The 72,089-nt window shown below is 43.7% G+C and overlaps 1 protein-coding gene across 1 annotated transcript; it reads left to right on the top strand.

Moving 5' to 3' along the window:
• Nucleotides 1-13,106: 13,106 nt before the first annotated feature.
• Nucleotides 13,107-62,005, top strand: LOC149458301 (mediator of RNA polymerase II transcription subunit 1-like). The gene is made up of 18 exons (XM_089682388.1): nt 13,107-13,239; nt 17,774-17,874; nt 19,896-19,980; nt 20,095-20,149; nt 28,412-28,544; nt 37,647-37,675; nt 37,892-37,963; nt 40,208-40,282; nt 40,829-40,902; nt 43,272-43,337; nt 43,968-44,076; nt 47,808-47,932; nt 50,918-51,018; nt 53,600-53,798; nt 56,259-56,354; nt 56,521-56,629; nt 61,087-61,460; nt 61,764-62,005. Exons 1-18 carry the CDS (start codon nt 13,107-13,109, stop codon nt 62,003-62,005), a joined length of 2,178 nt encoding a protein of 725 aa, XP_089538514.1.
• The last annotated feature ends 10,084 nt before the right edge of the window (nt 62,006-72,089 follow it).

The raw sequence follows: 72,089 nt of genomic DNA, 5'->3' as shown, positions 1-72,089 counted from the left end.
AGACAGAATTGTTACGGAGTGCCAGAGAATTGTTACTCAGGGACAGACAGAATTGTTACTGAGTGCCAGAGAATTGTTACTTAGGGCCACAGAAACTTTAATTAGGGCCACAGAATTTTTACTCAGGGACAGACAGAATTGTTACGGAGTGCCAGAGAATTGTTACTCAGGGACAGACAGAATTGTTACTGAGTGCCAGAGAATTGTTACTCAGGGACAGACAGAATTGTTACCGAGTGCCAGAGAATTGTTACTCAGGGACAGACAGAATTGTTAATGAGTGCCAGAGAATTGTTACTTAGGGCCACAGAAACTTTAATTAGGGCCACAGAATTTTTACTCAGGGACAGTCAGAATTGTTACTGAGTGCCAGAGAATTGTTACTCAGGGACAGACAGAATTGTTACGGAGTGCCAGAGAATTGTTACTCAGGGACAGACAGAATTGTTACTGAGTGCCAGAGAATTGTTACTTAGGGCCACAGAAACTTTAATTAGGGCCACAGAATTTTTACTCAGGGACAGACAGAAATGTTACTGAGTGCCAGAGAATTGTTACTCAGGGACAGAGAGAATTGTTACTGAGTGCCAGAGAATTGTTACTTAGGGCCACAGAAACTTTAATTAGGCCCACAGAATTTTTACTCAGGGACAGACAGAATTGTTACTGAGTGCCAGAGAATTGTTACTCAGGGACAGACAGAATTGTTACCGAGTGCCAGAGAATTGTTACTCAGGGACAGACAGAATTGTTACTGAGTGCCAGAGAATTGTTACTTAGGGCCACAGAAACTTTAATTAGGGCCACAGAATTTTTACTCAGGGACAGACAGAATTGTTACTGAGTGCCAGAGAATTGTTACTCAGGGACAGACAGAATTGTTACGGAGTGCCAGAGAATTGTTACTCAGGGCCACAGAAACTTTACTTAGGGCCACAGAATTTTTACTCAGGGACAGACAGAATTGTTACTGAGTGCCAGAGAATTGTTACTCAGGGACAGACAGAATTGTTACTGAGTGCCAGAGAATTGTTACTCAGGGACAGACAGAATTGTTACTGAGTGCCAGATAATTGTTACTCAGGGCCCCAGAAACTTTACTTAGGGCCACAGAATTTTTACTCAGGGACAGACAGAATTGTTACTGAGTGTCAGAGAATTGTTACTCAGGGACAGACAGAATTGTTACTGAGTGCCAGAGAATTGTTACTTAGGGCCACAGAAACTTTAATTAGGGCCACAGAATTTTTACTCAGGGACAGACAGAATTGTTACTGAGTGCCAGAGAATTGTTACTCAGGGACAGACAGAATTGTTACGGAGTGCCAGAGAATTGTTACTCAGTGACAGACAGAATTGTTACTGAGTGCCAGAGAATTGTTACTTAGGGCCACAGAAACTTTAATTAGGGCCACAGAATTTTTACTCAGGGACAGACAGAATTGTTACTGAGTGCCAGAGAATTGTTACTCAGGGACAGACAGAATTGTTACCGAGTGCCAGAGAATTGTTACTCAGGGACAGACAGAATTGTTACTGAGTGCCAGAGAATTGTTACTTAGGGCCACAGAAACTTTAATTAGGGCCACAGAATTTTTACTCAGGGACAGACAGAATTGTTACGGAGTGCCAGAGAATTGTTACTCAGGGACAGACAGAATTGTTACGGAGTGCCAGAGAATTGTTACTCAGGGCCACAGAAACTTTACTTAGGGCCACAGAATTTTTACTCAGGGACAGACAGAATTGTTACTGAGTGCCAGAGAATTGTTACTCAGGGACAGACAGAATTGTTACGGAGTGCCAGAGAATTGTTACTCAGGGACAGACAGAATTGTTACTGAGTGCCAGAGAATTGTTACTTAGGGCCACAGAAACTTTAATTAGGGCCACAGAATTTTTACTCAGGGACAGACAGAATTGTTACTGAGTGCCAGAGAATTGTTACTCAGGGACAGACAGAATTGTTACCGAGTGCCAGAGAATTGTTACTCAGGGACAGACAGAATTGTTACTGAGTGCCAGAGAATTGTTACTTAGGGCCACAGAAACTTTAATTAGGGCCACAGAATTTTTACTCAGGGACAGACAGAATTGTTACTGAGTGCCAGAGAATTGTTACTCAGGGACAGACAGAATTGTTACTGAGTGCCAGATAATTGTTACTCAGGGCCCCAGAAACTTTACTTAGGGCCACAGAATTTTTACTCAGGGACAGACAGAATTGTTACTGAGTGCCAGAGAATTGTTACTCAGGGACAGACAGAATTGTTACTGAGTGCCAGAGAATTGTTACTCAGGGACAGACAGAATTGTTACTGAGTGCCAGATAATTGTTACTCAGGGCCCCAGAAACTTTACTTAGGGCCACAGAATTTTTACTCAGGGACAGACAGAATTGTTACTGAGTGCCAGAGAATTGTTACTCAGGGACAGACAGAATTGTTACTGAGTGCCAGAGAATTGTTACTTAGGGCCACAGAAACTTGAATTAGGGCCACAGAATTTTTACTCAGGGACAGACAGAATTGTTACTGAGTGCCAGAGGATTGTTACTCAGGGACAGACAGAATTGTTACGGAGTGCCAGAGAATTGTTACTCAGGGACAGACAGAATTGTTACTGAGTGCCAGAGAATTGTTACTTAGGGCCACAGAAACTTTAATTAGGGCCACAGAATTTTTACTCAGGGACAGACAGAATTGTTACTGAGTGCCAGAGAATTGTTACTCAGGGACAGACAGAATTGTTACCGAGTGCCAGAGAATTGTTACTCAGGGACAGACAGAATTGTTACTGAGTGCCAGAGAATTGTTACTTAGGGCCACAGAAACTTTAATTAGGCCCACAGAATTTTTACTCAGGGACAGACAGAATTGTTACTGAGTGCCAGAGAATTGTTACTCAGGGACAGACAGAATTGTTACCGAGTGCCAGAGAATTGTTACTCAGGGACAGACAGAATTGTTACTGAGTGCCAGAGAATTGTTACTTAGGGCCACAGAAACTTTAATTAGGGCCACAGAATTTTTACTCAGGGACAGACAGAATTGTTACGGAGTGCCAGAGAATTGTTACTCAGGGACAGACAGAATTGTTACGGAGTGCCAGAGAATTGTTACTCAGGGCCACAGAAACTTTACTTAGGGCCACAGAATTTTTACTCAGGGACAGACAGAATTGTTACTGAGTGCCAGAGAATTGTTACTCAGGGACAGACAGAATTGTTACGGAGTGCCAGAGAATTGTTACTCAGGAACAGACAGAATTGTTACTGAGTGCCAGAGAATTGTTACTTAGGGCCACAGAAACTTTAATTAGGGCCACAGAATTTTTACTCAGGGACAGACAGAATTGTTACTGAGTGCCAGAGAATTGTTACTCAGGGACAGACAGAATTGTTACGGAGTGCCAGAGAATTGTTACTCAGGGCCACAGAAACTTTACTTAGGGCCAGAGAATTTTTACTCAGGGACAGACAGAATTGTTACTGAGTGCCAGAGAATTGTTACTCAGGGACAGACAGAATTGTTACGGAGTGCCAGATAATTGTTACTCAGGGCCCCAGAAACTTTACTTAGGGCCACAGAATTTTTACTCAGGGACAGACAGAATTGTTACTGAGTGCCAGAGAATTGTTACTCAGGGACAGACAGAATTGTTACTGAGTGCCAGAGAATTGTTACTTAGGGCCACAGAAACTTTACTTAGGGCCACAGAATTGTTTCTCGCACAGACACAGAATTGTTACTCGCACAGACACAGAATTGTTACTGAGGGCCACAGAACTGTTACTTGGGGCCACAGAAACGTTAATCAGGGACACAGAATTGTTACTGAGGGCCACAGAACTGTTACTTAGGGCCACAGAATTGTTACTCGCACAGACACAGAATTGTTACTCAGGGACACAGAATTGTTACTCAGGGACACATAATCGTTTAATTAAAGAGTATGTCAGACAACATGCAGAGGAGTGGCAGAGGAGGCAATGTTTTAGGAGCGAGCAGACGTGGCAGCAGAGGAAGGGGTCGAGGCAGCACTATTCGCAGCCAGAGGCCAGTGCTCCCGGTGTCATCCAGCGGTCGTGTCTCCACCGACAACCCTGCCGTCGTCGATTGGTTGGCTCGGTCGTCTTCCTCTTCCCAGGTCACCTCTGACACCTACAGCCAACGGTCGGTGGGTACGTCAGACACAACCGTTAGTTGGCATGGCCCGGGACCAAGCCCACTGATATCACGTGTCCTCTACCTGCCCCTGTCCTTTGGTGTTCCCTCACCAAGCGAAGTATCGCATGCTGTGGGCTCAGCCCCACTGTACAGTGAGGAAGAGCTAACAGAGGGCGGTCAGGAACGGGGGGAGACATCCGCCTTTTCAGCAGCCAGGCGAAGAAGTAGTGGCGAGGAGAGTGGCTCGGTAGCCGGTCTAGAGACAGGTCTGTCTCCTGACCCAGACGCAGCCGAGGGGGCTAGTAGTGAGGCGGAGACCCTACTTGATGATGAGGAGGTTGATCGCACTTGGCAGCCTCGTCGTCATCAGGCAATTTCTTCCGCATCATCAGGAGAAGAGGGTGGCAGCTTGGCAGCGAGCAAAACAGTCGGTGGGTTGCCCAGGAGACAGCAGCAGGGTCGCAGCAGTGTCAGTGGAGCCAAACGGCCACGGAGTAGAGCACCAGCTCCACTGCAGCCTACCACCACGGCCAGTAGTGGTGCCGGTGTGCACGGAGGAAGCAGCAGTCAGCCAGTGAGGAGTATCGGGGGCAAAGTTTCCTACTCGGCGGTGTGGCAATTTTTCGTCAAGCCGCCCGAGGAAGTAAACGTAGCCGTATGTCGACTATGTGGCCAGAAAGTCAAGCGTGGCCAGGGGGCCCATGTTGGGACTACAGCGTTGCGGCAGCATATGCAGCGTCGCCATTTGGTGGCCTGGGAAAACCGTGATAAAGATACGGCGGTTCTGCCCGCCCCAGCCCCCGCTCCATCACCCGCTCCGTTACTTGCTCCGTCACCCGACGTCAATCGCCCTCCATCAGCCAGTCAAGGCTCCAACACCTCTGCTGAGGGGAGTTGTCGCTCGTTGGCATCTTCCGCTCGTTCAGATGCTCCTTCTCCTGCTACTCCTCTTCACGGATTCCGTCAGCAGTCTTTCTTGGAATCCGTTTCCAAGAGACAACAGTTTGCGAGCACGCACCCGACGGTGCAAAAGCTGAACGTCCTCCTGTCCAAGTTGCTGGTGCTGCAGTCCCTCCCTTTCCAAGTGGTGGACTCAGCACCTTTCAGAGAAATGATGGCTTGTGCCGCGCCGCGGTGGAGAGTGCCAAGCCGTCATTTCTTCGCCAAAAAGGCAGTGCCAGCCCTGCATTCACATGTAGAAGACATGGTGGGCCAGTCTTTGAGCATGTCGGTCTCTGCCAAAGTGCACGGCAGCGCCGACGTGTGGAGCTGTAACTACGGTCAGGGACAGTACATGTCCTTTACGGCCCACTGGGTGAACGTGGTGCCGTCACAGCCGCACCAGCAACTTGGACAGGTCACGCCGCTTTTGCCTCCACGTTTGCACGTCCTTGGTCCGGCAAAGATGTCCGCCTCTACCACCTCTTCTTCCGCCGTGTCCTCAGCCGCCACCCCCGTGCCAAGTCCCATTACCCGACCGGCATATCACATGTGCAGGGCGCAACGGTGTCACGCTGTTCTGCACCTGGTATGCGTTGGCGAACGTAGTCACACAGGGGAGGAACTTCTGAGTGTAATGAACAGAGAAATCGACAGATGGCTGTCTCCGCGCAAACTGAAAATCGGAACCATGTTGACCGACAACGGAAAGAACATGGTGTCTGCTCTGCGTCAAGGAAGGTTGTGCCATGCGCCATGCATGGCTCACGTGTTCAATCTGGTTGTCAAGCGGTTCTTAAAATCCACCATCCCACTGCAAGACATCCTTAAAATGTCACGTAAACTTTGCATGCATTTCAGCCATTCCTACACCGCAAAGCACACCCTCCTTGAGCTGCAGCGGCAGAACGGAATTCCACAGCATCGCCTGATCTGCGACGTTGCAACAAGGTGGAATTCAACACTACACATGTTAGACCGCCTTTACGAACAGCGAAAGGCCATCACCGATTTCCTGATGTTACAAGCGGATAAAGGTACTCCCCTGTGTAACTTAGATGTCAGCCATTGGCAGCTCATGCGTGACACCTGCCGCTTGCTCAGGCCCTTTGAGGAGGCCACGCTATTCGTGAGTCGGCAGGACTATGGGATGAACGACGTCATTCCTCTGTTGCACGTCCTTGAACAAATGCTGTTAACAATGGCTGGTCAGGGTGCGGTAGACGTGGCGCACAGATCTCAACGCCACATGACCCCTGTGGGGGCAGGACAGGAAGAAGAGGAGGAGGTAGAGGAGGACATTTGTGCTCAGGAATTATTGAGTGAAATGGGTGGTTTTTCCACTCAGCGGACAGGAGTGGAGGAGCAGGAGCATCTGGTAGAGGAGGAGGAGGAGGAGACAGAGGACCCAGACGCACCGTGGCAGTATGCTGTGGAGATGGAGGCAGGGAGTCCCTCGCATTCCTTGGCACAAATGGCCCATAGCATGCTCGGTTGCTTGCGTAGCGACAGCCGAATAATAACCATCAGACAGAGGGATGACTTTTGGCTGTCCACCTTGTTGGACCCTCGCTACCGTTCCAAAATGGTGGCCTTTTTCACACCTGCTGAGAGGGAGGCCAAAATAACGTACTATAAAAACCACCTATGTAGTCAGTTGGTCTCTGCCTTTGTGCGCCAACGTCCATCCTCAGACACTGTGGGCCCTGTGCGCTCGCGTTCCGCTGCCATGGCAGCAGGGGAGGGGTGGGGTGGTAGGAGCAGTGGCAGCTCCACCAGCAGCAGCTGCCTCAGTCTGCAGTCGATGATGAGTAGCTTTCTTCACCAGCGCAGTGAGGAAACTACTAACCAGCCGCAGCAGCAGCAGCAGCATCAGGTGGACCTGGAGCAGGACCTCAAACAACAGGCTTGGGCCTACTTGGACAGCACCCTGCCAACCGAGGTAGACAATCCCCTTGACTACTGGGCAACGAAACTTGACCTTTGGCCCCAACTAGCTGAATTTGCCCTTGAAAGGCTGTCATGCCCAGCCAGTAGCGTGGCATCGGAGCGCGTGTTTAGTGCGGCAGGAGGTATTGTAACTCCGCGGAGGACACGACTGTCCACCCAAAGTGTGGAGAGACTCACGTTTGTGAAAATGAATCAGGCGTGGATTAGTCTGGATTTCAAACCACCAGTTCCTGACACAACTGACTAAATCCGCCATGAATCATGCCTCAAACATGTGCCACTTTGAGGTCTCCTCACACACTGCTGGTGTGTAGAATTTTTTGACATAGGGTGCTGGCAGATTATGGGCCTCCCATTGCTGCTGCCAGGCCCCTAATCTGCCATAGGCCCCTATATACCGCTTCCTCATGCTGCTGCCAGGTCCAGAGTCTCTCATGCCATGTGCCACTTTCAGGTCTCCTCACACTGCTGGTGTGTAGAATTTTTTGACATAGGGTGCTGGCAGATTAAGGGCCTCCCATAGCTGCTGCCAGGCCCCTAATCTGCCATGGGCCCCTATATACCGCCTCCTCATGCTGCTGCCAGGTCCAGAGTCTCTCATGGGTCCCTGTACGGCCTCCCATTGCTGCTGTCTCCATCGCCACACTCTGCCATGTGCCACTTTCAGGTCTCCTCACACACTGCTGGTGTGTAGAATTTTTTGACATAGGGTGCTGGCAGATTATGGGCCTCCCATTGCTGCTGCCAGGCCCCTAATCTGCCATAGGCCCCTATATACCGCTTCCTCATGCTGCTGCCAGGTCCAGAGTCTCTCATGCCATGTGCCACTTTCAGGTCTCCTCACACTGCTGGTGTGTAGAATTTTTTGACATAGGGTGCTGGCAGATTAAGGGCCTCCCATAGCTGCTGCCAGGCCCCTAATCTGCCATAGGCCCCTATATACCGCCTCCTCATGCTGCTGCCAGGTCCAGAGTCTGTCATGGGTCCCTGTACGGCCTCCCATTGCTGCTGTCTCCATCGCCACACTCTGCCATGTGCCACTTTCAGGTCTCCTCACACACTGCTGGTGTGTAGAATTTTTTGACATAGGGTGCTGGCAGATTATGGGCCTCCCATTGCTGCTGCCAGGCCCCTAATCTGCCATAGGCCCCTATATACCGCTTCCTCATGCTGCTGCCAGGTCCAGAGTCTCTCATGCCATGTGCCACTTTCAGGTCTCCTCACACTGCTGGTGTGTAGAATTTTTTGACATAGGGTGCTGGCAGATTAAGGGCCTCCCATAGCTGCTGCCAGGCCCCTAATCTGCCATAGGCCCCTATATACCGCCTCCTCATGCTGCTGCCAGGTCCAGAGTCTGTCATGGGTCCCTGTACGGCCTCCCATTGCTGCTGTCTCCATCGCCACACTCTGCCATGTGCCACTTTCAGGTCTCCTCACACACTGCTGGTGTGTAGAATTTTTTGACATAGGGTGCTGACAGATTATGGGCCTCCCATTGCTGCTGCCAGGCCCCTAATCTGCCATAGGCCCCTATATACCGCTTCCTCATGCTGCTGCCAGGTCCAGAGTCTCTCATGCCATGTGCCACTTTCAGGTCTCCTCACACTGCTGGTGTGTAGAATTTTTTGACATAGGGTGCTGGCAGATTAAGGGCCTCCCATAGCTGCTGCCAGGCCCCTAATCTGCCATAGGCCCCTATATACCGCCTCCTCATGCTGCTGCCAGGTCCAGAGTCTGTCATGGGTCCCTGTACGGCCTCCCATTGCTGCTGTCTCCATCGCCACACTCTGCCATGTGCCACTTTCAGGTCTCCTCACACTGCTGGTGTGTTGAATTTTTTGACATAGGGTGCTGGCAGATTATGGGCCTCCTATAGCTGCTGCCAGGCCCCTAATCTGCCATGGGCCCCTATATACCACCTCCTCATGCTGCTGCCAGGTCCAGAGTCTGTCATGGGTCCCTGTACGGCCTCCCATTGCTGCTGTCTCCATCGCCACACTCTGCCATGTGCCACTTTCAGGTCTCCTCACACACTGCTGGTGTGTAGAATTTTTTGACATAGGGTGCTGGCAGATTAAGGGCCTCCCATAGCTGCTGCCAGGCCCCTAATCTGCCATAGGCCCCTATATACCGCCTCCTCATGCTGCTGCCAGGTCCAGAGTCTGTCATGGGTCCCTGTACGGCCTCCCATTGCTGCTGTCTCCATCGCCACACTCTGCCATGTGCCACTTTCAGGTCTCCTCACACACTGCTGGTGTGTTGAATTTTTTGACATAGGGTGCTGGCAGATTATGGGCCTCCTATAGCTGCTGCCAGGCCCCTAATCTGCCATAGGCCCCTATATACCGCTTCCTCATGCTGCTGCCAGGTCCAGAGTCTCTCATGCCATGTGCCACTTTCAGGTCTCCTCACACTGCTGGTGTGTAGAATTTTTTTGACATAGGGTGCTGGCAGATTATGGGCCTCCTATAGCTGCTGCCAGGCCCCTAATCTGCCATAGGCCCCTATATACCGCCTCCTCATGCTGCTGCCAGGTCCAGAGTCTGTCATGGGTCCCTGTACGGCCTCCCATTGCTGCTGTCTCCATCGCCACACTCTGCCATGTGCCACTTTCAGGTCTCCTCACACACTGCTGGTGTGTATAATTTTTTGACATAGGGTGCTGGCAGATTACGGGCCTCCAATAGCTGCTGCCAGGCCCCTAATCTGCCATGGGCCCCTATACCGACTCCTCATGCTGTGACGTTGCAACAAGGTGGAATTCAACCCTACATATGTTAGACCGCCTTTACGAACAGCAAAAGGCCATCACAGATTTCCTGATGTTAAAAGCGGATAAAGGTATTCCCTGTGTAACTTAGATGTCAGCCATTGGCAGCTCATGCGTGACACCTGCGCTTGCTCAGGCCCTTTGAGGAGGCCACGCTATTCGTGAGTCGGCAGGACTATGGGATGAACGACGTCATTCCTCTGTTGCACGTCCTGGAACAAATGCTGTTAACAATGGCTGGTCAGGGTGCGGTAGACGTGGCGCACAGATCTCAACGCCACATGACCCCTGTGGGGGCAGGACAGGAAGAAGAGGAGGAGGTAGAGGAGGACATTGGTGCTCAGGAATTATTGAGTGAAATGGGTGGTTTTTCCACTCAGCGGACAGGAGTGGAGGAGCAGGAGCATCTGGTAGAGGAGGAGGAGGAGGAGGAGACAGAGGACCCAGACGCACCGTGGCAGTATGCTGTGGAGATGGAGGCAGGGAGTCCCTCGCATTCCTTGGCACAAATGGCCCATAGCATGCTCGGTTGCTTGCGTAGCGACAGCCGAATAATAACCATCAGACAGAGGGATGACTTTTGGCTGTCCACCTTGTTGGACCCTCGCTACCGTTCCAAAATGGTGGCCTTTTTCACACCTGCTGAGAGGGAGGCCAAAATAACGTACTATAAAAACCACCTATGTAGTCAGCTGGTCTCTGCCTGTCTGCGCCAACGTCCATCCTCAGACACTGTGGGCCCTGTGCGCTCGCGTTCCGCTGCCATGGCAGCAGGGGAGGGGTGGGGTGGTAGGAGCAGTGGCAGCTCCACCAGCAGCGGCTGCCTCAGTCTGCAGTCGATGATGAGTAGCTTTCTTCACCAGCGCAGTGAGGAAACTACTAACCAGCCGCAGCAGCAGCAGCAGCAGCAGCATCAGGTGGACCTGGAGCAGGACCTCAAACAACAGGCTTAGGCCTACTTGGACAGCACCCTGCCAACCGAGGTAGACAATCCCCTTGACTACTGGGCAACGAAACTTGACCTTTGGCCCCAACTAGCTGAATTTGCCCTTGAAAGGCTGTCATGCCCGGCCAGTAGCGTGGCATCGGAGTGCGTGTTTAGTGCGGCAGGAGGTATTGCAACTCCGCGGAGGACACGACTGTCCACCCAAAGTGTGGAGAGACTGACGTTTGTGAAAATGAATCAGGCGTGGATTAGTCTGGATTTCAAACCACCAGTTCCTGACACAACTGACTAAATCCGCCATGAATCATGCCCCAAACATGTGCCACTTTCAGGTCTCCTCACACTGCTGGTGTGTTCCATTTTTTGTCATAGGGTGCTGGCAGATTACGGGCCTCCCATAGCTGCTGCCAGGCCCCTAATCTGCCATGGGCCCCTATACCGCCTCCTCATGCTGCTGCCAGGTCCAGAGTGTGTCATGGGTCCCTGTACGGCCTCCCATTGCTGCTGTCTCCATCGCCACACTCTGCCATGTGCCACTTTCAGGTCTCCTCACACTGCTGGTGGGTTCCATTTTTTGTCATAGGGTGCTGGCAGATTACGGGCCTCCCATAGCTGCTGCCAGGCCCCTAATCTGCCATGGGCCCCCGTACCGACTCCTCATGCTGCTGCCAGGCCCGTAATCTGTCATGGGCCCCTGTTGTCGCTTGTTGGCATATTCCGCTCGTTCAGATGCTCCTTCTCCTGCTACTCCTCTTCACGGATTCCGTCAGCAGTCTTTCTTGGAATCCGTTTCCAAGAGACAACAGTTTGCGAGCACGCACCAGACGGTGCAGAAACTGAACGTCCTCCTGTCCAAGTTGCTGCTGCCAGGCTTGTAATCTGTCATGCGCCCCTGTACCGCCTCCTCATGCTGCTGCCAGGTCCAGAGTATGTCATGGGCCCCCGTACCGACTCCAAATGCTGCTGCCAGGCCCGTAATCTGTCATGGGCCCCTGTACCACCTCCCCATGCTGCTGCCAGGTCCAGATTGTGTCATGGGTCCCTGTACGGCCTCCCATTGCTGCTGCCAGGCCTGTAATCTGCCATGGGCCCCCCTACCGACTCCTCATGCTGCTGCCAGGCCCGTAATCTGCCATGGGCCCCTGTACCGCCTCCTCATGCTGCTGCCAGGTCCAGAGTGTGTCATGGGTCCCTGTACGGCCTCCCATTGCTGCTGTCTCTATCGCCACACTCTGCCATGTGCCACTTTCAGGTCTCCTCACACTGCTGGTGGTTTCCATTTTTGTCATAGGGTGCTGCATGGCCTCCCATTGCTGCTGCCTCCACCGCCACACTGTGGCTCCACACTCTGGTTTTGGCCCCGTGACTGGCCAAATGAGTGAAGTGTGCGGTGATTCTAAGATCGACGGCACTCATCTGCATGTCATACTGCCTGACAGTATTATTTCTCTTCCCCAGCAGACTCCAAGGGCATTTAAATTAAAGGTACAGTGTTCAGCACTAATATTAAGTCTCTCTGAAGCCTAGAAACACCCTTTTTTAAGTTAAATTCACAGCGAATATATTCGACTCGAATCGAATTTTTTCTACGAATTCGCCGAATCAGTCGAATCGAATTTTTGAATACTTCGCTCATCTCTACTCCCAACATTCTAAGATGGGAATGAGGGACACCTACTAGCAAAAGTATGTAAAAATAGGACACACATCCCTCTTAAAGGAGAACTATACCTAGGTGTTTTTTGGTGCTTTTTGCAGAAACTCACTACAGTCCACTTAATGTGGTTTCCTATGGGACAGGTCCATCTATGCTTTTTTTGAGCTGCTGCATTTTTGGAAAGGGTCATGGACTTTTTTTAAATGCATATACAAAAAGATAGGAGAGATCCTCATCCTTCAAATTAAGGACTTTATAGGTGTAAGGTTATTCAAATGTAAGATGCCTACTGACCTTCCAGTGACACTGATGTTATGAGTGATCTGGTATTACTGTTAACAGCAAAATGTGGATTTATACACATTCTTGTATAAATTCATTGGAGAAGCCGCTGAAATGCATATAGTGCATTTTTGCTGCATTTTGCGTTTTTTATTCTGCCCATCAACAAAAATAATTTCCACTTTACCAAAAAAAAAAAAGACAAAACAAGACAAAAAGCACAATGCATTGGTCTGGGTCAGGCCTAACTACTGCTAAACATGGCTTTGTTGGCCGGATCAAGGGAGACAGCATTTTGACAAAGCTGCAGTCAATTGAGCTGGATTAAGCAATGCAGGTGCAGGGAGTCAGATATTAAAGAGCAGATTAGCAAAGATGTAGGAACAACCTGCAATGGCAGACATGGATACACTAGTGGATATGGCAGAGACAACTCCAAAATGGTGGTCTCCAACAGAGATGAAGGATGCAATGGGACTTTTTGCTCCTATTGAACATCAGCAAGAAAGGAGGGTTGCTGACACGGGTAGATAATATTGATACTATTGCAGTTTTGGATAAATTAAATGCTCATGTGATGTTAGCTCATCCCATTAAAATGTTTGCATGCTGCTGATTTATGGTGTGACAAAGGGAGGGCATTATATTGCTATTCTGATATCCACTTGTTTAACCATTAAGCAAATCAAAGTGTGACCATTTCTTGGGATACAGAGCTCTGTTATGTTTTGGGGGGCGTTAATTTTTTTATTTTTTTTTACTATACACAAAAGACTGCATTTTCAGGGGGGAAAATATATATATATATATATATATATATATATATATATATATATATATATATATATATTTTTTTTTTTTTTTTTCCTCATTTTAAAAATCAAAATTTCATACATTTTGACAAAATGCTAAATCCAAATGCCTGTAAATCAATTGGTTTGCATGAAAGTTATAGCGGCTGCAAATGGTGAAGAAAAAAAAAAATATATATATTCTAAATTTTTTTTAATTTTATACTAGTAATGGCAGAGATCAATTACTAATAGTGGGACTGCGGTGAGCATTCTGACACTGGGTGGTAACTGATTAACTACCACACCACTGACATCCCCAGTGACCATAACTCAGTGGTAATAAAAAGCACTGACTTTGTACTAATGACACTGGGCAGGAAGGGGTTAATGTTTTAGTGATCAAAGTGTTAACTGTGTGTGCTGTTTTTACTGGGGGGCATGCTGCTTTGTATTTCTCTGTGTAGAGAAATACAAAACAGCATGTCCTTGCTGGCAGGAGAGAGACCTGTGTTTTTTACACAGTTCTCTACCCTGCCAGTTTTGCACGGCGATCGGCGGATATCTCTGGCCGGGACCTGGTGACTGACATGCCTAGCCACCAATGGCAGTGAGGGTACGGTGGCACATGCGCCCCCCTACTCAGAAATGTGAATTGCATATATATATATATATATATATATATATATATATATATATATATATATATATATATATATGTATATGTGATTTTTGCGCAGCCCTGATGCCCTGTACAAGTATTTCTACTATAGGGCGGTGGGCAAGCAGGTAAGTTAACCTTTAAAAATACATGCAAATTAAAAAAAATAAAGCACTAATAAAATAAAAAGTGTGTGTGTGTATGTGTGTATATATATATATATATATATATATATATATATATATATATATATATATAAAATCTCCTTTTGTATCAGCAGATCACAGGTGCCATGCAGGACTCCTGCCGACTGTCAGTGTGAGCTGTCTGCCTGTACATTGTATAAGCTGGCAGTTTCACACTGACAGTAAGAATCAATGAACCATCCTTGTATTTGATTCATTGACAGAACCCTGTGAATGAGCGATGTGGCCATGTGAGTGAAGCCCTGCAAGGCTTCATTCCTTTCAAAAAGTGACAGCTGGTACAGGAAACTTCTTCCCGTATTGCTGTCATACAGAGGGCTCTGATCACTAAGCCGCTGCAGGAGCAGGAACATGTTCCATGTCTCCCCCCCTCCCCCTAAAAACGGGTGGAACATGTAAGATGTTCCTGAAGGTGAACTTATCATATATTAACAAGGCCCCATTCACACATGCAGACAGTCTGTGAGCAGCCATGCATAGCTGTGGTAGCTGTCAGCATCACATCGCTTTCAGTAGAGCAGTCGCTAATTAACAGGAACCCCTGCTGGGTCTCCCACATATGGTACTCCCTGATCAGTGGCCCTGTCCACAGAAGCTGGAGCACAGGAAGATAATGGTGACCACCTTACATATCCACTGATTGTTAATGAAGCCAGAAGGTGCCCTCTCCTTTAAACAGTGTGTTTTTTTTTCCACGTGACCCAAAAAATGCACCTGAAAAACATGGGTGTGTTTTTGGTGCCTTTCACATTGACTGAAATGGAAAGTGCATCTTTGGTGGGCTTTTAAAAAGCGCACCAAAGATGCAGCTTACAGGACTTTTCAAACCACAGTGTAAAGGCAGTGCAGTGATGTAAAAAGTCGCATAGGACTGGTGAGAAAAGCTCCATAGGATTTAAAGGATAAGTTCACCTTTTCTAACATGTAACTTCCATATTCAGCATGTAACATGTTATAATCGACAGGCCCCCAACCCCACATCCCCAATCCCCGTTGCCACAGCTAGCGGGGGATCTTCTCCTCCCTATAAATTAGTATTCGGCATCCAAAATTATAAATATTGCACAAAATGTTATACAAAACGTGTGCAAAATTCAAAAGTCATATTTTCACCCTTGAAAGTGAATAATATAGTATGAAAAACCTTTTTTTTTGTGTCAGTCAATGCGTATAATAAAATTTAAAGTCCAAAAAAAAAAAAAAAAAAAATGTAATCCTGTGTCCAACTTCAATATTCCCATAAATCCAGATCAGGTGAATACCTCAAAAATAAAACTAAAATAGTGTTACCTCAATAACAATCAGTATAATTTTTAACAACCAATAAGTATATACTTAAAAATACGTGCAAAAACAAGCCAAGATTCAAAACGTGAGTAATACGTGAATCGTGAGATCACTCTGTGTACACTATAAATGAATAAATGTGAAAAACTGTGTACACTCATGAACCAAAAAAAAAAATAAAAATATTAAAATAAATCAATAAAAGGTGAACACTCCTATAGGGCTAAAATGCATACATTTACCCTCACAAGAGTGATATCAAGCCTTAACAGAGAACACTCAGATGTTGTAGTCACTTCTCGGACTCCTCCAGAATGCTGTGTGTGTGTGGGGCTCCAATCCTTAAGGAAAGCCCTTAGGACTCCATCCTCCTCATGCAAATAGAGAGGCCCATGTAACAAAATATAGTGGGTAATAAAACTTTTAATAGTAGTGCTGACATTGGATAGTAAAAATCAGCAATATGTTCCCATGACTCAGCCTGAGCAACTTCCTGGAATGTTATTCATGCCTTTTCCAACAGTCAAAATGGCCGCTCCACCTCTTCTGGTTTGTGGAATTACGTCAGACGTCACGTCCTTTGACGCGTTTCGTCATTCCCGGACTTCTTCTGAAGAGATCTTCTCCTCCCTACGAGCTGTCACAATTTTTAAACAAACGTGGCCATGTGGGGCTCCACCCACCCATCCGCATCACTCTTTCAGTGTTCTGTAAATAGGAAAACTACAAGTTCTGACCGCCTTAACCACTGTTGGCTTGTACTTCTCAAACTACCATGGTGTTGTGAAACCTGTGGTCAGGGGCGGACTGGCCATTTGGAAACTCGGGCATTGCCCGGGGTCAGTAGGGGGCCCCATGAGATGCCCCTGGTATCTTTTTCATAGGCTTTTTTGAGTTTGGGCAAGGACACGGGCCCCATGATCCCCTATTGCCCAGGGGCCCCATGAGTTGTCAGTCCACCCCTGCCTGTGGTAGTTCATTGATTCTTCCTGTCAGTATTTCTTCTTGTGCATACAGTTGTGCTCAAACGTTTGCATACACTGGTAGAAATTGTGAAATTTTGGCATTGATATTGAAAATGATAAAAAAAAATGCTCCTTTATTGAAGGATGATGATCATATGAAGCCATTTATTATCAAACAGTTGTTCGGCTCCTTTTTAAATCATAACAGAAATCGCCCAAAAGGCTCTGATCAAAAGTTTACATACCCTGGAATGTTTGGCCACAAGGTGACACACACGGGTTAAAATGCCAATTAGAGGTTAATGTCCCACATCGGTGGCTTTTTTTAAATTGCAATTCGTGTCAGTGTATAAATAGTCAATAAGTCCTGCTTAACAAGGTAATGGAACTTTATAAAGATGGAAAAGGACATAAAAAGATGTCCAAAGCCTTGAATATGCCAATCAGTACTGTCCAAACTGCTCCTACAAAGTTGGGAGCATGAAATTGTCCAAAATGTCTTGGTGTGTGGATGCCTTTAAGAGTTTCTTTCACTGGAACTAAGGGGCCAAGCCCAAACCCTGAAAAGCAACCCCACACAATAATCCCCCCTCCACCAAACTTTACACTTGGTACAATGCAGTCAGAAAAGTACCATTTTCCTGGCAACTGCCAAACCTAGACATGTCCATCAGATTGGTAGACAGAGGAGTGTGATTCATCACTACTCCAGTGGTGGTGTGCTTTACTCTATGGCATTTGACGCTTTGCATTGCACTTGGTGACGTAAGGCTTGGATGGAGCTGCTCAGCCATGAAAACCCATTCCATGAAGCTCTCTACGCACTGTTGTGCTAATCTGAAGGCCACACAAATTTTGAGGTCTTTAACTATTGCGCTGACCCCACTCTGCCATTTTACGTGGCCTACCACTTTATGGCTGAGTTGCTGTTGTTGCCAGCTGCTTCCACTTTATTATAATCCCACTAACAGTTGACTGTGGAATATTTAGTAGCCAGGAAATTTCATGGATGGGCTTATTGCACAGGTGGTCACCTATCACTGTACCACGCTTGAATTCACTCAGCTCCTGAGAGCGACCCATTCTTTCACAAATGTTTGGAGAAACAGTATGTATGTAATACATTTTTGTTTTGCTTTTTTACTTACAGCTCCTGTGACGTTTTCTGAAAAAGTCTTGTTAGAAAAACTGCATTCAAAATATTCCCAGAAACCCTGGACTGAAACTATTAAGCTTGTCCGTTACTGTTTGGTAAGAGCTTTTTACTTTTTTTTTTTTTTTTTTTTTTCTTAAAATGCACTGCAATTGTAGGAATTGATAAATGGTGTCGTAGATACCCTTTAGAATTCCACTGGGACATTGCACCAAACTATGTCAGCACTCATACCCGATTCATGCACCCAGGGGCGTATTTACCACAAGGCATTTGCCTAGGGTGGCATTTTTCAGGGGGGCAGCTCCGCTCCCCAAAAGAAGGGATGGGAGAAGGGAAACACGCAGCATGAGGACCAGGTGGGATCTGAGAGAGGCTGTGTGCTTCTTGATGGTGTATGCAGAACCTGAGTCTTGTTTCCGAGGACATCCGGAGCTGTGAAGGTGAGTGTCTTCTCTCTCTCTTGCCGGGGTGGGGGCTTTCCAGTGCATGGGGGGTGGTGGTAGCGGAAGGCTCTCTTGGATGGGGGGAGGGCTGGGGTGTTGTTGGTCAATATCGGGCTCTCTTCATGGGGTAGGGGGGTGTTGGTCGGTGTCAGGGTCTCTCCGTGGTGGTGGTGGTGGGGGGGGGGGGGAGACTATTTTTGCATTGCCTAGGGCAGCACAAAACCTAAATACACCACTGCATGTACCTGTCAGACAGGCACATGAATTTGTCAGTGCTGGGCATTGAGGTACTGGACATGTCCCTGCACCCGAACTTAACTGGTACCAACTCCCATTTCGGCTGTGATCACCTAGGCCAGGCATGTCCAAAGTCCGGCCCGCGGGCCATTTACGGCCCGGGGTCGATTTAATACGGCCCTCCAACAGCCCTCCCTGCTCTGTGTAATGTGGCCCTCCCTTCTATGGCAGACAGTCTTCTGCTTGAGAGCAGAGGACAGTGCGCATGCCTGACTGCGGCGCGTTCTCCCTGGTCTGTGTAAATGCGGCTGTCGCATGGCCCTCCCTTCTATGGCAGACAGTCTTCTGCTTGAGAGCAGAGGGCAGTGCGCATGCCTGACTGCGGCGCGTTCTCCCTGGTCTGTGTAAATGCGGCTGTCGCATGGCCCTCCCTTCTGTGGCAGACAGTCTTCTGCTTAAGAGCAGTGCGCATGCGTGACTGCACCGCGCTGGGAGCGACAGAGGGCGGTGACGTCAGGGCCGGGCTTCCAGCGTGAAGTGTGTTTCTCTTCCTCTCCCGGCTGCCGAGCAGAGACTTCAGCTCCAGCTACCTTTTTCACCCTTCACATTAGTGCAGGTAAGTTTTTTTTTTTTTTTTTTTTTTTTTTTTAAATACAAATTATATATAACTATATTATATTTAATTATATTATACAAATAAATTTAAATTTCAATACATTGTGAAAACTCAGCTGTCAGTTGATCTTAATGTTATGAAATGAAAAGTATGTCGTTTGCAATTAACTTGGCATAAAATAATTTATTTGCATTTAATTGTAATGGTTCAAAGAATGTTCGGAAAAATGTTCGGCCCTCCACCATGTTCACGTCATCCAATCTGGCCCTCTTTGAAAAAGTTTGGACACCCCTGACCTAGGCGATCGGAAGCAGTTGTCTTCCCTCCCCGTAGTTTTCTGGGACATGCGACAGGTCAAAGAATATTACAGGACTAGTCACAATGCGCAGCGCTACTCGCACATGTGCAGTGGGCATCTTGCATGAAGTTGCAAGCTGTCACAGCCGAGTGTCCACACTGAAGACGCTGGGACACAGGACAGTCGTTGAAGCCGGCCAGTGTGAGGACACTATGGGATTTTTTTTTTTTTTTTGGACCTCTTTAATCTGTGAGCTGGTCGTAAGTCAATAAGGAGACTGTCACTGCCATATCAACAGGTTCCTAATATAATAACTATCTGAATTTTTTTTTTTTTTTGCACCGCTGCTGAATCCGACCATTCATACTAAAAGTGGTCAAGCTGCATCCGAGTGTAATGCACATAGTTACGATGCAGTGGTGCAGCATTTACAGGGTTAAAATGAGGTAAGGAGGTGACTGATATCTGTAAATCAGAACCAATTAAATGTCAATGGAATTGATTTCCTTTTTATCCTATTAGGAAAGACCAGCTGGAAATGTTCTTAAAAGCTCTACAGATCATCCGATATTAAGATGCAGAAACACACTGCAAGAAGCTGTAAAAGGTACTTGACGCATGAGACCGCTGGTTAGTCGACAAGAATCGCATCTTTTACTGAATCTCTCATCTTCCCTATGCTATTCCTGATATGACTTAACTGGTTTTTTTTACATTGTAGCAAAATGCCTTTCCACCTTGCTGACCCGCATAGAAGCCATCTCCATGCAAAAGGGGTATGTGTATATACCGGTCAAAAGCTAAAAAAAAAATTCAGCTATGTTTTTAGAATGTACTAAACCATTATGAAATGGATTGGTGACTTTGTTCTCATGCTAACAGTGGCCACATGGTTCAAGAGAGGAGAGAGAGTTATGCAGTCATGGCCAAAAATATTGGAATCGCTGCATTTCTGTCATATAATGTACCACTTTGCCAAGGAAATTGTCATAATTACAAATGTTTAGCCATTCTTCTTCCTCCCTCTTCTTCTTTTTTTTATTTATTTTTTTTTTTTTTAACCGTATTTTCCGGCGTATAAGACAACCCCCTACTTTTCCTGTTAAAATATAGGGTTTGGGCTATACTCGCCGTATAAGACTACCCCTCTTCCAATGCACACCAAATAAAAATGAAGAAAACGTCAGATTTGATTTCAATATGGCATGGTATTTCATTATGGTATTCCAATGATGGGGCACTATTCCTCCCACTGACCCCAATGATGGGGCACTATTCCTCCCACTGACCCCAATGATGGGGCACTATTCCTCCCACTGACCCCAATGATGGGGCACTATTCCTCCCACTGACCCCAATGATGGGGCACTATTCCTCCCACTGACCCCAATGATGGGGCACTATTCCTCCCACTGACCCCAATGATGGGGCACTATTCCTCCCACTGACCCCAATGATGGGGCACTATTCCTCCCACTGACCCCAATGATGGGGCACTATTCCTCCCACTGACCCCAATGATGGGGCACTATTCCTCCCACTGACACCAATGATGGGGCACTATTCCTCCCACTGACACCAATGATGGGGCACTATTCCTCCCACTGACACCAATGATGGGGCACTATTCCTCCCACTGACACCAATGATGGGGCACTATTCCTCCCACTGACACCAATGATGGGGCCCCATCGTTGGTGTCGGTGTGGGAGGAATAGCGCCCCATCGTTGGTGTCGGTGGGGAGGGGGGAATGTTGCCAATAGTGTTCCAGCATGATGCTGCTGCACACTTACCGGCCGCTCCCTCACTCTATTTTCGTGGGGCCACTCTGCTCCGCCTCCTCGCCGGTGATTGGCCGCCTGTGTGCCTTTCCTGAGCTACAGTTCTGGCGCCCAATCACCGGTGAGGAGGCGGAGCCGAGTGGCCACGTGAACATCAAGCGGCCAAACTGAATGAAGGAGCAGCTGCGCTTCCTGGACTGGATCGTCGTGGGACCAGGACCAGAGCCAGGTAAGAAACAGCAGCCCCCTGCCTGCCCCTGTACTTGGTGTCCCTTCCGTTGGAAGGGGGGGGCGGCACCGCGCTGCCCCCCGAAAAAGTGCCGCCCTGACACCGGCTCTCCGTATACCGGCGTATAAGACGACCCCCGACTTTTCAGAAGATTTTCATGGGTTAAAAAGTCGTCTTATACGCCGGAAAATACGGCATTTCTTTTGTTTGTATTGGTATGACACACAAAAGTGGAGAAACAAAGCCAAATCTGACAAATTTCATGCAAACCCCCAAAAATGAACTGGACAAAATTATTGGCACCTTCTCGAAATGGTAAATAGCATTCCAAGTTTGATGCTCCTATAATTGTGTAATTAAACTCACCTGTATCAATTAACAGATCTTAATGTTCCTGTGTGCATTATTGACAAGACGTTTACGGCCCAATGCACATTAGCTAATCTCCCTGGATGTAGATGAAAGAGAAAGACGTGTTCAACAATTGCAACAAAGGATTGTTCGAATGGTGGCTAAAGAACCTCGATCAAATTCAAGCTGATCTTCAGTCACAGGGTACAACTGTGTCAGCTCAACTATACAGTGAGGAACAGAAGTATTTGAACCCCCTGCGATTTTGCAAGTTCTCCCACTTAGAAATCATGGAGGGGTCTGACATTCACATTGTAGGGGCATTCCCACTCTGAGAGACAGAATTAAAAAAAAAAAAAAAAAAAAAAAAAAAAAAAAAATTTCAGGAAATCACATTGTATGATTTTTTTAAAGAATTTATTTGTCTTGCAATGCTGAACATAAGTATTTGAACACCTAAGAAACAGCAAGAATTCTGCCTCTCGAAGACCTGTTACTGCGCCTTTAAAAAGTCCACCTCTACTCCACTCATTAATCTAACTTAGTAGCACTTGTCTGAGCTCTTTAAAGACACCTGTCCACCCCACAGTCAGTCAGATGCCAACTACTACCATGGGCAAGACCAAAGAGCTGTCAAAAGACACCAGAGACAAAATTGTGGACCTCCACAAGGCTGGAAAGGGCTACGGGGCAATTGCCAAGCAGCTTGGTGAAAATAGATCAACTGTTGGAGCAATTGTTAGAAAATGGAAGAGGCTAAAGACTGTCAGTCTCCCTCGGACTGGGGCTCCATGCAAGATCTCACCTCGTGGGGTATCACTGATAAGAAAGGTGAGGAATCAGCCCAGAACTACAAGGGAGGAGCTGGTCAATGACTTGAAGAGAGCTGGGACCACAGTTTCAAAGGTCACTGTCGGTAGAACACCAGGCCGTCATGGTTGCAAATCATGCATTGCACGGAAGGTTCCCCTGCTCAAGTCATCACATGTCCAGGCCCGTCTGAAGTTTGCCAATGACCATCTGGATGATCCAGAGGAGGCATGGGAGAAAGTCATGTGGTCAGAGGAGACCAAAGTAGAACTTTTTGGTCTAAACTTCACTCGCCGTGTTTGCAGGAAAAAGGATGAGTTGCATCCCAAGAACACCATCCCTACTGTAAAGCATGGGGGTGGTAACATCATGCTTTGGGGGTGCTTTTCTGCAAAGGGGACAGGATGACTGCACTGTATTAAGGAGAGGATGAATGGAGCCATTTATTGTGAGATTTTGAGCAACAACCTCCTTCCCTCAGTCAGAGCATTGAAGATGGGTTGTGACTGGGTCTTCCAACATGACAACGATCCGAAGCACACAGCCAGGAGAACCAAGGAGTGGCTCCGTAAGAAGCATATCAAGGTTCTGGAGTGGCCTAGCTAGTCTCCAGACCTAAATCCAATAGAACATCTTTGGACGGAGCTGAAACTCCGTGTTGCTCAGCGACAGCCCCGAAACCTGACAGATCTAGAGGAGATCTGTGTGGAGGAGTCAGCCAAAATCCCTGTTGCAGTGCAAACCTGGCCAAGGACTACAGGAAACGTTTGACCTCTGTAATTGCAAACAAAGGCTTCTGTACCAAATATTAACACGGATTTTCTCAGGTGTTCAAATACTTATGTTCAGCAGTGCAAGACAAATTCTTTAAAAATCATACAATGTGATTTCCTGGATTTTTTATTTTTTTTTTTTTAAATTCTGTCTCTGAGTGGGAATGCACCTACAATGTGAATTTCAGACCCCTCCATGATTTCTAAGTGGGAGAACTTGCAAAATCGCAGGGTGTTCAAAAACTTCTATTCCTCACTGTATGTTGGCATGTGAATGAAAAGGGATGCTATGGTAGGAGACCCAGGAAGACCACACTGCTGACACAGAAACCTAAAAAAGCCAGATTGGAGTTTGCCAAAACTTGCTTGAGGAAGTCAAAATCCTTTTGCTTGAGGAAGTCAAAATCCTTTTGCAAGATTTGTGCTGTGGATAGACAAAATTTACAGCTTTTTGGTAAAGCCCATCATTCTACTGTTTTAAGAAAAAGCAATGAGACCTTTTTAAAGAAAAGAATACAGTCAAACATGGTGGAGGTTCACTGATGTTTTGGGGTTGCTTTGCTGGTTTGGGCACTGAAAGTCTTGACCGTGTGCCTGCATTATTAATCTGAAGACTAGCAAAGAGTTATGGGGTGCAATGTAGGGCCCAGTGTCAGAAAGTTGGAACTCTGTCAGAGGTCATGGGTCTCACAGTAGGACAGTCACCCAAAGCACCCAGAAATGGTTTAAGACAAAACGCTGCAGAGGACTGAACTGGCCAACAATGAGTCTAGATCTCAATCCCATAGAGCACCTGTACAGAGATCTCAAAATGCCAGTTGGGAAAAGGAACCCTTCCAATCTGAGAGACTTGAAGCAGTTGGTGAAAGAGTGGTTCAAAATTCCAGTAGAGAGGTGTAAGAAATTCATTGATGGTTACAGGAAACAATTTGATTGCGGTTATTTTTTTTTTCTAGAGGTGCACTACCAAATATACAATTGAGGGTGTAAATTTTGTCCAGCTCACTTTTTTGGGTTTAGTGCACCGAATGTGTCAGTGGTGCACTATCTGGCAGAAATGCAGGGGTGCAAAAAAAAATATATATATATATATAAAAATTTTTTTTTTTCTTCTCTTTAAAAAAAAAAAGAAATTAACCATGTGGTGCTCCTGAAATGCACATCACTTACAGCTAATAACTGCCTGCAGACTAGTGCAAGCAGCGTGAATGGGCCTTAGTTAATAAATTGGACACCAACTTACTGAACTTGCCTCATTCAATGGACCCTGACTCTGAAAATATGAAACTGATCTGGCTGTCAGTTAGACTTTTTTTTTTATCAATCCTAACACATGTAGCACCCTCCTAGATCACTAGGGGTGCTAGACCCTAAATTGTTGATCAGATGCTGAGCAGCAGCAGCCTGTGGTAATAGTGAGAGGGAGATCAAATTCAGTTCAGAGCTGAGAGGTTCTGCAGACCAGTTCTCTGGGACTTCCCCCCCCTGCTCTGGAACTTTGGAGAAAATTCTAGAAGCAGTGGAAGAGTGAGGAGTGTCTGGACTGCACTCTGGAATGCATGTGGAGCACGATGTACAGTGGGGATTGAAAGTTTGGGCACCCCAGCTAAAAATTTGTATTAATGTGCATAAAGAAGCCAAGGAAAGATGGAAAAATCTCCAAAAGGCATCAAATTACAGATTAGACATTCTTATAATATGTCAACAAAAGTTAGATTTTATTTCCATCATTTACACTTTCAAAATAACCGAAAACAAAAAAATGGCATCTGCAAAAGTTTGGGCACCCTGCAGAGTTAATATCTTGTACTGCCCCCTTTGGCAAGTATCACAGCTTGTAAACGCTTTTTGCAGCCAGCCAAGAGTCTTTCAATTCTTGTTTGAGGTATCTTTGCCCATTCTTCCTTACAAAAGTCTTCCAGTTCTTTGAGATTTCTGGGCTGTCTGTCACGCACTGCTCTTTTAAGGTCTATTCATAGATTTTCAATTATGTTGAGGTCAGGAGATTGTGAAGGCCATGGCAAAACCTTCAGTTTACGCCTCTTGATGTAATCCCCCGTGGATTTCGAGGTGTGTTTAGGATCATCATCCATTTGTAGAAGCCATCCTCTCTTTAACTTCAGCTTTTTCACAGATGGCATCAAGTTACCATCCAAAATTTGCTGAAATTTTATTGAATCCATTTTTCCTTCTACTCGTGAGATGTTCCCTGTTCCACTGGCTGCAACACAACCCCAAAGCATGATTGATCCAACCCCATGCTTAACAGTTGGACAGAGGTTCTTTTCATTAAATTCTGTGCCCCTTCTTCCCCAAACGTACCTTTGCTCATTCCGGCCAAAAAGTTCAATTTTAACCTCATTGGTCCACAGAACTTGTTTCCAAAATGCATCAGGCTTGTCTATATGTTCATTTGCAAAGTTCAAACAATGATTTTTGTGGTGAGGACGTAGAAGAGGTTTTCTTCTGATGACTCTTCCATGAAGACCATATTTGTACAAGTATCTCTTTATAGTGGAATAGTGTACCACAACTCCAGTGTCTGCTAGATCTTTCTGAAGGGATCGTGCAGTCAAACGTGGGTTTTGAATTGTTTTTCTCACAATCCTGCGAGCTGTTCTGTCTGATATTTTTCTTGGTCTTCCAGATCTTGCTTTAACTTCCACTGTTCCTGATGACTGCCATTTCTTAATTACATTCCGAACAGAGGATATTGACATCTGAAAACGCTTTGCTATATTCTTATAGCCTTCTCCAGCTTTGTGAGCATCAACTATTTTCAGTTTCAGTTTTCTAGACAACTGCTTAGAAGAACCCATGGTGCTGATTGTTGGGGAAAGGTCAGATGAGTCTGGGCATTTAAAACCTTTGAGATTGACATAACCTGGTCTTCCCAGATGATGATTGAAAACAATCCATGACACTGGAAGGTCTCAGCTTTGCAAAGGGGGCAGTGCATGCTATAAATTCTGCAGGGTGCCCAAACTTTTGCAGACGCCATTTTTTTTTTTTTTTGTGTGTTATTTTGAAAGTGTAAATGATGGAAATGAAATCTAACTTTTGTTGACATATTATAAGAATGTCTAATCTGTAATTTGATGCCTTTTGGAGATTTTTCCTACTTTCCTTGGCTTCTTTATGTACATTAATACACATTTTTAGCTGGGGTGCCCAAACTTTTGATCCCCACTGTATGCGTGATGACGTCACCAGGCGTCGTAGCGATGTATTTCCCCAGGATGCACTGTGAGATGACCATTCCAGCGTACTCCTTTATTCCAGTGATAGATGAGGTAATAGACCGACAGGAACAAAAACCCCCGATGTGTACCAGCCTCCTCTCAACCAAGTTTTTGAGCATCCACAAATTGTCTCAAAAAAAGCAGGCACATGTTTATCAATAGGAGGAGGAGGCCTTCACTGTGTTCTTCTGGAAGCTAAACTGGAACTTTCTACCTAGAAGGTTGATTATCATCCGCAAACTGCACATTATGATGTTCACTGCAGCAGACTCCCATATGACGGGTTATTGATGTGACTGGTTTTATCCACTCTCTTGTAAGTTGCTCTCCTCCTTTTATGTGAAATAAATGAGTTTTAAGCCTACACTTGGAGGCATCTTTCCTTTCTCTTCACATGCATCTCTCTGGAAAAGCTTCAATCCAGTGAAAGGCAGCCACAAGTGAACAGGACTTTTTTTTCATCCTACTGTTTTGAAGATATGTTATAAGCTGTGTTTTTCAGTATACCAAACCTCTACATCCATCAGCTGTATCTTCATTTGTGCACAATTTATGGTATTGTTAAATGCACTGTTTTATTTATACATGATGTCTTCTTGCACCTTATCCATGGTTATAGTGCCACCATCAGATTGGAAATATTCCTCTTGTGCAGCCCTTAGGGGTGGGAGAGCATGCTCAGTAGCAGGAGAGTTTGGGTAGAACATGGATAAGTGAGAGGCTGGAGAGCAGGAGCCTGGTAGGGGGCCCACCTACAGGAAGAGGGGATAGGAGGAAAGCTCAGGACCTCATTGGTCCCCAGAGCGAGGACCACCTATGCAGCAGGGAGGAGCAGCCCAGCAGAAGGCCTGAGAGCATCCACCAACCCAGCTGCTTTATAGGAGGACTGAGTGAGTAGACCTGCACCCCCTGGGCCAGGATGGGGAAGGAGCACTGGTGGGAAACTGGATTACCTGCTATATAGGGCTGTCTGTGCCTTTTTAAAGTAACAGGCACTGAATCCCCTGCCCAGAACAGCTGAATAGAGGAGTGTCTGAGGTGGTACAACAAGAAATGCTGGCTAGCTCCAAGAGAATTTTGCTGTAAATAGACTTGACTAAAGTCCCATGACTTTTGTCCTCTGTTACCATTCCTTTGGCCATCCCATACATCTTTTACCCCACCCAAGTTCAATTCCCCAAAAAAACAAGCTCAAGGACTGGTTACTGTTTCCTGGATGCAAGTTTCCAGGCAGCGCAGTGGCTAAAAGGCTAGCTCTTCAGCCTGGCGATACTAGGGTCATTGGTTCAAATCCCAATCCCCTACCTGGAGTCTGCATGTTTTTCCCTGTGCCTGCATGGGTTTCCTCCTAGAGTACTCTGGTTTCCTCTCAAACTTCAAAGACATGCTTTGTAGGTTATTTGGCTCCTGTCTAAATTGGCCCTAGTATGTGTATGAATGTGAGTTGGGGACCTGAGATTGTACGCTCCTTGAGGGTGAATGTATAATCTATATGTAAAAGCGCTGTGTAAATTGATGGTGCTATATAAATACCTAATAATAATTAATAATCCTGAAGGGAAAATGCATGTTGCCTGGCTGTGCAGGACTAGAGGGGGACCCAAAACTTCAGCGACTCCTAAGGGGGTAGTGCTACACACATATAGTATAAAACGGAATGGTACATTATTCTTTTGTGTTACTGGATATTCTAAAATGTTGGCTATTTACAGCTACTGATCAATCCACTTCACCATGTTACGTTTATCACGATTTGCTTGTATGGCTCAGTTTTTCTCAGCAATATCCTTCTTTGAGCATATGAGTTGATGTATCATTACTGTTTTGTGATCTGTCATCTACAAAATTTAGGTTGGAGTCTCACCTTGGTCCTAATGGAAGAATTTGCTATATCACATCAGAGATGTTCTATATAGAAGTTCAACTGAAGAGAAATGGACATGTGGGATATGTCAAGTTGGCTCACCATGGTGAAGCACCTACAGTAAGCACAGATTATAAGTTAAAAAAAAATCTTGTTGCCCTTCCCATTACAGTTTTGCCACATAATTGTGTATATTATTGTGCTTGGGGGATATGGTGACCATTTTTAGGTAGAACTTCTCACCCCTTTTTAATTGCTTCTCCCATTGCCCCTTCAATCTGTGCTCCAGACATATTCTGAGGACAAGGTAGGCTGTAAGAAGGCCTGGACTTTTCTGCAGGTTACATACTCACCGGTCACTTTTATTAGGGTAATGGGTACACCTTGCTAGTGCCAAGAAAATATCCCCCACACCATTACACCACCACCAGCCTGATCCATTGAAAGCATGGATCCATCCTGCCTTATATCAAGTTGTTTGTTTATGCCAAATTCTGACCCTACCATCTGAATGTTGCAACAACCAGTCTGCCCATTCTCCTCTGACATAAAGGCACTTTCGTCCACAAAACTGCCACTCTGTAAACCCTAGAGGTGTGTGTGTGTGTGTCCCAGTAAATCAGGAGCATGGCCTGGAACATGATGGAATAAGGTGCACATGAGGAGAGCTCCATCTTCATTCTATTCTTTTATCGTTATCCTGCTAAATATCCTAACCCTTCTTACCTGCCTCTGGCTCTAGAATGTTCCGCTACTCTAACCGATATGTCTCCCTCATGCAAAGCCGTGGAGGCCAGTTCTACACTGGAGAAATTCCGCCACAAGGAGCTAAGGGGAAGATGGTGGCACTTCCACATCAGACACAGATCTCATGGACAGAGAGTACCAAGGTCCTGGAAGCGATCTCCACGTGTCAAGCGACCCTTACCTCAAAAATAGACTAGGTCAAGTTTGACATTTCTCTAATACACCAGGACTTTCATAAACTGAGACAGGATTACTGAGGCCGAGACCCGCATTGGCCAAGTGGAAGACTCGCTACAACCGCTCCAGCACACCATGGAGCATACAATGTCTGGTACAGCAGATCACCCAGAATCAGGATGACATGGAGACCCGCCTGAGAAGCTGTAACCTTCACTTTATAGGCCTGCCAGAGGGTGCCGAGGGATGTGACCCAGCTTTCTTTCTTGAAAATCTCCTGAGCTCCACCTATGGCAGGGCTCTGGTGGAGAGAGCCCACCATATGCCAGCATGGCCACCACCAGAAGGTGCACCACTGCGTACTTTCATAGCTAAACTCCTTTAAACACAGACACTGTTTTTTGACTGGCAAGAGAGGTAATATTACCTTTCAGAATGTCAAGGTGGCTGCTTTCCCTGCCATGCTGTATCCCGTGCAAGCTCCGCTTGGAGGCAGAAGACTGCGTCCACTTCTTTGAAGACCCCCCCCCCCCCCCCCCGACCTGGCATCCGCTTAGCTCAACCAATGGTCCACCACAGATGCTGCTCCAGCTTTAACACCTACGACTATGGTAGCAAAGTGAGACAGTGCAGGTGGGTGATCTCGGAGAGACTACCAGATGATCGTATTCATATATTGTGGGATTCAGAAATTGCGCTATATATATATATATATATATATATATATATATATATATATATATATATATATATATATATATATATATATATATATATATATATATTTTTTTTTTTTTTTTTTCCCCCTTGCTCACATGGCCAGATCTCAGATATGGCTTTTCACCAACCCTCAGTGACTGCCAGAGACTATTCATCTTCTGCCCATGTGGGCTGCGTGCTCCTGTTTACTGTACATGTCTCCTACTCCTATATCCTGCTATCCCTTCCCCCTCACCCCCCAAATACATTTTTATTTTTATCTCCCTCGCCAGAATTTCCCTTTTTACTTGGATACCATCTCACAGAAATATTAACACCTATTTGAAGATACTTCTCCTCTGTTATGGATGTTATTGCCACATTAGTACTCTTATTGTGTGCCTCACACCAGCGAGAAGTTGCGCAAACCCCCCCATCCCCAGGCTGGAGTGTCAGGTTTGCAGATCCAAGGGCTTGGGGTGGATATCTGATAGACACCACTGACCTTGAGCTTGAACATAATGTTGCCTATTATAAGTTTTGGGTTGTATGCTCCAGCTGAGTTTGGGAGGTCAGGAGCTGAGTAGAAGGTAAAATATACTAAGTTCTTTATTGCAATGTACATATATATATATATATATATATATATATATTTTTTTTTTTTTTTTGGTACAATTTTGACCTCGGTACAACAATTTTGACCTAAATATGGACAGAAGAGGGACATTGGTTTGGTCGAATGGCGAATCTAATCCCATACTCGTAGGCTATGAGTCGAAAGGGGGGGGGGGGGAGCGCAGTCAGGGTTTTCCAGCAAAACCCACGGGGATGTCTGAGGTAGCATGTAATAATGTTCAGTGGGAAATTTTGGCTGCTAAGTATTTCGTCACATTGGGAACCCCAATGCTGCCCCTCCGCCTATGGGCATAAAAAGTGGTGCATACCACTCTGGGGCTTTTATTGGCCCAGATAAAAGTCAGGATCTTATTTTGAAGAGATCGCAAAAATAAAGATGGAATGCAGACCGGGTGGGTCCTGAAGAAGTTTAGGGAATACAGTTATCTTGATTGAGGTGATACACCCAATCCATGAAAGAGGGGAAATGCCAAAAGTTCGAAAGGGGACAGTAATTGGGAGCAAAGAGTGAGGAATAAGGGGTCAGTTGCACCCTAAGATAAGTGAGAGAAGTGGATAACCAATGGTACGGGAAGGAAGATTGGATAAGGGGAAATCCTAGAGTCTGGGAGGGAGACGTTCAAAGCTGTCGTTTGGAGGCCATAGATATCCGCAAATCTGGACAGCAGCGAGTGGAGATTAGGGAGCATAGTAATTGGGTTAGTCAAAGTCAAAAGGGCATCTGCATGTAGGTTTACTTTTTTTTTTTTTTTTTTTTTTTTTTTTTTTTCTAGTAAGTTCCAGCATAGGAAATCCCCAAAATATTTGGGTCTGTGCGGATCGCAATCACTAACGGCTCAAGAGCCAAAATTAAAAGGGTCGGGGAAAGTGGGCACCCTTAACGGGCTTCCCTGGCAATAGGAAAGAGATTGGACTGAAGCCTCTGGGGTGGAATTGGCTCCAAAAGCCAGGATAAAAAGGAGTTCCCGAAGCCCCAACGATGTAGCACATAGTTCAGGTAGTCCCAGGACAGGGTGTTGGAACACTTTGAAAATATCTAATGAAATGAGGAACCCAAGGATGCTGCAAAGATTTGAGAGAGATGAGATGTACCACCTTCTGGATGATATCTTCTGCCTGACGGCCCAGGACGAAACCGACCTGGTCCCTGTTGACCAGAGTGTGTAAATATTTGATTTGGATATCATGGTGTTTTGAGCTTGAAGTGAATCGGGAGCAGGCTTGCCGCCCTCACACAGTGCATTTTAAAGTAGGTGGTTAAGTGGGGAACCAAAAGTGAAGAAAATTTACGATAAAGCCTGGAAGGTCCATCCTGTCTCGGGGCTTTCGAGGGTCGAATGGCATTAATGGCCTGAAGCACTTCCAGATCCATAATAGGCGCATTTAGCGCATTGCGTGCAGATGCCTGTAAGGATGGGAGATCGAGATCAAGAAAGAAGGTGTCAGCTTTGTCAATGGGAAAAGAAGCAGGTTGGGAGTAAAGGGAAGAGAGCGAAGTGGCAAAAGTCTATATATTTTTATTTTTTTGTCAGATGAGATCACCACTGGCCATGTACAGTCTGACTGGTTTGTGGAGGCGACCAAAAGTCTCCGAGCCACCATGGCACCCGGTTTATTGGCAAAAGAAAAGTATTTGTCCTGCCCAGCAAAGGGCCTTCTCTGCTCTGTCAGAGGCCAGGAGGTCCAGTTCTATGGCAATATTGTCACCGGGCCCCCTGGGTCCTGGCAGAAGGAGCAGATTTCCAGGCTGCCTCCGCCACTGCCAGAGTGGTGAGATGTGCAGGAAAGAGTTAAGATCAGTGGGTCATGATCCGACCAAGGCGATGTGTGGATCTGGGTAAAGAGCGAAAAGGCATAAAGATATGATCAATCTGACAAAAGCTGTTATGCGGGTCGGAATAGAAAGTGAAATCCCGACCGTAGGGATGAAATTCGCGCCAGACATCAAACTAACGCTTATCAACCGAAGAATCCAGCATGACGTTGGAGTCCCCCAGAGAATGAGGGTCCCTAAGCTATGACAGGAGAACCTGGAAGAGGTGTGAGAAAAGGCTATATTGGAATTGGTTGGGGGCGTAATACATAAAGTGACATCTTGGCCATTGAGGGCGTTTTCTCAGGGGCAGAAGCGAGGTAGAATGTAGGGTAGTGAGGGGAGAAGTATCTAGGAGCCGAGGTGGAAGAGAACCTGGTCCCCTGCAGACAAACCAGGTCAATCCAGATAGACTTCGTCTCTGTCCTACCACAAAAAGCCAGACCAACATGGAGGCCCATAGCGCACAGGTTCGGGAGAGAAAGATCAGGTGAGGGGAAAAAAAAGCGGGAAAATAAAGAAGGGAGGAAGTGGACAAAATGGAAGGCAAAAATCACTTCGAAAGTGGACCACATCAGTCATGGATATGAGTAATGAGGGAGCTCTGCCACTGGACACATGGCTGCTAGCGACCCAAGGGCCAATGTAATGGATAAAAGGACGAGGGTGCCCGCAGGAGCATGGAGTAGAAGGGAAAGGGAGACCTGTATAAACAAACGCATAAGCAATTCAAGGATCGAGCAGAATGTTTGCGCTGGGGGATTTGTGGTCCTTTAAATATCCCTCCCGCAAGGCCTACTCCTGCTTTTCTACCACCCACTCCCAATGTCCCGCTTTTAATTTTATTTTTCTTTCCCAAACCCTGCTCCCTTCCCTGACACATGCAGGATTTAGCCCCAGACTGTTATCGGACCATTCCCTTGTATTGGGTGGCATTGGATTTGGATTCCCCCCTAGCAGGCCCATATGGTAACTGAACCCATTTTGATTAAACGCCCTGGGAGATTCAGAAGAGTTGTCTCAGGAATAGTAATATTTTTTTACGAATGCCTCAACTGCCCCCTTCGGAGCAGTGTGGGAAGCATTCAAGCTCCACGCCAGGGCCATGCTTATGCTTTGTATTTCCTGCCTGAAGCGAACCTCTAAATAGGTACTCAACACCACTGAGGCCCACCTGGTACAATTTGGAAGAGTCATTTGCACGAGCCGCCTCCTCCACCACAGCGGCAGAATTTGAAGTTGCATACATGGTTGGTTGCCAGCTACATCTTGAAGGGGCCAAATTTCCTCCTTCCTATCTGGTCCACCATGAACTTAGACCCCTGGGGGTGGTCTCCTTACGTACCCAGGATGGGATCCTCTTCACTGACCCTAATTTGGTCACCACAGAATTCGGAGCCGTTTTTCTCTAAATTTATATACTGCCCAGGTACACCACTCTACAGAGGCCACAAGGGCATATCTTGCATCATTACACTTCCCCTAAGTTAACACCAGACCAGGTGACCTGTTGGAAGTGCCTCTCAAAGTGTATGAGATTGCAATGGCAGTGTCCCAAATGGCCTCTGAGAAGGCCCCTTGTTCCAATGGGCTACCACTCGAATTCTACGCCACATACTCTGAACGTATCTTGCCACACCTACTTACATTATATAGTGGTATCTTTGAATCCGCCACACTGCCAGCAACAATGTGTGAAGCCCTGATTATTGTCCTCCCAAAGCCAGGCAAGGATCCTTCCCTTCCAGAATCTTACCACTCAATCTCTCTATTAAAAGTGGATGTTAAGATACTAGCCCCTCGATTTTGTATGAGGCAATTCGGTCTCTAGTCCATTCTGACCAGATAGGGTTTATGCCTGGTAAAAACACAGCCATTAACATCAGGTGGTTCAGAAACATCTAGGCAACACATGACACTGTTGGTACCAGGGTGGTGGTGGCTTTAGATGCAGCCAAAGCATTTTGATTCTGTCGTGTGGGGATCTATGGGAGTGTTTTAAAAAGTTTTGGATTCGGCTCTAAATTGAGTACAGCTGCTATACCCATCCCCAATAGCCCAAGTTTCTGTCAATGGGTGGGTTTTGGACGCTTTCCCTTTGAGCCGGGGCACCCGCCAGGACCCCACTTCCATCTTCTTCCCTTTTTTTTTTTTTTTTTTTTTTTTTTTTTTTTTTTTTTTTTTTTTTTGACCTACAGATGCGAAGGCCAGTTTACCCCTTGCCAGAGTAGCCTTGATCTGATATTTGGGAGTGCAAGTGTCCCGATCCATACAAGATTATATTCCCCTGAATATTGAACCTCTTTTCACGTTACTTATGCAAAAAACTCAGACATGGGCGAGACTACCGCTTGGAGTTATGGGACGGATCAATCTGGTCAAAATGGTTCTATTACCAAAACTGTTATATACACGCTGGCTTGCTTTACAGGTGAAACTCGAAAAATTAGAATATGGTGCAAAAGTTCATTTATTTCAGTGCAGCAACTTAATCGGTGAAACTAATATATGAGATAGACTCATTACATGCAAAGCAAGATAGTTCAAGCCGTGATTTATCATAATTGTGATGATTATGGCTTACAGCTCATGAAAACCCCCAAATCCACAATCTTTTTTCGAGTTTCACCTGTATATATTGCATAAGTATGTATACCATTAAAATAATTTGTTGAAGCACCTTGATTTTATTACAGCACTCTGTGCTTTTGGGTATGAGTCTATCAGCATGGCACATCTTGACTTGGCAATATTTGCCCACTCTTCCTTGCAAAAACCCTCCAAATCAGATTGCGAGGGCATCTCCTGTACAGCCCTCTTCAGATCACCCCACAGATTTTTCGATTGGATTCATGTCTGAGCCATTCCAAAACTTTCATCTTCTGGTGAAGCCATTCCTTTGTTGATTTGGATGAATTCTTTGGGTCGTTGTCATGCTGAAAGATTGTTCCTCTTCATGTTCAGCTTTCTAGCAGAAGCCTGAAGGTATTGTGCCAATATTGACTGGTATTTGGAACTGTTCACCATTCCCACTACCTTGACTAGCTGCCACCACCATGCTTCACTGTAGTATGGTGTTCTTTTGGTGATGTGCAGTGTTGTTGTTGCGCCAAACTTATCTTTTGGAATTACGGCCAAAAAGTTCAACCTTGATTTCATCAGACCATAACACATTTTCCCACATGCTTTTGGGAAACTTCAGATGTGTTTTTTGCAAAATTTCGCCAGACTTGGATGTTTTTCTTAAGAAATGGCTTCTGTCTTGCCACTCTACCCCATAGTCCAGACATATGAAGAATACAGGAGATTGTTGTCACATGTACCACACAGCCAGGTCTTTCCAGGTATTCCTACAGCTCCTTAATGTTGCTGTAGGCCTCTTGGCAGCCTCCCAGACCAATTTTGGAGGGATGTCCAGTTCTTGGTAATGTCATTGTTGCGTCATATTTTCTCCACTTGATGACCATGGTATATCTAATGCCTTGCAAATTCTTTTGTACACTTCTCCTGACTGATACCTTTTTAACAATGAGATCCCTCTGATGCTTTGGAAACTCTCTGCAGACCATGGATTTTGCTGTAGGATGCAACTAAGAAAATGTCAGGAAAGACCTACTAGAACAGCTGAACTTTTTTATTTGTGGTTAATCAGAGGCACTTTAAATGATATCAGGTGTGTACTGACTCCAATTTAACATGAGTTTTTTTTTTTGTTTTGTTTTTTTTATATGATTGCTTAATTCTGAACACGGCTACATCCCCAGTTATAAGAGGGTGTGCACACTTGTGCAACCACATAATTTTTAGTTTTTTTTGTTTTGTTTTTGTTTTTTTTTTGTTTTACTTCCCCCGTCTAAAAGATTTAAGTTGTGCAGTTTTTATAGGTCACATTAAAGGTGGAAAATTATGATGATTTCTTTGGCTCGTGTGGGGGTTTAAATCACAGAAACCTGACATTTCAACAGGGGTGTGAGACTTTTTATAGTGTGTGTGTTTTTTGTATGTGTAATACATAAATTCAAAACTATAGTTTCCATATTAAACTTTTTTTTTTTTTTTTTTTTTTTAATGGGATGCAAGTGGACATGAATAGCCATGGTTAATATTGAAGAACCTAGCCTCCCTAGGTGGAGCCGCCCAACCATCTCATTTTTACCATTTCTGTAAAGCAGATCGGGGAAGATATTAGGCACTGGTTTGCGGCCATCCAACTCGCCCAGCTCTCGCACCTTTTGCAGGTCCTATTTAGAGGAACCAGAGGTCTGGGCCGTCAATTAACTCCATTTAACGAATCTGGGGGTTTACCCTGGTCAAATTAGGTAGCCCCCTAGTCCATACACATACCCTATTATGGTTCAGCCAATTTTACCTGAATTGCTGCAAATTCCAGACCCTTTTCTGTGGGCGTCCAACAAAATTCTCTATTTTTATACTAGTTGTTTCCTATCAAGGAGTGAAATTTTTTTTGCTGAATTCTCCCAACCTAACCATATGCTGTTTCTTTATATACAATTGCACCATACTCTGTGGGCTCAATTTTCAGACCCCCCCCCCCCCCCCTCCCATGACTTCAATACCCTTTTTTATTTAAAATAATCATGGGCTCAGACCCTACCAAACTGATTTGCACTATATACTATGGACTGTCTGTATAACCTATGGAAGGTCCAGGTATTGCCTTATGCTACCAGTAGTGACACTGACCCTAGCCAAATGCAGAACTAGTAAAAAAAAAAAAAATCAGAAAAGATGAGTAGGGGAAAAAATGCCAGTGACCACCTGAAAAACAATTCCTGTTTTGGGGGTCATCTCATTGTTGCCCATCTCGTGCACCTGTTGTAAATTTCATAACCGCCAAAGCAGCTGAAACCGATTAACAACCCCCTCCTGCTACTTAACTGACCAGATCAACATTCCAGGAGTTTAATTGACTTGATACTATACTCCTGGTTTAAAGTGTTCCTTTAATTTTTTTCAGCCGTGTTACCTAATTATAGGGACCGACAAAACTAGTACCGTACATATTTCTAATATAAGTAGGGGGGAAAGCCAAAACCCACCCCCTTATTTTATTTATTTCAATTTCACTTTCTACAAATTGATTTCTACTTCAAATATACTCCCTTTTTTTTTTTTTTTTTGTATTTTAGATCTGCAAAGAACTTCTCTTGCTGCTCAGGTAACCTTGTGTGACAACAAGATGATGTATTCTTTTTTCCTTTTTATGTGTATTAAGTCTCTTGAATACACATAGTAGCCTGCAATTCAATATATACTGAACTTAACCTGTTTTAAAGTTTATTATTTACTGATACAAAAGATAACTCATCCAAGCTGCTCTACGATTTATAACTTTTTTGCATATATTAAAAAAATATATGTATTTATTTTTTAGAGCAAAAGATTTTGAAGGCTTTGGGAGAAGTCTGGAAGGGCTCTTGCATTTGTACAATATTCCTGGTAACAGGTATAGTTTGTTAGATGACCCTTTAAATTTTATGGAGATCTACGTTTTTTTTAAATTGTTCATATTTCATGTCTGAGATTTTCAACCAAGTGTATCCCTCTATAGTGTGTACTTGTCCCAATCCAGAGCACTAAGTGTCATATCTGTCTGCTGCCTCCTTCTTATATCAGCAAAAGTCACTTCTGATGAGTTTTCCTGACACCAAGAGAAAAACTGTTATGGGCAGGGCACAGTCGAACAGCCTCAGCTCTGTTGCTGTATGAAGGGGAGGGGGGTGTCCCTTTCCCCTTTTTCCCTTTTTTTTTTTTTTTTTTTTTTTTTTTTTCCCTTTTTTTTGGGACACTGTACTGGAAAAAGCCTCAGATGTGCTTTTCATTGGTTAGCATGGTCACATGGCTCCACTGGCCAATGAACACTTGCCATTGCAACCATTATGATGGATACCTACATTTGGACTGTGTTGTGGTATAGGGACTTCTACACCGGCAGCACCAGGCATCATTGCCGCTATGTGTAGCAGGGTCTGGAGAAGTCGCCGGGATATTTTGGCATTCACCTTTTTCATGAAAAGGTGAATTTGCCCTTTTTGTAAGTTTGAGATTGTAAATATGTACATGGAGGGCAGGAATATTTTTTTTTTCTTTTTAGAGATTCAACTACTTCTTTATTGATGCTGCATAGGAATTGTGCTTCATATAATGGTTTCTCCTTCCAAGACCTATTTTGGTCTCCTCCTGATTTAAGAAAAAAAAAAAATAGATATAGATGTAATTGGTCTTGTGTCAACAATCATTGGACAGGGCTGCACAAATATATTAAAGTGGTTGTGAAGGTAAAAAACCTGTATGAAACGGTGCCCCCAGCTCCCTCAATGCTTCTGATCCCCATCGCGATCCAGAGAAGTGAATGACAGCCTCGGCTGTCCAGGGTCTCTGCTTCCTCATTGGCTGAGACTGCAAGCGGGAGCCATTGTCTCCCATTTCTGTCAGTCACAGCCAGTCAGCCAATGAGAAGAGAGAGGGAGGCAGGGCAAAGACCCAGCTCCGTGTGGGAATGGACACACAGAGCAGCAGGTGCCCCCATAGCAAGCTGCTTGCTGTGGGGGCACCCGACAGGAGGGAGGGGCCAGGAGAGCCTGCAGGTGGCCTGAGAAAAGGAGGATCCAGGCTGCTTTGTGCAAAACCAGTGCACACAGTAGGTAAGTATAACAACATTTATTTTTACAAAAAAAAAGAACCTTTTAGAATTCTTTAAGGCAGATATAACATTAGCAAGGGCTGGTGCACATGCCATTTTTTAGTTATTTTATTTTCAAATTTCTGTGTAAATTTACCTTATGTTTTTGCTGAAAATACACTACAGTTTCCCTGCGTATTTATATTAGACCTCTTCTAAAATCAAACGTTTTGCAAAGTAAGATTTAACCAGCATCTCACATTTTCATCTCTGTGACTCTCTGACCAAATGCAATCTTATACAAGATCCGATATTAAAGCTGGACTCCATGAAAACGGCTAAATACACAACACATTTATGGGAGTTGTTTTACCTGCCAATGTATTTGCATTTCTCGCCATCTGAGAATTACAAGTCCACAAATAGTAACTAATGTGGTTATAGACTTATAATGGCTTGTCAATGATCTTCATGTGACGTTAGTTTGAGACACTTCTGAGACTCATTGGGAGGTGCACTTCACCTGCTTTTGCATTCCCATAGACTTGTATGTGCTTACAAAATCTGCTTTAATAAAAGCCTGTCGTCACAGGCTGTAAGAAATACAGTGGTGTTCTCTCCCCACTCCCGGCCTGCTGATTGGACAGTGAAGGAGCAGCAAGAGACTGATGAGATAATAGGCATGTACACTCTGCTCTCCTGTCCTATCAGTATTCCTTGTCCGCACATCCGCATGCAGCACAACTGATTGGCTCCCGGTTTTGCCCCTACCTCTTCAGGTCTAAGCCTGGAGTTCTGTTGCATTGTGTGATGTTAATACCAAGTCAAATTTACATATACTGGATGCATAAAAAATATTAAATTTTATTCCTAAATGGCTACTTTGCAATAATTGTGTGCCTCTTTGCCTGGAGACTACCTTTAATGCAGCACAAAAATAGAATATTTTTTTCTGGAAATATTTATAAATTTCTCATACGGATAGTTCTACAATAAAATGTATACACACAAATATTTCTAATACCAAATCTCTAATGTGATTTTTGATTTTTTTTTTTTCCCCTGAAGTGAAATCAAAGCCAAAGTCTATCTTGCTTTATGCTGTTTAGAAGCAGATCTGAAAGCTGAATATAATCTGAGAAGGTATTAGTGATTCATTGTTGGGATTACTTATTTTATGATTTTGAATTCTCCTTTCCCGTATGTTACTATTGACCTGCAGTGGTGATAAATAGACTGTGGATATATACGAGGCCGATACCAAGCCAATAAATATGAGTTTATTTGCAGCTGGGTATTAGTAGAATAATATAGGCACTTTTCTGTGTATATTGTGTTTATACTCTGCACAGGCTGTCAGCTGGACATTTGGTAGCTATTTTATATGGCTGGGTGTATTCCAAATTGCTTGTAAAGCTGCCTTTGTGCTTCCCTATTGTTTCAGTGCTAAGGGAAGGATTTTTCATAAGGTACATGTGAGCGAAATAGAGTTGTTGCTAGAACATTTTTCTAAGCTTTTGAAAATCTTTTCCTTTTTTTTTTTTTTTTTTTTTTTTTCTGGGGGGGAGATTTTGGGGGTTTTTTGGTTTCTTTGGGGATTTTTTTTTTCTCCCCCCCCCCCCCCCCCCCCCCCGTTTGTTAATTTGTGTATGAGTGTCCTACAATAAACTATCCAATATGTATCTTTAGGCTAACCATTGATAAGGATAGGGTGACCACAATCCTGCATGGAACAGTTGGTTATCTTTCTCCCCGAAGTGGAGGTAAGGTGTAAATAAATATACATTTTACATCTCTAATTGTCACAACAGTGATGCCTTTCTATAATATTATCTGCACTCTTCTACAATAACACCATTGTATAAAATATCAAACTGTGCCACGCTTCACTTAGAGATATATAAATATATATGCAAATATACAGAAAATCTTCAACACAAATATATCCAAGTGTCTGTCTGTATCACATCACTATGTGTGTATATATGTGTGTGTGTGTATATGTATGTGTATGTGTGTATGTGTGTGTGTGTATATATATATATATATATATATATATATATAGTGGTGCACTGGGACTTTAATATATGTATTAGATGCACTGGATTTATGTTTATTACCACTATGTTTGGACCGATATTGGTTCTATTTGGAAGGTTTACATTTGTTTGGTTCCCTATTTGCACAGCATCCCACTATTATAGCACAGGTTTTAAGTATTGGTTTAGCATGTATGACATGTAGTCATGTTTATAATTCTTCCTTGGCATAGAGAAACACTGAGGAACCATTAATAACAATTTTCATATTTGTCATATAGGGATCATTTACTTTTTTTGGGTCACTATCACAAACTAATTTTTTTCACTAGTGGCAGCGCAGCATTTATTTACACTGGTATTCACACATTTGTTACATTTACACTTGTGGTATTGTTGGCAGCAGCCAGTATATCTACTTTTTAATACAGTCCACTGCCCAGGGTCCATTTTATACATAAATGCATTGAGTTGCTGCCATGTGATTGGCTAATCAGCAATTTGTGTTACCAAGCAATTGAACAGGTGTACCTAATAAAGTGCCAGGTGAGTGCAGATCTAAAGTTTGAAGGGCACCAATAAATGTCATTGCTTTAGTCACTTTACTTTTACGTCCCTCGACATCAGGTTTCAGAATGAGCAATGTTTTTTTGCAATTTTATACGTTCTACGCTAAAAATGTAATCCCAGATTAAGTCACAAAAGCTGGTTGAACAAAAAAAAAAACTGATTGATTTCCCCCATACACACATTTGATGTGGAGGAGGGAATCCTCCCTGCTGAGCTACTGTATTCTGACAGCAGGGAGACTATAGTTGGCAGTACAAAAATCCAACAGGGCGATTCTACAGAAAATTATCAGATCGCAGGGGCGGACTGACAACTCATGGGGCCCCCGGGCAATAGGGGATCATGGGGCCCGTGTCCTTGCCCAAACTCAAAGCCTATGAAAAAGGTACCAGTGGCATCTCATGGAGCCCCCTAATGACCCCGGGCAGTACCAGAGTTTCCAAATGGTCAGTCCGCCCCTGGAGCTGACCAGAGACTGCGGACACAGTACAGTAGCAGGGGCAGACTGACAACTCATAGGGCTCCCAGGCAATAGGGGATCATGTGGCCCCTGTGTCCTTGCCCAAACTCAAAGGTACCAGGGGCATCTCATGGGGCCCCCTACTGACCCCGGGCCCTCAGGCAGTGCCTGAGTTTCCAAATGGTCAGTCCGCCCCTGGTAGATCGGCTTTTGTACAGCCACCTTGCCCATACATGGATTTAAATTCATCCAAGCCCTGCTGAACCAGCCAAGATTCGATCCATGTATGGCCAGCTTTAATGTGCATCCTGGCTTGAGTTGGTGCCCTTTCATCAGGAGCATGCATTAATGTAGAAGCAGCAGACATACAGTTCATATCGTGAACCCCTTCCACATTCAGAGTGATTGGTGTACAGGGCACTACACTATCACTACCATTATCCATCTCCTGAAATCAATTATATTTTGATTTGTATTTGGAATCCCCTCTCTCCAATGAGCAGAAGAACTCCCCACCAGGCAGAGTAAGAAGGGAAGAAGCCATTGTGTTTGACTGCTACTGTGATAGGCTTCCAGTGGTTAAGACATATACTCAAGATTTTTATTTGCTAAAAAAAAAAACCTTTTTTCTAGACGTGGCTATATATTGAAAGAAGCAATGTAAAGTGCGTTATTTGGGCCTCAAAATCTTAAACACAGGTGAGGCCCACTTCTAGTTAAACTGTACTCATGGATATAGGGTACTTTTGATTGTTCCTGGTCAGGGGCGGACTGACCATTTGGAAACTCAGGCGCTGCCCGAGGACCCGGGGTCAGTAGGGGGTCCCATGAGATGCCCCTGGTACTTTTTCATAGGCTTTTTTGAGTTTGGGCAAGGACACAGGGGCCCCATGATCCCCCTATTGCCCGGGGCCCCATGAATTGTCAGTCCCCCGCATTCCTGGTTTTCTTCACCAATTTTACACTCTTCCTATGTTTTTTTTAGATTTTGAGATTACATACAAGAGTTTCTTGCACAGAATCTACTGATCATTTTTACCTGCTACTTTAATATATCTTACAGGAACCCCAATGAAAGTAGAGTACTATATTTCACCATATCAAGTTTTGGAAGAAAAACTTAAACCAGGTAAAGACTGACTGTGATCATATACAGTATTTCTATTAAATCTGGAGAATAAATGTAAGTAGACATTTACTAGTAGATCAATTGTATGTAGGCGTAGGGAATAAATAGTGAGGGTTTTTTTTTTTTTCTACTGCATCAGGATTATAAAAGGGACACTAGCAGCCAGGAGAGCCAGAACGGCACAGTGGTTTCCTCCTTTGCAGGCGGAGGGCATAACACTCCACCGGGGACTCTCTGAGCTAGCCTGGAATTATATAAAGTCGGCAAATGTGGCCAAGATAAATCTGCAGTCCTACTGCACTTAAATAGTCCCACTGCCTGGCATCTGCTAATACTGACAACAGCTTAATGCCAGCTAGGGATAGAATTAAACAATATTAATAGGATATAGGAATCTCTATGGCAGCTGGTCTATGTGTGTTGTGTGGTGTTGTTTTTTTTTTTTTTTTTTTTTTTTTTTTTTTTTTTGCTTTTGTGTTTTTTGGGGTTTTTTTTAGTGTTTTCAAGCTCTTACATTTGCTGTGTCCACCACTACTTTTGAATCCTTCCCTGTCCCTAAATTGTACATTCTGTAGAGTACAGCAGAAGGAGTGAGAGACATCTAATATCTGATTTAGTGATGTGTTGTAGGCACTCGTGTGATGGGAACAAATGCATCAGTGACAGTTGTGGGGACAAATAACTACTATAGTCTCCCAGTCTCTCCATCATTCCAAGAGGATTCACCAGAAAGTGGCAGGTATTACTGAATATTAAATGGTTAATGTTTACATGAATGTATCTTTTAGACAGATATTTAATCATGTGATTGAGATATAGAGATCTAGAAAGATAGCAGGGGCAGACTGACCAGTTGGAAACTCTGGCATCGCCCGAGGGCCCGGGGTCAGTAGGGGGCCCCATGAGATGCCCCTGGTACCTTTTTCATAGGCTTTTTTGAGTATGGGCAAAGACACAAGGGCCCCATGATCCCCTATTGCCTGGGGGCCCCATGAGTTGTCAGTCCGCCCCTGATAGAGAATGAAAATATATATATATATATATATATATATATATATATATATATATATATATACTACCCAATTTCCTAAATCAATTTTTAATAGTTGCTCTAATGAAAGAAATTTATATGTATAATGGGTCACTAGCACTGGAACATTCCAGAACAAATTCAAGTTGACCTGTCCTTACATGAGCTTAAACAAAATGCACAAATAAGTAAAATATAGCAAAAAACATTTTGATGACTTCCAATTAAAAGTATGAAGACTATATTGTCTAAAATGTTTGTATAATGTTTTTCTTGTCCTATGGTGGGGCCTGTATAGCCAACAGATTAAAAGAAAACCAAAATTGTTTTAGACCTTCCCTATATAGTGGTGAAACAATTCTTTGGCTTACTAATTTTGTCATATTTCAGTTGGTTGTTATTGAAAATATGGCTATATGGAGACCTCATAAACTGCCCTATTCAATATCCAGATGTATGGCAAAATAAGGTTTGCAGCAAACGAGTATATCTGGATCATATTCGACTTAATGAATGTGCATGAACGGGGATGGACTGACAACTCATGGGGCCCCCGGGCAATAGGGGATCATGGGGCCCCTGTGTCCTTGCCCAAACTCAAAAAAGGCTAATGAAAAAGGTACCAGGGGCATCTCATGGGGCCGTGTATTAAAGGTAGTTATTAAGAGGTTGTCAAATGAATTATCATGTCACCCAATATTTGGTCTCCATTCAGTAGCCAAAAGAGGCATTCAAAAAAAAGGGGGATTTGTGAAAAGAAATTCACAGAGAAAGCGGCTACATTATGAACAGAACGTGACACTCAGAAAAATTTCCAAAAATTATGCTTTATTACACAGATATAAATATGACATATGGGCATTCGCCCTGGTTTACCATCACCTCAGTATGAGACAATACACACAGACCTAAAACCATATAAAATGACACCAAGACCGGTCTAAATGCATGTGCAACAGAGAAAATGACTACAGGAGTCTAATGTCCCTGTAGCACAGACACACAGGTGAACACTTCCCAAAAGAGGTGTATCCAAAAATTATACCATAGGCATACCATAATATAGAATATTATAAATAGAACAATACCATTATGGTGAATCCCAATCAGGGAATCCAAAAATTGTACTATGGATATAAATATCACATGTATGCAATGCAGCAAGCACAATATGCGTCAAAAAGAGAACAATAAGCCTCAGGCCTGTATGAAGGGAGACATGAATGTCAAATATGTGATGCAATACATTCCGGTGCCGGCACAAGTGGTTGGGGCCCATTCATCTGTAATATAAACAGCTGTATCCTAGAGCTCTTGAATGAAAATATGCCCCATTTATTCCCAGGGTGGAAGAAAAGATGCAAAAAGCAGCACTCTGCTTGAAATGGTATCTACACCACTGTATGTGGACTACACTCCACCTTTCGTAGGAAAAACAGGACATATCCCAAAAGATCTTCTGCCTGTTGAGATGTATGTGGTATATCCTGTATCCTATACAAAGCACCATGATGTCCCCATCCTGTAGTGAGACAAATAATATGTGGGAAGTCACTGACAGAGTTTACACTCAATAAGATATATAGGTCATGTAGATCAGAGGACCATATATCTATTGTCCTGTAACAGTCCACTCACCACCTGTGCTGTGGGTATTAGGAATGAAAGAGATGTCCTTCATGGGTACTGCCATACACGGCCACAGAGGCCAAGGAACCACCGCTGACATCCGCCGATATACCGCGGGTTCCAGCCCCTTCTTGGCGCTTGTGCTGCTCACACTTGCCTCATGGCATGTGAAGATGGCTTCCTCCTTATGGGTCAGCGTGCGTTCCACCTAATGCGCATGACCGGAAGTGACGTATCTGACGTATGACGTCAACGCGTTTCGCCGATGGGCGTATCTCACTCAGCTTCGTCAGGACCCATATGTCCCATATGCCCATATGTCATATTTATATCTGTGTAATAAAGCATAATTTTTGGAAATTTTTCTGAGTGTCACGTTCTGTTCATAATGTAGCCGCTTTCTCTGTGAATTTCTTTTCACGCATCTCATGGGGCCCCCTACGGACCTCGGGCAGTGCCCAAGTTTCCAAATAGTTAGTCCGCCCTGTGCATGAATAAAGTAGTGTCTAAGACAGAATGGGGAAAGAAGGATGTAGTGCACAAAGGTAGATATCACAACACGCAGGAGCCCCAGTGAGAAATGAGCTGGTCATGTCACCAGTACATACAGTAGGTCTTGCAAGTACAGTTCAAAACAATTTTTCCCAATTTAAAATACCCTTGTAACATCCAGAGTAAATTTAATTAAATATAATGATTGGGGGGGGGGATGGGTTGAACCTAAACATCCTGCTTTTGAGATATTAACCCATGACCTAAGGGTTACAGCGAAGCAATTCAATTCTATTTAGTGATCGATTCTGGCATAATATGTCTTTGCACAGCACACTTAAATAAAGACTAACTGGTAAAAGAATGGCAAACAGGAATTTGGCTCCCATGAGCACATGTGCTTTTATTGCAGAAGAATCTAGTTGGTGAATATCTTATGCATTGTATCTTGTTCATGACTGTCTCATGGGTATGCTTTACATTACTATATAGTGGGGGTATTAAATTAAAATTCAAGGACGTCCGGTCACTAAAATTTTTTCTTCTGGCCGAGGTCCAAATAGGGTGTGCCCCCTTATATTAGGTGTAGCCATCAGAGTGCAACTTTACATCCTGTATTCCCAACATATCAGGTGTACTCCTTTTTTTAAATTTGTTGTCCACATCAGAGTGCCCCTTTACATCAGGTATCCGCATCACATTGCCACCTTACATCAGGTATTGCTGTCAGAGTGCCCCCTTACACTCAAAGTACCCAGTTCTATCATATTTTCCCCATTAGAGTGCCCCTTTCCATCGATTGTGCTCGTCAGAGTGCCCCTTAACCTAAAATAAGCGGCTTGCTGATGGGCACATTTTATGTTAAGGGGCACATATTCTATGTTCCCATCTCAGTGCACCTTTAACATTCAATGTGCCCATCAGTGTCCCTGTAATACTACACTCTACCTTGAGGGCAGACAGGAGCTGTACCGGGATCCTTGCTGGATGCTTGTGTACAGGCAGGGAGCCGGAGAGACAATGAGCCGGAAGGGGCGAGGTGCACACAAGTTGTCATGATGACCACCCTGCTCAGCGGCAGATCTGTCATGGTGGGCTGGGCAGCAGCACTTCTGGGGCCATTCGCAGACCGCGGTCCGCCATTTAATGCTCGCTGCTATGTAGTATTTTATAAGTGGTCCCAGCTATTGGTAATATACAGTCTTCTACAAGGTGGAAAATAAAGCCCAAGAAGCAAAATCTTGTATATTTTCTCATACCTTTTTTATTATTCCCATACTGATAGTTCTCTTCAATTTTATTTATTTATTTTTTTACAGCATCCACGGATTTTCAACATTTACAGAAGAGTCCACCATGGCATTGCCTGCCTGTTTCTTCTTAGTATTTGAACACCCAGAGCCAATATTGTTTTCTTTAATCCAGAAGATTCACAATATTACCGGTATTTAGTTCTTGAGGCTTATTTATAGAGGGTTGGGACCAAGTGCTTGTCAGCTGATGTTGTCTGTGAAGACGTCATGGGTGTGCGGCTTTTACTTTGGATCATACTGAGCTGTGTGTGGAGAAGTGAAGTGCTTGGAGGGTTGGCGTGTGCACTTTTCTTTGACTCTGCAAGGTTGTCCTAGTGGTTGTGGAATTTCCATCTCCTAGCATACTGTCTGCTCCACTGGAATAGTATGAGGAACCAAAATGTTCAGTTTGCTGCTGAGGTTGGCTGTCATTCCACTCACACCTGGTGTTGGGGATGCCCCTTCAGCTTGGTTTAGATGCTTCTCCTTTTAGGGTTAACTAGAAGTGTAACTTGATGATCAAAGTTGTAGAACTGGTTTCTGCATTTCTAGTGCTGGATCCACAGCACACTAGTGCAATAGTAAAGTATGTGTGCCAGGAAGTCTGTGGGCTTCAGTCTCCATCTAATGTGCCACAAAATGTATAGTCTTCTCATTTGCTGGATAATCCACTACTTTTATTTTTAAGGATTGCCACATTAAAGTTAAGAATTTTGGTATAGTGTGCTAAAGTTGTTGCTCCAAAGACCTTGTAATGAAGAGTCCTGAACAAAGGTTGAAATGTTAGCCTATTTCAGTGACAGATGCTGGAACTAGTTTTTATGCCTAAGAAAATGCTGAGAACGTGTGTGGAGGTAAAAGAGCTCTTGACCCATGTTCTTGAGTTTTATAATGTTCCCAGAGTGCAGTATCCTAAGTGTGCCTTGTAAGAGGTCTTTAATTTAGATGCAGAAAAATGTTGTAAAAATCACCTGCATAGAAAGCTAACCTGGACAGCATCCAAGGACCCTGGAAGATTAAATAAGTTTTACGTTTAACAAAAAACAATAAATGCACTTTTTTTGCAGATAAAAAAAAAATGTGCATATACTTTTTTTTTTTTTTTTTTGAGGAGCCTGAAAAATATTGCTCTAGCGATTTTTAGCCGATACCTGGTGCCATGCAGGAATCCTGCAGGCCTGTCAATGTATCTGTGATCATACAGCAAGCAGATACACACTGACAGGAAGGATCATGTACTACCACAGAGCTCAGCAGCCCCATGGTTGCTCATTGAGAACTATAAGCCAACAGCCGCAAAGGCTGTCGAAACATGTAGCCTTCCCATTCACCAAATACTGTGAACGAGTGATGAGGCCACTGTTTGTTTTTCTTTTGTTTCTTTTTTTTTTGTTTTTTTCTTTGTGTCCACTAGCGCACACACACACACACACACGGCGGGTCTTTTTGTAACATCTTTCACCCTGAATATGGGTGTGACCGGGGCGGACTGACAATTTGGAAACTCAGGCACTGCCTGAGGGCCTGGGGTCAGTAGGGGGCCCCATGAGATGCCCCTGGTACACTTCTTTTTTTTTTTTTTTTTTTTTTTTTTTAATAGGTTTTTTTGAGTTTGGGAAAGGACACAGGAGCCCCATGATCCCCTATTGCCCGGGGGCCCCATGAGTTGTCGGTCCGCCCCTGGGTGTGACATATTACGCAAGGTAAACTTGTCTTTTAATCACTAGAGCAGGAGCTGGATGGTGGTTGTAGAGAAGGTTTGTGGGATTTGGGTGTCTGTGCCTTGCAAAGACTTGAGGGGTGGCAGTGGAGTACTAGAGTCCTGTGTGATATGAGTCTCAAACGCGTGAGTGGTGAGCTTGAGCAGTTGTGTGTGTGTGTTATGTATACACACCATGTTACCAAAAGTATTGGGACGCCTGCCTTTACAAGCACAATAACTTTAATGGCGTCCCAGTCTTAGCCCACGAGGTTCAATATTGAGTTGGCCCCGCCCTTTGCAGCTATAACAGCTTCAACTCTTCTGGGAAGGCTGTCCACAAGGTTTAGGAGTGTCTCTATGGGAATGTTTGACCATTCTTCCAGAAGCACATTTTGTGAGGTCAGGCACTGAGGCCAGATGAGAAGGCCTGGCTCGCAGTCTCCACACGAATTCTTCCCAAAGATGTTCTATCAGATTGAGATCAGGACTCTGTGCAGGCCAGTCAAGTTCCTTCACTCCAAACTGGCTCCTCCATGTCTTTATGGACCTTGCTTTGTGCACTGGTGTGCAGTGATGTTGGAACAGGAAGGGGCCATCCCCAAACTGTTCCCACAAAGTTGGGAGCATGAAATGGTCCAAAATGTCTTGGTTTGCTGACGCCTTAAGACTTCCCTTCACTAGAACTAAGGGGCCAAGCCAAACCCCTGAAAGACGACCCCACAACGTAATCCCCCTCCACTAAACTTTTTACACTTGGCACAATGCAGTCAGGCAAATGCCGTTCACCTGGCAACCTCCAAACCCTGACACATCCATCGGATTGCCAGACAGAGAATCGTCATCACTCCAGAGAACGTCTCCACTGTTCTAGAGTCCAGTGGCGGTGTGCTTTAAACCACGGCATCCGACGCTTTGCATTGCACTTGGTGATGTAAGGATGGGATCCAGCTGCTTGGCCATGAAAACACATTCCATGAACCTCTCTATGAACTGCTGCTCTGCTAATCTGAAGGCTACATGAAGTTTGGAGGTCTTTCAGCAATTGCGCTGACCCAAATCTGTTATTTTACGTGGCCTACCACTTCATGGCTGAGTTGCTGCTGTTCCCAGTTGCTTCCACTTTGTTGTAATACCACTAACAGTTGACTGTGGAATATTTAGTAGCAAGGAAATTTCATGGATAGACTTGTTGCACAGGTGGCAACCTATCCTGGTACCATGCTTAATGCACGGACCTCCTTTGTAGAAGCAGTCAGCACGCCTAGGTGCCTGATTGTACACACCTGTGGCCATGGAGGTGATTGGAATACCTGAACCCAATGATTTTGAGGGGTATCCCAATGCTTTTGGCAATTTGTGTGTGTGTGTGTGTGTGTGTGTGTGTGTGTGTATAAATATAAATTTTAGTTTTCTTTCTGTTTCCTTTTTATTGTAGGCATTCCAGTTGTTTCAATGGAGCAAGCACCACTGCTCGAGTTGCTTATTGACCTAAAACTTAAACAACCAGGAGTCCATAGAGAAATCCAGTTTGTTGTGGTATGTTTCCCTACAGGAATTGGCTAGAAATCTCAACAGGGATAATACAAAAAAATTTGTTAATGTTCTAACTCTTTCCAATTCATGCCCCCCCCCCCCCCCAAAGTCTATTTTGCCAGTTCCCCCCCAGTGTCAGAAAGCCTGCTGCAGTCCTGCTATAAATTGCTGATGGCCATCATTACTAGTAAAAAATAAAAAAAAAATTTATCAAAAACATGTAGCAGAATACATTTTGGCACTTATGACGACATTTGGTTTTTTTAGTTTTTTTTTATTTATTTTTTTCTTACTGGACATATTTTATTAGCAAAAATGATTTTTTTTTTTTTGTGTGGGGTTTTTTTTTTCTCTCAATTGTTGTATATGTGTATGTGTATATGTGTGTGTGTGTGTGTGTGTATATATATATATATATATATATATATATATATATATATATATATATATATATATATATATATATATATATATATATATATTTTTTTTTTTTTTTTTATCTAAATGGCAGAAAAAATTAAAAATGCACAGGTGATCAAATACCACCAAAAGAAAACTCTATTCATGGCGAAAAAAGGACATCAATTTAATTTGGGTGCAGCAATGCATGACCTTGCAATTGTCAGTTAAAATAATGCAGCGCTGTAATGCAATACATGGCCTGGTCAGGAAGGGGGGGTAAATCCTCTGGAGGGCAAGTGGTTAAACAGGTCTTCCAAACGCCAATAATTGTATATTTAGAAATATCCCCTTCAGCAGACTGAAAAATTCAAAAGGGGTAATGTAATCCCTATATTAAAAAAAAAAAAAAAAATATATATATATATATATATATATATATAGCACTGCAGATACTCGGCTGTATGCGCGTACCTCCCATATGGGCAGGCAGTTACTGAACGGCAAGGAGATTAACTATAAGCGTGCTCACCAGTGCCGTGGCAGTTCATTGGGAACTACAAGGAGTCTGCTGTGGTGGCAGATGAAACGTGTAGTTTTGTTCATTCACAAGTCTTTTTAAAATTCACAAAACGCTCTTTTTAAATGGTGACAAGTGTGGGGAGAAGATCTCCCACCTGCCATCACGAGGGGGCAGGGGTAGAGAAGGTGTAGGAGCTTGCCCATGTTATATGTTCCACCCTAAAAATGTTTTATTTGTCAAAGCTTAAAGGATAAGTTCACCTTACAGACAAAAATAATAAATGCACATTTTTACAGGTAAAGTGCAGTTATTTTTGTCTACAGGAGCCTGGAAAGCATTGCACCAGTGATCAATAGATTGCTGATGCCATGCAGGTCTCCTGCAGACCTGTCAGAATATCTGCTTGCTGTATGGGATGTATGGCCAAACAGATATTCTGACAGCTTCAATTACCTACCACGGCACTCCACAACACAGTGGTAGTTCATTGAAAACTAGAAACTGACAGCTGCTAAGGCTCTCGGGACCAGGGGCGGACTGACCATTTGGAAACTCGGGCACTGCCCGAGGGCCCAGGTCAGTATGGGGCCCCATGAGATGCCCCTGGTACCTTTTTCATAGGCTTTTTTGAGTTTGGGCAAGGACACAGGGGCCCCATGATCCCCTATTGCCCGGGGGCCCCATGAGTTGTCAGTCTGCCCCTGGTAGGGACTTGCAGTTCACTCATTCAATAAGTCTGTGAATGAATGATGCAGCCATGTGGGTGGAGCCCCGCACGGCCGCACTGTTTTCAAATTTGACAGTACAGGGAGAAGTCTCCCTGTACTATCTGCCAGAGGTAGGGGGCGGTGGTTGCAGTTATGGGAACATGTTACATGTTCCACCCTAAAAACGGGGGGAGGGGGGTGACATGTAACATGTTCCAAAGGTGAACTTGTCCTTTAGTGGTTTACTAATAATACGTTTAAGGAATAGGCAAGGGCGGACTGACAACTCATGGGGCCCCCGGGCAATAGGGGATCATGGGGCCCCTGTGTCCTTGCCCAAACTCAAAAAATCCTATGAAAAAGGTACCAGGGGCATCTCATGGGGCCCATACTGACCTGGGCCCTCGGGCAGTGCCTGAGTTTCCAAATGATCAGTCCGCCCCTGACTGCATCAATGAATCAATCATAATATCAAAACCGGGGATGTAGACCAACTGTCAGTGAGCGATAAAGGAGATCTAGGATACAGAAGTGCTGGAATAGAGGCGTCTGAGGGCAGGGGGTCTCTGCTGAGCCTGTGTTTTTGTGTTTTTTTTTTTGTGTTTTTTTTTTTTTTTGTGTTTTTTTGTTTTTTTTTTGTTTGTTTTTGTTTGTTTTTGTTTGTTTTTGTTTGTTTTTGTTTGTTTTTGTTTTTTTGTTTTTTTTTGTTTTTTTTTGTTTGTTTTTTTTTGTTTTTTTTTTTACTGAAGGTAGTTTTACATTGGTAAATACTAGCAATTGCAAAGGTTTTTCTAAGCGGTCAAAAGAACTTTTTCTGTTGCTGACGCTGCTCTACTGTAATTTCCCGCACACTCCCAGAGTGCCCTTTTTTAGATGATTTCTATGGAGATTTAGGTCATTATTTTAATGTAAGTATTATATGAATTAACTTTTTTTTTTTTTTTTTTCTCATCAGTCTCTTCCAGGTTGCATGGACCATTGTTATGTACTGAACAGTAGATGTGAAAATGGAAGTGCTGTAATGGGTGCAGTGGTCAGCAAAATACCTTTCACACACCACAGTCATGTGCCATTCATCCTGGAAATTTTACGATATCAAGCCGCGTACAGTACTTTGCTCAGAAGCTGTTTATCTGAGACAATGAACCCTAAAGGTAAGTCTATTCTGCTTCTCATTACAACCTTTATCCAGGAAAAGACTGGGTACACCTCTCCAGGGGCGGACTGACCATTCAGGTACTTGGGAACTGCCCGAGGGATCAGGGTCAGTAGGGGGCCCCATGAGATGCCCCTGGTACTTTTTTTTTTTTTTTTTTTTTTTTTTTTTTTTTTTCACCTTCTTTGAGTGTGGGTGAGGACACAGGGGCCCCATGATCCCCCTATTGCCCGGGGGCCCCATGAGTTGTCAGTCCGCCCCTGCACCTCTCATAAGAGAAATATGAGGGCTGTCATTACTCCGCTTCTTTTCAAAATGTTAGCTGCCGGTCCCTATCCGGCTTCAGTGCTCCTGAGTCTTAAACCTAAAATAAGAATGTAGCAAATGAGTTTAAATCTTTATATATTGTTCCAAGTCAGGGACTTCCAGCTCTTTCACATGGAGGGGGGGGCAAAAACAGGATGCAGTTTTGCTGCCATCCCAGTTGCCCTTCTGAATACTAACATTACTGCCAGACAGGGCTGTACACATGCCATGGCCGTGATGCTGAGCTTTGCGACTGCAGAAATTTTAATTTGGTCTTTGCCTATTGAGATCAGTGGGGCCACAATGCAACTACAAACTAAACTTTTGGCTTGCAGTTGCATCACAGTCCTGCGATTTTTGTAAAATTGCCAATTAATTAAAAACAAAATGTGTATCGGGAGGTTTCAGTACCACCTTCTGAATGCCTGCCAGCCACTGCTATACCACTCTCTGAAAAGTGATCCACTAGTTACTTTTCAGAGGGCAGTAAGCATTGCTGCCAGTGTGAAGGAGCCCAACAAGCATTGAAGCCAAAGCCTCTGCATAACGGCCAGATTGTTGGCTTCTTCAGAAGGAAAGGTATTGAGAAAGAACTAAAGACTCAAATAGTTCCTAATCTGACTGTAAATGTACAGGAAAAAATAGAAAATCTATTCTGAGTGGAATATATAGGCTACTAGTGCTCAGCATCTCATACAAATGCTGTTTTTACCTGGCTGTCCTTGGTTTCAGTACAGTCATTGACCCAGAAAAGGTTTGCAGAAAGCCTGTGATGGGAAAAGAAAACTAGAGCTCTGGCTGTAAAGGAGATTAAAATATATTAGTATGCACTAGTTCATTTTTCCCAAATGGCACTGAAAATCAAATGGTAAGAAAAAAAGAAATCAAGTAAGGGAAATCTTCTTGGTTTTTAGGTTTAACCCTTAGACTGACAATGGTGTGACACGTCATACCAATCAAAGGGTTCAAACAAGCCGACCGCTGCAAAGGCTTTGGACTTTTCTGGTAGAACTTTAGAGCCACTTTTACGGGGCACAGTGGGGTTGATTTTACAAAAGCTGGAGAACGCAAAATCTGGTGCAACTCTGCATAGAAACCAATCCGCCTCCAGGCTTGTGTGTGGTTTTTTTTTTGTTGTTTTTTTTTGTTGTTTTTTTTTGTGAGTGCTTAAAGCGATACTAAAGGTTCAGGGTTTTTTTTTTTTTTTTTTTTTGGGGGGATGTTTTTATTTATATATATATATATATATATATATATATATATATATATATATATATATATATATATATATATATATATATATATTTCATACCTGCTGTATGCAGTGGTTTTGAGTACCCTGTTGGCACTCCTGGCTCCTCCTTTCTGTCGGGTGCCCCCATAGCAAGCAGCTTGCTATGGGGGCACCCGAGCAGGCTGTTCCCAAGCTGCTGCTCCGTGTGTCCATTCACACATGGATCTGTGGCTTGGCCCCACTCCTTCTCTCTCCTCATTGGCTGACTGGCTGTTATTGATAGCAGCAGGAGCCAATGGCTCACGCTTGCTGTCTCAGCCAATGAGGAGGCAGAGACCCGGGACAGCCAAGACTGTTGAGCACATCGATGGATCGCGATAGGGCTCATGTAAGTATTGAGGGGGCTGGGGGCACTGCTGCACACATGCATAGAATACATGAAGGTAAAAAACTTTTGAGCCTTCGCAATCACTTTAATTGAACAAGTTGAGTTAGAAGCTGATTGACTACCATACACAACTGCACCATATTTTGCACTCTCCAATTATAGTAAATCAGCCCCACCATGTGCACCCCCCCCAGTCTGCCTCTTGTTATTTCAGGGGTCTCTTGTCTTCCCCAGGAGCCTGGGAGCACAACAAACTGAGGCATCATGGACGCTATGTGCAGCGCGGTCTGGAGGGGTGGTCAGGTTATTTGATGTTAGTTCACCTTTTTCATGATAAAGGTCAACTTACACTTTAAGGATTGCATGTAGTGCAAAATGAATTCAGACTTGCAGGTATTTGATCACCTATAGAGATTCTGCCATGGACATACCAGTAATCATTGAAAATGGAGGTTTAGCTGAGTCACTGGTTAGGGGCCACAAATTTAAACCACCACCTAAGATATATATTTTATTTTATTTTTTTGCAGATCATAAAAGCGTACTTCACTTCGAAATCTCCCTGCAAAAAGACTTACAAATTAGTGTTTCTTTTCAGAATCCCAGGGGTGGAAGTCTTATGTGTGGTATGTGTTTATGGAAGAACAAAAAATGAAATGTCTCCTATATCCTAAAATGTTGCCGTGTTGTAAAGTATAACTTATCTTGCTTCCTATTGTATAAAATGTGATGTGGAAGTTGCTGCGCATGTTGCCATGTTGTAAAGCAAACCTATGTTTGTGTTAAGTGCAGTTGTCGTCGAAGTCTTGAGCTCAAGGAAATTAATGAGCACCCTGTATACCAGCTCTTCTGACCCTCCCTTGCCTTGCAACAGTGAATTTATCGTAAAGATTCTGGAATGGTAAGCTGGAATGTTGTTTGTTTTTTGTTGGTTTGGTTTTTGTTGGTTTGGTTTTTGTTGGTTTGGTTTTTGTTGGTTTGGTTTTTGTTGGTTTGGTTTTTGTTGGTTTGGTTTTTGTTGGTTTTTTGCAGAGCCAAAAATGCTAAACTATATACAATAGTCAATGCATGCACATATGGGCATACTGGGGCATGTAACGTAAAATGGTGTTGCATACAGCCAGCTGTACAAATGAATTGTAGAATATGCATATTTGTTCCTATGGGATCAACTGAGCTTGCACCATTACAAAATCTTGTTTTTTGGAAACCGGTTGAATAGCCTGTCAAAAGTTCAACTAAAAATACGGCTTTGTTGCAATATTAATCTTTAACCACTTGCCCTCCTGAGGATTTACCCCCCTTCCTGACCAGTCCTTTTTGCTATACAGCGCTGCACTATTTCAACTGGTAATTGCGCGGTCATGCAACGCTGCACCCAAACAAATGTTGTGTTTTTTTTCACATAAATAGAGCTTTCTTTAAGTGGTATTTGATCACCTGTGTGCTTATTATTTTTCACGCTCAGGGGCGGACTGACCATTTGGAAACTCGGGCACTGCCCGGGTCAGTAGGGGGCCCCATGAGATGCCCCTGGTACCTTTTTCATAGGCTTTTTGCGTTTGGGCAAGGACACAGGGGCCCCATGATCCCCTATTGCCCGTGGGCCCTATGAGTTGTCAGTCCGCCCCTGTTCACGCTATAAACAAAAACAATATTTTCTCATTTCTGTCATAAAAAATATCCAAAAAACCCATTTTGTCATACCACCATAGACCAAAATTTATTCTATGTTTTTTGTACAAAAAATCCCAGTAAGTGTATATTGATTGCTTTATGTGAAAGTTATAGCGTCTACGAACTATGGTATAGATACTGCAATTTACACAGCTTTTACTTTCTGACTGCCCATCACATTTCTTGAGGTGCTAAAATACCAGGATAGTACAAACACCCCCAAATTACCCTTTTCGTAAGGTAGACACCCTAAGCAATATGCTGAGAGGCATATTAAGTCCATGGAAGATTTATTTGGAATTACACCCCAAAATACATTCTGCTTCTTCTAAGTATGGGGATACCACAGGTGAGACTTTTGGGGGGCCTAGCCACATAGAGGAGCCTGAAATCCAATGACCACTTTGAAACTGATAGGTAGTGAGAAAGTGAAATGAGGAAGTTATGCACCTTCAAGCTTTCAGAGGCCCTGACATGCCAGGATAGCACTAAATTACCCCTTTTTGGAAAGTGGACACCCCAAGGAATTTGATAAGAAGCACGGTGAGTATTTTGCAGCTCTCATATTTTTTTTTTTTCTCACAAAGTTTTGAAATATATAAAATCAAGAAAAAATGTTTGTTTTTCTTTCTTTTTTCAAAAACTTGTGGCAACAAACGAGATCTGCAAAATACTCACCGTGCTTATCAAATTCCTTGGGGTGTCCACTTTCCAAAAAGGGGTCATTTGGGGGGTTTGGTGCTATCCTAGCATTTCAGGGCCTCCGAAACTGTGATCGGTAGTCAGGAAGTGTAATGAGGAAATAAATCCCTTTTTAAAAGCCTGATGGTGCTTATTGCATTTTGGGGTCCTGTACTTGAATAGACTGCCAAAACATCTCTCACATGTGGTACCCCCATACTCTGGAGACGTAGCGGAATGTATTTTGGGGAGTAATCCCACATATACCCATGACATGTGTGAGCAATAAATCATTTAAGTGACAATTCTGTGTAAAATACTTTTTTTTTTTTTTTTTTTTTTTTTTTTATTTTCCAAAAACTTGTGGTAAAATAAATTCTTCTATTGACTCAACATGCCTCTCGGCAAATAGTTTAGGGTGTCTACTTTCCAAAAAGGGGTAGTTTTGGGGGGTGGGGTCATTCTATGCCCAGCATTAGAAGTTTATGCCACACATCACTCACTCTTCTAACCACCTGAAGACCAAGCCTTTTCTGACACTTTGTTGACATGAAGAAAAATCTGTATTTTTTGCTAGGAAATTACTTTGCTTTAAAAAAAATATATATGTTTGGGTGTTCAGACACTCTAGTGAATAAAATGGTGGGTGCTGCAATTTGTTGTTATAGTACTTGCGCAGTGTTTTTTTTTTTTTTTCCAACAAATTTTGTGTTTTGAAAAATCACTTTTTTGTATTTAAAGAGCTATCACCCCCCCCCCCCCCCAGGTACAAATCATTAGTAAGACCTCATCTGGAATATGCAGTTCAATTTTGGGCACCAATTCACAAAAAGAACATTGGGGAACTGGAGGAAGTGCAGAGAAGGGCAACCAAACTGATAAGAGGCATGGAGGAGCTCCACTATGAGGAAAAATTAGAGGAACTGAATGTATTCTCTTGAAGAGCAGATTAAGGGGGATATGATCAACGTGTGTGTGTGTGTGTGTGTGTGTGTGTGTATATACATCAATGGTTCATATAGTGAACTCAGTGTAGAGTTATTCACCTTGAGGTCATCACACAGGACAAGGGGCACTATTTATGTCTGGAGGAAAACAAATGTATTCCACATTTTCACAGCTCTTACTGTGAAGAAACCTTTCCATGTTTGGAGATTAGACTCCCTCAAGAGTGGGTTCTGACCAGCTCAGTGGATTGCTTTAAAAAAGGCCTGGATTATTTTCTAGATACACAGAATATAACTGGTTACTAACATTTTTATAGGTAAAGTTGATACAGGGAATATCAGATTCTCGGGGGATCAGGAAGGAATTTTTTTTTCCCCTGCGGGAGTAAATTGGTTTGTGCTTTGCTGGGTTTTCCGCCTTCCTCTTGATCAACTGTAGGTGTAGGATTATGACTTTTTTTTTTTTATATAAATGAACTGGATGGACTTTTATCTTTTTTCAGCCAGACTAACTGCCTGCACATCGCTGGATCGTGATGGAGCTCAGGTAATTATTAGGGGGGCTGCTGCACACAAAAGGTTAGAATGCATGAAGGTAAAAAGCCTGGACACTTTAAATCTGTAGCTTTCACTGAAATAATACCTGGTGATCCTCGATGGCAACACTCTGCCCTAAATGGTCCCCTGCACTTACCCTGTCATAGATGGGCATTTTAACACACATAATACATTTTCCACTGTTTGTCACCATAAGGAAAGCAACTCTAAGAAATGCTATGCAGTTGTCTCCATGCATGTTCTCCAGTGCCAAGTAATGGCATACCTCCCAACTTTCTGAGATGGGAATGAGGGATACCTATAAGCAAATGTGTGTATTCATGGGACACACCCTTACAAGAGAAAAAAAATTTGTGGGATTAACCATTTTTTGTGCAAACATTTTTCTTGTGTTTCTTTTTTTTTTTTTTTTTTTCTTACCACTACTATTCCTTTTATATTGGCTTCTGAAATAAACTATTCTTCCAATTTCTAAATTGTTGGATTTGTACAACACTGTAAAACACTAATGAAATATAAATAGTGCAATTTTTATATACAGCTTTATAGATTAGACCCAATAGAGGGACTTTTTTTCAAATGGGGACAGTTGGGAGCTATGTTGATGGCTTCAAAGAGTATTCAGGAATTCAACAGCAAGCATATGCAGCAAAAGGGTACAAGAAAAGTGAAAACCGTTTTATGGAAACCATTTATTTTACAAAGTCTATTTTATTAACTTTGTAGAGAATAAAAAGTGTACAAAGCCGCCTCTGGGCATTCTGTGTCTCAAAATATACATAAAGCATAAGTTGCATGAGACAACCATAGCAAACGCATAATAACCCACAAACTATCCGTTCGATTCCACGGAATGAAGAACAGCAGGATATGATGTACCTTTCTCTAATATTCCATCCATCCCTCCCTAACTGAAAGAGGGGGATTTTCCTAGGCAAGGATACTTGTGTCACACATCCCAGGGGGTTTCAGGACACTCCTCGCAGTCAATCAGTCTCGCGCATGTGCAACGACACTTCAGCAGGGACCTGACTTATCAGGAAGTGACAGCAGATTCCTAAATCCAAAATAATGGTACATGAATATTGTATGCTTTTAAGGTGAAAAAAAAAGCTTTCTACGGTCTATGCCCCTTCCCCACCTTACCTGCCATCACTCTTGGTCAGAGCTGTAGCTATCGGCAGCCCTGCACTGCACTCCCTCTTCCTGTATTCACGAGCTTGGCTGAGGAAAATGGGGCAGAGTCGAGCAAGTGTGTGTGTGTCTATAGGCGCACACAGCCTGGCTCTGCATCAATCCCACACAAGTGCTCCCATAGCAAGTGGCTTGCTATGGGGTCACTCAGAGAAGGGGAGGCTAGAGTGCCAGCAGGAGACCCCAGAAGAGAAGGTTCAGGGCAGGTAAGTATAACAACATGTATTTTAATAAAAAAAATAAATAACTTTTACAATTTTGCTTTAATCCTAAATTCTTTCTTTCATCTTCAATTTTTCAGTTGTATGTCAATTCCCATCACTATGAGAGCCATCTTCAAGAAGGTGTGCAAAGAGAAAGTTGCTGAAATGGAAATGCCATACTCAATAGGTGACGAAGGTTTATCTTTAAGACTTAAGACTGAATTTCGCCTGAATTTGGGAAATGATCCAGTGGGCAACAAAGAACTAGAACAGCAAACCACTCATGGTAAAAATGTTCTTTGCCCAGACTATGATCACAATGGGGAACTGTTCCCTGAAACCAATGGCACCATTCATTCTGTTGATTCATATGGGTCTAGCCCATGCCATGCTCAAGAATCTAATTCTAGCTTTACTGAACAGGTATATTATAACTTTACAGAAGTTAGCCCTACTGTTGTAGAAGAGCCAAGTTCTACAGAAGTTAGCCCTACTGTTGTAGAAGAGCCAAGTTCTACAGAAGTTAGCCCTACTGTTGTAGAAGAGCCAAATTCTACAGAAGTTAGTCCTACTATTGTAGAAGAGCCAAGTTCTACAGAAGTTAGTCCTACTGTTGTAGAAGAGCCAAGTTCTACAGAAGTTAGTCCTACTATTGTAGAAGAGCCAAATTCTACAGAAGTTAGTCCTATTGTTGTAGAAGAGCCAAGTTCTACAGAAGTTAGTCCTACTGTTGAAGAGCTAAATTCTACAGAAGTTAGTCCTACTGTTGTAGAAGAGCCAAATTCTAGCCTTGCTGAAGAGTCCTGCTCAAGCCTTACAGACGATCGGAATTCTGTTACTGCACAGGAGCTCAGCCCAATCTTGGCAGAAGGCCCCAGTCCCAATATAGGTGACAATTCAAGCTCCAGTATCACAGGAGAGCTAAGCTCAAGCATAGCAGAAGAACTGAGCATGAGTTTATCAGGTTTTGCCATGCCTCGATCTGTTCCTGAACAGGAAATGGATGAAAGCTACTGAAAACAGTCTGTCTTGATTGGTTCCTATGAATGTTCTAAATACAATCATGCATAAAAATCTGAGTTGTGTGGTTTTAATGGCGCATAAGAGTAGCCTAGCCTTAGTAATTTACAAATAACCAGACTTTCAGTGACAAGAAACCTGTAAATTTTGTGGAAGAATTTCATTGTTATGCAGTTCATTGGGGTTCTGATAAGCTGATTGAAGATCCCTTTGTACATTCATCTTCAGTGTCACCCAAACATTGACCATTGGCATGGTGGTGGTTATTGAATAATTGGTATACCTCTCCTAAATAAACCTGTTTTGAGAAAACATGTATGGTACCAGGCCATCATGCTCATCCTAACCAAGTTTACCGTGCTGAGGTTTGGATGTTATGTGGACTTGGTACAGTGGATGTTTTGTCCTATTCATGACAAGTACTTGGGTTGGAGACGATCAAGGAACAAATATTTTTAGAAGCATTTAAAAAATGGCAACACAAATATTTTTCTATATTCCTTTTCCCTCTCAAAAAAATTATCATGAGAGCTTGCACACAGGTATAATAATGTTGCCACAGCAACCATACAAATACTCTTTGCCATCATGACAAAGGAAGGCTGTCATAGGTCAAAAATGACTGCTGGATGATTTGCTCTCAGACACTTGTTATTAAAAGTCCAATTTATTTTTCAGCATTTAAACAATAAAAAGTTGCTGAATATGCATCTTAAGTTAAAGTGGTTCTAAAGGGTGAAGGTGTTTTATGGGACGTGTAGTTTTTTTTTTATAGAATGCGTGAAGGTAAATGTTCAGTCACCCAATACCGCCCCCCCCCCCCCCCAATACTTATCTGAGCCTGGTCCCATGATGTGCATGAGTGCAGAGGCTCTCCCGGGTCTCTCTCCTCACTGGCTGAGACAATCTCAGCCAGTGAGCATGGAGTTGTGGGTGGGACTGAGCCATGCTCTGTGCGTCCCATATACAGTGGGGATCGAAAGTTTGGGCACCCCAGCTAAAAATTTATATTAATGTGCATAAAGAAGCCAAGGAAAGATGGAAAAATCTCCAAAAGGCATCAAATTACAGATTAGACATTCTTATAATATGTCAACAAAAGTTAGATTTTATTTCCATCATTTGCACTTTCAAAATAACAGAAAACAAAAAAATGGCGTCTGCAAAAGTTTGGGCACCCTGCAGAATTAATATCTTGTACTGCCCCCTTTGGCAAGTATCACAGCTTGTAAACGCTTTTTGTAGCCAGCCAAGAGTCTTTCAATTCTTGTTTGAGGTATCTTTCCCCATTCTTCCTTACAAAAGTCTTCCAGTTCTTTGAGATTTCTGGGCTGTCTGTCACGCACGGCTCTTTTAAGGTCTATCCATAGATTTTCAATTGTGTTGAGGTCAGGAGATTGTGAAGGCCATGGCAAAACCTTCAGTTTACGCCTCTTGATGTAATCCCCCATGGATTTCGAGGTGTGTTTAGGATCATTATCCATTTGTAGAAGCCATCCTCTCTTTAACTTCAGCTTTTTCACAGATGGCATCAAGTTACCATCCAAAATTTGCTGAAATTTTATTGAATCCATTTTTTCTTCTACTCGTGAGATGTTCCCTGTGCCACTGGCTGCAACACAACCCCAAAGCATGATTGATCCAACCCCATGCTTAACAGTTGGACAGAGGTTCTTTTCATTAAATTCTGTGCCCCTTCTTCTCCAAACGTACCTTTGCTCATTCTGGCCAAAAAGTTCAATTTTAACCTCATCGGTCCACAGAACTTGTTTCCAAAATGCATCAGGCTTGTCTATATGTTCATTTGCAAAGTTCAAACGATGATTTTTGTGGTGAGGACGTAGAAGAGGTTTTCTTCTGATGACTCTTCCATGAAGACCATATTTGTACAAGTATCTCTTTATATTGGAATAGTGTACCACAACTCCAGTGTCTGCCAGATCTTTCTGGAGGGATCGTGCAGTCAAACGTGGATTTTGAATTGTTTTTCTCACAATCCTGCGAGCTGTTCTGTCTGATATTTTTCTTGGTCTTCCAGATCTTGCTTTAAATTCCACTGTTCCTGATGACTGCCATTTCTTAATTACATTCCGAACAGAGGATATTGACATCTGAAAACGCTTTGCTATCTTCTTATAGCCTTCTCCAGCTTTGTGAGCATCAACTATTTTCAGTTTCAGTTTTCTAGACAACTGCTTAGAAGAACCCATGCTGCTTATTGTTGGGGCAAGGTCAGATGAGTCTGGGCATTTAAAACCTTTGAGACTGACATCACCTGGTCTTCCCAGACGATGATTGAGAACAATCCATGACACTGGCAGGTCTCAGCTTTGCAAAGGGGGCAGTGCATGCTATAAATTCTGCAGGGTGCCCAAACTTTTGCAGACGCCATTTTTTTGTTTTCTGTTATTTTGAAAGTGTAAATGATGGAAATAAAATCTAACTTTTGTTGACATATTATAAGAATGTCTAATCTGTAATTTGATGCCTTTTGGAGATTTTTCCATCTTTCCTTGGCTTCTTTATGCACATTAATACAAATTTTTAGCTGGGGTGCCCAAACTTTCGATCCCCACTGTACATACGGAGGCGGCTCAGGAGTGAGCAGTTTGCACTGAGGGCACTTAACAGGAGCGAGGGGCAAGAACTGCTCGTGGGGGACCCAAAAAAGGAGGATCAGGCCTGCTTGCTCTGAGAGCACTCCGCAGGGGGTAGGGGCCAGAAGCGCCCAAGGGGGACCCGGGAAGAGCAGGTAAGTATGACATGTTGTTTAAAAAGACAATCTGTACCTTTTTAGAACCACTTTAAGTTTCCATATCCAACTACTTTACTAAGTATTTCTTGAAAAGGGACAAGTCTATGTGTAGCAGCCAGTGACAGTATAATCTGAATTACTGTACATTTGTACAGTCAGAATTTTTGTGTGAAATTTCTTTAGTGTAAAACTAGCTTTTGCAGGCCCTAGTTCTAAAATGGAACATAGGTTAACGGTTTCTCAGAAAGGGATACCATACCTGAGAACAATAATCTACAGACTGCAGTCAAAAGGCTTAATGCATAACTGTTTTCATAAACTGCCTACTTTTTACAAATGTATATATTGCGGTTATTAGGCCTCATTCGCAGAATAACTGATGTCTCTGCAAGTGAAATCTGCATGTCAGTTTCCATCAGTTTTTTTGCATGCTTCAATGAGTGTTATACATGTTGGAGGTTTCTGCACAGAAAAAAAAATCTGCATGTGATGCTAGTGTTGTGGCATGAACAGGGCACATAGAGAATAATAGATGTCTTGTGTTCTTGCAGAACGTGTGCAGAAAAACTGATGTCTCTGTACCATGTTGTGAATGAGCCCTTAAAGCCGAACTGTTAGTTTTAAATCGGATAAATACATCCCAGCTGTGTCAAAAAAAAGTTTGCAAAATGTTAGTTGGCTTTCTTTAGAAAGCCAGTCCTCCGCCAGCATGCTGCAGGGAAGGAATCTGTGGAAACAGGGATTTTTCTGCAGAGGTCCAACACACCTCTGCTGAGTCAAATCTAGAGTCCCCAATCAGCAGGAAGCATGAACTTTGTTGATTACAGAGCTATAGGTTTGAATCGGAATCATGATAGACCTCTACAGACAGACCCCTGGGGGTTTATTTACTAAAGCTGGATAGTCCAAAATCAGACTCCCTTCTCCATAGAAACCAATCCGCTTCTAACCTCAGCTTGTTCAATAAAACCTGGAAGCTGATTGGTTTCTATGCAGAAGGGAGTCTGATTTTGGACTCTCCAGCTTTAGTAAATAAACCCCCTGATGTCATATAGAAAACAAAAGGTCCTTCACTTCTGCAAGCTGGAAAGGAGCAGGCTTTTCTACCAGGGCTGTGACTATTCTCTAAAGAAAATAGACTGCAAGACTTCATACTCCTTTTTTGTTTAAAGCACCAAGAATGTATTTAGTTTAAACTGAAGATAAAATTGGGGACCATTCAACATAGATGGGCAGTTTTAGATTCCAACCAATACTTGGCCAGCAATGTTCCTGGAAAAGAAGTATTTGTAACAACACAGAGGGTCAAGTGAGCTGGGGTGTACAGTTTTAAGACTTTGCTTTTGGAGGTGTTTGAATACCAGGACATCACCAATGCCTCAAATGAAGTATACTGGATGAGTGGAGGTAATCGATTTGTGAAGTGGCCAGAAATTTTATAAGAGGCCCTCCATTCTCAATTTGCATATTGTATTAGATTCCACAAGAAAAGATAAACTGGATTTACAAGCATCCCTTTTACGAAAGTTCTCAACACACACCAACAGAAACAATTGAGTACTGTCCGTGATACTTTTTTTATTTGCAGTAACATACAATTTTGAGGACAAGCTTTTGTGGAATGTCCCCTTCTTAAAGGTCTAAGCAGTACTCAAGTACAATCGACTCAAGCGCACCAGAAATTTACATGAAACCATAAAATTCCAATACCCAATAGTCCCTCGAAGTTCTCCACAGGGCATTAGCATGTTTACTCCCAACGTATATCCTAGGTTGAAACCTGTCTGCAATTAAATTTTCCTTTTCGGCGTCAATTCCATCTACATAACCTTCCTAAAATAAAAGAAATGTAGAAAATGATATCATTGGAACCATACAATAAATGTAAATCCTATGGTCCTCTGCACCCTCCAAAAAAAAAAAAATGTAATTTCCAATTGAAGCTTCATTTCTTACTTTGTATATGACTTGCTGGGCTAGTTTTCCCTACAGCTACATATTGCAAAGCTGAAGCAGAGCTGGAGTTGTGCTAACAATGCAACGTAAGGCCCTGTGGTAAGCAATTTACTTTATATTCGTATCCCCGTCTCAACAAAAACCTTTTGAAGTCTTTATTTTGTGGTAGGAGATCACTATGCACCATGAATGCCAGTGAAAGATTTAGGTATTTAATGTGTGGGGTCAGACATCACAAATCTCAATCACAGTGAGTGGGTGGCACTGGATGGAGCAAACTTTCCACTTAAAGGCATGTTCACATTCTTGAAGGGCAGTTATCTTTCAAGTGTATGGTCACCTTATAAGTTAAAAATTGAAGGAAAGCCGAGGGCTGGGCCCACAGATTCAGAGGGTACATGATGCTACACAGACAGCGGTTCTTTTAAAACAATTACGTTTATGTTCACATTAAAAAAAAAAATCTGTATTTTTGCTAGGAAATTGAAGTGAACACCTCAAACGCAATTTTTTTTTTTTTTTTTGAAAATTATACACTTTTTTTTTTTTTTTTTTTAAATGCACAAAAACACAATATATTGGCCAATTATTTGGTAAGCTATAAAAGATGATACTATGCTGAGTAAATGGATACCAAACATGACATGCTTTAAAATTACGCATGCCCTGTGCAATGGCGACAATCTTCATACAATTTTAATATCTATAGGCAACGCTTTGTAAATCTAACATAGTAGCTTGTAAAGGCTTTTAGAGGAGGGCTAGCGCTATAATTACTGCCCTTGATCTGACGTTTGTGGTGATACCTCACATGCATGGTGCAATCGCTGTTTCCATACTGGCACAAGGTCAACGCTCACATGAAAGCCCATCGCTAGCTCAAAAAAAACGATACCAGGATTACCCTGGTATAACCATTCAAAGTCCAGTAAATTTTTTTTTTTTTCCCCATTCAGCCCACAGGCTGCATAAAGAAGAAATCTCTGCCAGAAAAAGTGTGTGGTATGCCCACCGTTAGAAGTGGGTGGATGCAGGGAGGTATTCTAAGGGTGGGTACACATGAAATGTGCCAACAAATATAAAATATATATGCCGAAGCATAGGAGCCATCCACCCACTGGCCACCCCAGGCCCCCGTGCTTCAGCATGTATGCTCCTTTTTTTTTTTTTTTAACTGCGGATGAAAAATCTCATCCAACAGCACTGCACACACCTACTTATGTCTATTCTGAGAGCAAGACCCTGTTGCGGTCAGAATAAACAAGTCGGTGCTGCAGTTTGAAATGCCTGCAAAGAAATCAACAATGTTTAACACAGTAGCTCAATAAAAACAACTTTATAATTGAAATATCTCTGCAAAGAAAAGTGTGTGGTGGTATGCCCAAAATTAGAAAACCTCCCTTCATCCACCCACGTCTAATGGTGGGCACACATGAAATGTGCCAACAAATATAAAATATATATGCCGAAGTATAGGGGCCATCCACCCACTGGCCACCCCAGGCCCCCATGCTTCAGAGAATATATGCTCTTTTTTTTTTTTTTTTTTTTTTTTTTAACTGCGGATGAAAAATCTCATCCGATACTGCTGCCCACACTGATTTATGTATATTCTGAGAGCAAGTTCCTGTTGCTGTCAGAATAAACTGGTCATTGCTGCAGCTGAAAGCATCCTGCAAACAGAAATGGTTAACAATAAAACAGTAAAAGTAGAATAACAAAAATGACAACAAAGAAAAACTATCTAATTTTTTTTTGTTTTTTAAAACTTTAAACATTTTAAAAACAGATGGTAGGGTCTCTCCAAATGCGATAGCCAATTTCCTGACTACCTAACATCTTTCGAAACCCTGTATAATTGTGCCCTGAACTGTGCCTTGCTGTACCCTATACTGATAGTCCACTAGTGCATGGGTAGCGACAGAAGCAGCCCTTGACGCAGAGGCCAGGTTGGGCAGGACAGGAGGGACACGTTTTCTACAGCCACGACATCTTTTTGGGGGTTCCTTTGGGTTGGGGTACCAGGAATGGCATCGGGAAAATGCCTCTCATGCAGCCGGCTAACTGCATCTGGGTTGGGGGTTTGGGGCGCAGCACCTCCTGGATACAAAAGGGACTTGATGATAGATTCCTTCCAAAAATTCCAGGAAGATCTCTAGTTGCTATGTAAAGAACAAAAGAGTTATATATAGCCAATTTGGAATAAATACACTTTTTTTTTTTTTTTTTTTTTTTTTTTTTTTTTTGTACCAATGTCTTGATTTTCGGGAAACTAAATACGGCTTCATCATCTGGTCGTTGTAGTCCACCCCTCCCATGTTAAGGTTATAATCGTGGACACAGAGGGGCTTCTCAACACCAGCTGCCGTGGAAATTTAGATGGCCGTATCTGCGTGAATGGAAGACAGGAGGAAAACATCCCGTTTGTCCTTCCACTTCACTGCGAGCAATTCTTCGTTTCTCAAGCAGGCTTTTTCCCCCTTTCTAAGACGGGTATTTGCAAGCCATTGAGGGAAGCCCCGGTGATTAGGTCGCACGGTGCCACATGCACAAATTCCAAGATTGCACAAATGTCTAAATAGTGGCACGCTTGAATAAAAATTGTCCACGTATAAGTGCTACCCCATATGGAATAAAAACTGTCCACTTATAAGCGGTACCCCATATGGAAAAAGGATGACACCAAGTCCCAAACTATCTTGCCACTGCTCCCCAAGTAGTCTGGGCATCCGGGGCCTCCACATGACTATTTTTTCCCTCGTAAATCCGAAACTTATAAGTATAGACTGTTGCCCTCTCACAGGTCTTCTACAATTTGACCTCATATCTGGCACGCTTGCTGGCGATATACTGTTTGAATACAAGTCAGACAGAAAATTGAATGAGGGACACATCAACGCAGATGTTTTTATGGGGAGTATACACATCTGCAAATTTTTGGTTAAAGTGATTTACGAGGGGCTGAATTTTGAAGAGCCGGTCAAATTCAGGGTCACCCCGAGGACGACTGAGTGTGTTGTTGAAGTGCAACCTTTGGTTGGACATTTTGGCCACTAAATTTATAGATACATAGTGCGACTCACGGTAAAAAGTGCGCCTGGCTGTCAGCACTTGTTGGTAAATGTTTTGTAGTGGTTCAAGCAGTTCCTAACAGAGATCAGGCCTGATTTGTGAGCACTGCGGTTTTGTGTATAATGTATCAAGTGACCGTTATCTACTGACACTGCACTTGCTGGGGGAGAGGGGGGGGGGTAAGCGTAGGGGCTAAACGCAGGTGCTGGCAGGTGTCGGGACTGATCCCGCTAACACTGCATTTTTGGGGACACTATACTAATATGAACGCTGGTATAGCGCTGATCTGATCAAATATATTGATCCAATCGGACACTATACTAGCAATGGAGGTTTAGCGTGCAAGTGAGCATGTTCAAGGGGTTAAATGTGATTACTGGTGTACTAGCGGGAATCTGACGCTATCTGGGAGGGGCTCTAACTGACGCTAACACTATCGGAAGTCGCCAGCGACACTAATACAGTGACGAGTAAAAATCTGTTCACTGTAATCAATGCCGCTGGTGACAGGGCAGTGAAGGGGATAACTGGGGGGGGGGCAATCAAGGGGTTAAATGGGATTACTGGTGTACTAGCGGGCAAACTGGTGCTATATGGGAGGGGCGCTAACACTATCGGAAGTTGCCAGCAACACTAATACAGTGATCACTGGTGACAGGGCAGTGAAGGGGTTAACTGGGGGGGGCGATCAAGGGGTTAAATGTGTCCTAGGTGTGTTCTAACTGAAAGTGTAGTGCTTTGTACTCACAATTTGTACGTCTTCTTCTCTGGGACGGAATGTGCCCGGGCAGAGAAGAGTTGCATCATATCCTGTCCTATGTAACTGTCAACACAGGACAGGATAGGTCAGGGACCGATCATCCAATTTAAGCCAGTGATGTCTGGCTGAAATGGAATGATTGATCCCTCGGGGGGATAATGGTAACACCCACGGGTCGGGCGGGGCGCACGTGTGCCCCCGCCCACGAAAACAACGGGAGCGTGACTGATGTTTAAAAATGGCGTTCTGCGCAGCGGTGCCGGCCTGCCTCAGTAAAAACACTGTGGCTGGTCGGCAACCAGTTAATGCAGAGGAAACAGGCTTTACAAACCAAAGAGGAAACTGATAAACTCGTTTTGGGACCTGTGGCTTGGAGCAGGGGTGAACTGACAACTTATGGGGCCCCCGGGCAATAGGGGTTCATGGGGCTCCTGCGTCCTTGCCCAAACTCACAAAAGCCTATGAAAAAGGTACCAGGGGCATCTCGTGGGGCCCCCTACTGACCCCGGGCCCTCGGGCAGTGCCAGAGTTTCCAAATGGTCAGTCTGCCCCTGTAGCCTGTGTACCATGCAGGCCAGCCAAGCTTCCTGAGCCTTGGAACGGCCCTGTGGCCCCATCACAGTATATCATACAAGATGCTCTCTCCTTTGCCATGTTTGTGAATGCATTTGCATATTTTTTTTTTTTTAATAATAGTCACATATACTTACTGCAGTATGATCTTTTTCGCGCTGTGTTTCTGTGTTTTTTTTGTTTTTCGTTTTTTTGGTCCATAGATGAGTTGAAATCCTGCCATTTCTGTCTATGACAGTTCCAGATCGAAGTCGATCTAACGATCAGCTTCTGTTGCAGAGGAGAGTTGGAAATATTTCATTCAATCAGTGTATTCGGACGGTGGAGGAGTCCTCCCTGCTGTACCAATATATTCTGACAATGGGGATTCCTCCATCCACCTCTAATGTGTGGATTGGGATCTATTTTTCTTTTCCTTTAAAAGCCTGCTGGCTGATTAAAAATGATCCATCTATGGCTAGCTTAAAACTGATGCAATGGGCTTGATTTACTAAAGGCAAATAGTCTGTGCATTTTGAAAATTGCAATTGCTCCAGAGCAGGGGCGGACTGACAACTCATGGGGCCCCTGGGCAATAGGGGATCATGGGGCCCCTGTGTCCTTGCCCAAACTCAAAAAGCCTATGAAAAAGGTACCAGGGGCATCTCATGGGGCCCCCTACTGACCCTGGGCCCTCGGGCAGTGCCTGAGTTTTCAAATGGTCAGTCCGCCCCTGCTCCAGAGCTTAGTAAATGAGCAGAAGCTCTGCTGCCTTCCATCACCCAATCATGTGCAAGCAAGAATGCTGTTTTTTTTTTTTTTTTTTTTTTTTTTTTAATTCTTTGCATGTGATTGGGTATTATTTGCAAAGTGCATCTTTACCTCATTCACTAAGCTCTAAAGCAGCGGTTCTCAACCTGGGGGTCGCACGACACTTTACCAGGGGTCGCCTAAGACCATCGGAAAACACATATTTCCGATGGCCT

The sequence above is a fragment of the Staurois parvus genome, unplaced genomic scaffold (assembly GCF_062004578.1).
Source record: "Staurois parvus isolate SC_StPar_1 unplaced genomic scaffold, SC_StPar_1.0 ptg000288l, whole genome shotgun sequence".
Classification (NCBI taxonomy): Eukaryota; Metazoa; Chordata; class Amphibia; order Anura; family Ranidae; genus Staurois; species Staurois parvus.
This window is presented reverse-complemented; position numbering and strand designations above follow the sequence as displayed.

What these genes read in the sequence shown, in the direction of transcription:
- LOC149458301 (XM_089682388.1), top strand. Translation starts at nt 13,107, where the DNA reads ATGGCAGACATGGATACACTAGTGGATATGGCAGAGACAACTCCAAAA. An exon ending in GCCATCTCCATGCAAAAGGG is followed by an intron (nt 20,150 to 28,411) that starts GTATGTGTATAT and finishes TACAAAATTTAG; the next exon opens with GTTGGAGTCTCACCTTGGTC. An exon ending in TCTTTCTCCCCGAAGTGGAG is followed by an intron (nt 40,903 to 43,271) that starts GTAAGGTGTAAA and finishes TATATCTTACAG; the next exon opens with GAACCCCAATGAAAGTAGAG.